Raw genomic sequence first — 60,948 nt, forward strand, 5'->3', positions numbered from 1 at the left:
ATGTCTCCTAAGTCACAATTCAGAAGAAGTTTGAGTTTCTTCATCTCTTATTATAAATCTTTTGCAGTCTGACAATGGCAGCCTATCTTTTCAGCCATGTCACCCACCATTTGGACACTGGATTGCCACCTCCCTTAGCCAAACCTTCTCTAGATCAATAAAGAATATGACCAGCCAGCAAGTTACTCAAGTAAAAAACTTAGGAATTATCTTTGAATCTTCTCTTGCACCACCCACATTCAATCCACCACCAATCCCCTTGACACTACTTCCATAATATATGCCCAATCTGTCCATTTGAATTACTACCTATCTGAACAACTATTATCATTGAGTTGGGTTACTACCGTACTTCCTAGCTGGTCTCATTTTGGTCTCTCTACAATCCAGTTTCCATACAACATCTGAAGACAGCTACATTAAAGCATAAATCAGATCACATCACAACCCTGCTTAAAATCCTCCAATGATATTTCATTCTACCTAGAATAAAATCCATATTTCTGCCCCTATGTCATCTGGCTCATATGGACCTGTTTGACCCCAGCCTTTACCATGTTATCATCTCCCACTATGCAACAGCCACACTGGCCTTCCTTATATTCTTCTTTCATACATTTTCACTGAGAGTCTTCACTAGCTTTTTCCTTCTGCCAATAATGCCCACCCAAACTTTGCATGGCCACTATCTTTGACATTTAGCTCCCAGCTTCCTATACCCAGTATAAAGTAGCCACTAAGACATGGTCACCACACCCTGCATAGCATTTATCTGATATTTTTTTTTGTTTATATGTTTATTTTCTGTCTTGTCCACTACTGAATTCTCCCATATCTACAACAATGCTTGAGTCTCAATAAATGTGCTTAATGGATGGATGAAACTTACTTTCCCATTTCTTTGCCCTGTCTACAACACTGGACAGTATTTCTGAGGAGGAATGTTAGGACCAATGACCAGATGTAGATTGAGTTGGTATGGAGACAAGAAAAGCTAAGGAACAGTAAGAGACAATGACTTGCCTACAGGGGAGAATCTTTGTTGAATGATAGTTAAGAGACAGGGTCAATGAAGATCTTCAACATCAAACTAAGAAAGTTTGGATCAAATCTGATAAGTAATAGAGGCACCTTCTTAAACCTGGGTAAACACAGATCGTGAATTCCATGGAGTCAATGATATTTGCTTTTGTCACTACTATAAACCCAATGTCTAGAAAACATGGGTACTCAATAAATAGTTGAAGGCCTGAATGAATGAATGAATGAATGAACATGATATAATGTTTAGGATTCTTTGTTTGGAGATAGTTTAAAAGACCCAGCAGAGATAAGAAGACTATAGAATTTTTTAAAATCTGGACAAGGGATTATATTTAAGTGAGTTACTAAATTTCAGTTTCCTGTGCTTTTCCTAAGACCACTGAATCACCTGATATTGGAATCAAGAATTGACTGTTAAAAAAAAAAAAAGAATCTGATTGTTGTGAGTTTCCTTTATTCTTATATGCACACTAAAGTTTGAATGACTGCCTCAGAAGGGGTAAGATGAGGAGAGGCCTCAAAGCAGGATCTACATTTGAGGGAAATAGTGAATGAGGACAAGTTGCCTGAATTTTGCAAAGTGTAGGAAAGAATCCATATGACTGATTCCAACCTTGCAGGCAGAGAGAATGACACCATCATGGCAGAATACAGGACTTGTCCATCAGTATGAAAAGGCCTCCTCATTTTAAAAACACGTAAGGTGATAGCTTTTCACCTTTTAGGAAACAATATAAAGTCATGTGTAAGGTAAAATGTGAGACTAAGTTGTGAAATTCTATATTCCCAAAACCATGGAAGGTACTACACTGTAATAAATAGCAAAGGTATTTCCCCTGCATCCCACAGTGTGAGAGTGCTTAAGACAGATAAGTTTTGTTTCTTCTTGTCAAAACCTATATTAAAGGCATGCTACTCCTGTTTATTTCATAGTGAAAGCATTGCATATGTCTCAGTAAATAGCTCTTTGTGCAATAAATCCTTGAAATTGGCTCCCTCCCAGCCATGAACAGATATAACATTGGAGCAATGCTAGAAAGCAAGGAAGGAATGCCAGAGATCTAATTTGAGGGAAGATCTGAATGCAAATGTCTCCAGCAAATAGTAACATTTAGGAAGTTGTTCAGTTTTCCATAGTTCAGATTTTATTCATTATTCTTAGGCTTTAGAATCTAGAATCCATACTTAGAATTAGATTTTTTTTTTTTGATGTACAGATGGATTGAGGCCAGTGGATGCTACTCATGAGAAGAAATCTTAAAACATGGAACTACTTTGGGGACCTGATAGCCTCTATATTTTTGTGTTATGAGAAACCTGACATTTAGAATACTCTGTGAGTTAAATACGCAAAGGTAAATCAGCCTTTCCCAGCATGATGGATAAATGTTTAATATAAACGTGTAGACTAGTCATCATAAAAACCCAAGTTCCTCTTGTCAGTTTCCAGTTAATCATTATCACATGGGAGAAGGGAAGTTAGGAAGATCCGTGATAGAAATGAGTATTGGAACATGCCCACAGCTATACCCATGAGACTGCTTGCTTCAATGCAACATCTTAGGAGCTCTGATTTTTTGAGTTTGTTACAAAAGTAAAGAAATACATTGGGAGATTCCATGTGAATTCTTCTGCAGACAAAACCTTCCTGTTTTTTCTCTAAGCTGAATAAGAAGTAATGTTGACGCCAGTTAAAAAAAAAAAAAAGCAGAAAGAAAACCACTACTGGTTGAAAATTTATGCCGCAAAATTTGGGTCACACATTATTGAGGTGGGGGATACATCACTCCACTGTTCCTGTCAAGGGGAGCATGACTTACAAAAAAGAAAAAAAGCCAAAAGCTAATTAAGGCAGTATACCTGACAGTAACAATTTCCTCACCACCACCCCCCAAAAATGTCTGGTGAAATCAATACTTCAATGAAGAGAACATATTTAAACATGAAAGAGGATCATAATTTGCTTCATAAAGTTCTTTGCTTCATATATGACCGTTCCCGGGGCATCTTCATGTAGGAATCCTAGGTGAAGAAATCAACACCCGATGAGGGAAATACTTTTAACTTTTTAAAACGTACTAATAATTATTACTGAACAATCCCAATTCAAATACTGAAAGGTCTTGAAGTTGTTTATGCATTTTCAGTTAATAAATATTTATGTACAACTTCATATCTGCAAGATATAATGTTTCAATACCAACTGTCAGAACAATGCTCATCTTGATCCAGCAACAAGAAAGAAGCAAAGCAAAGCCTCTCAAAGATCCCCAGTCTCAAGCCTCAGAACACTAATTAGCATACAGCCAGCCTCTTCTTTGGCTTGGTCCTTAGCGCCCAAGCCATCTAGGTAGGGCATGTCCAATGCAGAAGCAGAGGAAGAAGAAAGAAGTGATCTTTATCTGAGGCTCAGAGCTTTGATAAATGTGAAGTCAAATGTTCCAAAAGAGAAAGAGCCCTTCTGTGTCCTTGGCTTGTTGTGAAACAGCTAACTTTAAAAATATGAAGACCCTCTTTCTTCATCTTAATACTGTAATACTTCTATCATTTTTATCACTTTCTCCAATATGGATAAAGATCTAGTCATCACTACAAGGAAAAAGTGTTTTCTTTCTGCAGAGATATGTTTTTGTAGTTTTCTATGTGTCAAGGACAACTGAGCTCAGAAGGCATAAATTAGATTTATTTAGAGTCTGAATTTATACAAGACTAAATTGTGACATTTTATTTCACTCAAGGTTGGCCTTAAAACCATGTCACTTTGTTCTGAAGGTGTATTTTTATTTTTGTATATACTAGATTTATAAACCTTTTGTGAAGGATAGATAATAGTGTTAAGTTTAAGTGTATTTTAATCACTTAGCAAAGTGCTAATAATTTCATTTAGTGAATAAATGTTTTTTAAAAAAAACCTCAAAATTCAACTCTTCAAACACACTGTATTACTATTTACCTTTATTCATCAGGTGATTATGCTGCAATTACCCGGAAACAAACAGCCCCTAACTAACGTTGCCTCATGTCTGGTCCTCCTTTCAACACTAGCTAATTAGATATGTTTAGAAAGCAAAAAGTAAAAGTAAATTTCATCCTCTGTAGTCAACAATGACAAAATGCTTTTTTTTTTTGCAGATTATAATGCTTTTTATCAGGCATTAAAAAGCATAACACCAGAAACATAAACCTAAAGAAATAAGTCGCTTCCAATAATTTGGTTTAAAATTATTAACTCTGGGTCATTTGTCAAAGTCCATCTTCTATGTCAGGAAAACTGAGAGTCATTTAGAGATACATAATACCCTTTCCTAAAATATTGCCAATCCAAGGCCTCCATCTGTAGTAGAAGTAGGTAAAGAAAGAATTACGTAACAACCGTTCAGGTGCTCCCAAGCTGTGAGCACACCCATTTGCAAACATCAAAAACTCATGAGTAAAGAGATGCACATTTTCTTCCCTTCACTGCAACAAAGCTAATCTGTGCCAGTTATGGAAACCCTCTACCTCTTATCTCTTCCCTATGCCTCCCTTTTTAGTCTTCAAGAAGATTATGCACAAATTACACAGAGACAGTTAACAGGCTTCTCTGAGATTGGGGAGGACTCAGATCCCTTCCATTTTTTGAGGCTCTCAGTACACTAAACATTAAAGATGCAATAAAATGAGGTTAAAGAATTTGTAGCATATTTTAAAAGTTCAGTCCTGACAATGAATCTCAGTGACAGTGTGGATAGCCTCATTAGGAGACAACATCAGGAGTCTAAATCTGAGGCCCTTCATGAAGATGAGAACAGACCAAATGGCTCTCCTGGCTGCCTCTATAATTAGCCTGCTATTTACTCCCAGCTTTCATTCTCTTGCAGCTTTCTAACCAGTTTCTCTGCCACCAGTATTTCACACCTCCGATCCATCCTCCATCATGCTGCCAGAGTGATCTTTCGAAAATGCCTGTTTGATCGTGTTATTTCCCTGTTTAAAACCCTCACATTTCCAGTCATCTGCACGGTGAGTCAATCCGCTCCACAAGGGGACCACGGAAGCCCTTCCTCCCTCCAGCCAGGCCCTAGCTTGCCACTCCATTCCCATCTCCCAGTACATTTCTTCTCTCCCAGTCAGCCTCTGTACTCTGCACACGTTGATGTGCTCACACTGTTCCCCAAGCCTGGATGGTTCTCTCTCTCTTTCTCTCTGGCTCTCTCTCCCTCTCTCCCCATCTGCCTGCGAAGCACCTGTTCCTTCTTCAAGATTCACCACGAGCCTTCACCAACCCCCTCAGGAGGCTCTGGCCACCAGCCTCTCTCTGGCCCCATTATGCCCAGTTACCTTTGTCATGCTCCTTATCACTTTACTTGTTTATGAGTTTGACTCACCTGACTACGCTTGCAGTTTCTTGAGGGCAGACATTATGTCCTATCGATTTTTATACTCTTAGAGCCTGGAACAGGGGAGGGCCTAGATTGATATGGATTATAGTATTTTCATCTTGGCTATTGTTTGGTTCACCTGATTTTTCCTCACTTGTTTCTCTCTTTTCCCCCTTTTACCATTCCATTTTTGAATTTTAAAAAACACTTTAATCTTGGCTGATAAGAGTTAAAATAATTATTCAAAGACTGATCATGGATAAGTAGAATTCTGTTTTGAAGGGGGATTCTACATAATTTTTAAAAAGCTATCAGCTTCTAAATTCCTTGAGCTTCTAAGCCTCTCTGTGACAATCTCCATACATCTCTTCATACTTAAATCTGCTTCTCTTCGAGCACTAACAGACAAGAAAATTTTAAGTTTTTATTCAACTTTATTATTTCTCTCTTTGGTTTTATTGCTGCAATATTTTTTTTTCCTGCTCCTAGTTAATCCCAAATGTATAATATCTCTGCTACATTGTAGATTAAGTGACATTCAAGGGCTGCCCCGCCCACTCCCCTACCATCCGTGATAGTTTCTTCTGTGGGGAAATGTATTTTAAGTTGCAAACAATCTGCCTCAAAATTCTTCTGGAACTTAACATATTTGTAGGTTGTGGATTTTCTACTGAGGTTAGGAAACAGATACGTACTAATTTGAGGTATTCATTCAGCAACTTTTTATTGATTAACATTTGTCAGGATGAACATCAGGCTCGAAGGATAGGAGCCTGCCTTCTAGGAGTTTACAGTGTACCCGTAACTTTTGTTAAAAATCGGCATATTTCTGTTTCTGCCTCTCCAGTCTTCATTGCCCCTCATGAAAACAGATAAATTCTATTTATGATCTTAATCACATGGAAAACAGCTCTTATGAGAATAATAAATTAACTTTTATCCTTCTGAGAAACACCTCATAGATATTGGAAATATTTTGTCATGTTTGTTTCCTTAAATACTCATTTGAGATCATAATCATCCAAGAATATTTTCCTTGTTGATGAGCTTCCCACCATCTCAAAGAGATTTGTGGTGTTTTGTTATTTCATAACCGACCCTTGAACATCCTTCTGGAAGGACTCCTCAAACTGTATACTTATTTTTGTAGCCCTCTTTTACTCTAGTCTAGATGAAAGAAGATCCATCCACTATTTGAGGTTCTCATTTATTGTCTCCTACCAAGAGAGAAAGGATAATGGGTCTGGACATGTAAGGTCTTTTTAACAATGTACCACTCTGAGCATTTAATATGTGAATTACTGGCCTTAAATGGTTATCCTTTAATCAGATCAGAATTATTCTTGGCAACTAATGGATGTATCTGTAAAATGGAATTTGTCCATTAATGATAGAAAGGTTTCTAAAGATCTTTTAACATGAGATAAATAAAGCAGTAGATCAACAGAAGATAGGTACATTTCATAATAATCACTCTGAAAGAGCTATTTCAAGTAATAATTACCCACTCAGAAATGATGGGGGAATTTCTAATGGCTATAACTGTAAGAATCACTTACCGTGTGGCAAGACCAACCTGCCATTTCCCCAAGCTTAAAATGGAAACATTCATTAATGGGGAAATAATGTCTTACTTCACTCTCTTAACATTTTTAAATTAAATTAATGAAGTACAATGTTTTCATCTCTACAGTTTAACTCACTTCCCTAAGAATGATTTTTTTTAATCTATCCTTCAGGCATGAAAGGTGGGCAAAACAGTGTATTCCTTTTCCATTCCCATGGAAGCCTTCGTTCTATAAGACATACCTTACCTTTCCTGACAAACTTATTTCTTTAATCATTTCAACGTTTAGTAGTCTTTTCTCCTAAGTCTCCAGTTCAAATCAGTTTACATTTTGTGGCTTGTCTAATTAGAGAAAACTCATTCTATGAAATTGGCCTCATGACCTAGAAGAAACAATACGGTTTCTTGGTGCCGATGGAGAAGAACAAAGAGGTCAGCACCTGCGGCTTAGACCTGAGTAAAGGGAAGGAAGATCAGCCCTGTCTCTCTTGGCAATTTATTCATTTCTAGGCTTATTCATTCAACTGGTACTTACTGAGTGTCTACTCTAGACAGGCACTAACTAAGGGCGCTGAATGAATGCTGAGGAGTATCAACACGCAATGAAATTTCTGTATGCTGCAGGATGACACAAGAACTTTAGGTGCAGTGCTCCAGGAACTTTGGGAAAGAGCCCTAAACCCTCACAACATTGTGAGGTGTTCCCCCTTTCCTGTCCAGCAAAAGACTGAGCATTGGCATTTTCAGCTCTAATTTTTCTGATTTTTATATATCGATTTTGATGTGCCAATGGCCCGTAGTGTGTATTTCTTAATTTAAAAATTACATCATGTTTGCTACATGTCAGAGACTGTTTTTATGACTTTGTAAATATGAACCCATTTAAGTAGTGATTTGTATTTTTTCTTTTTATTTAGTTATTTTTTAATGTTTATTTATTTTTGAGAGAGAGAGAGACAGAGGCAGAGCACAAGTTGGGGGGTGGGGGGGCAGAGAGCAAGGGAGACACAGAATCGGAAGCAGGCGCCAGGCTCCCGGGCTGTCAGCACAGAGCCCGACGCGGGGCTCAAACTCACAAACTGAGATCATGACCTGAGGGAAGTCAGCTGCTTAACTAACTGAGCCACCCAGGCACCCCTGTAGTTTTTCTGAAGCAAGAAGTGGAATCACAGGTACCTATAAGAAGCATCACTAAACCAGTGAATGAACCTACATGACTGCCTAGTATTTATATCTTACCATCTAGCACCCTCGCTACTATTCAGCTTTGCTTTTTTACTTGCTTTCAACAGTAATTGTCATGAAGATTTAGGGGGGGGGAAATGACTCAAAAAAGAAGGCTAACTACTAGGGGCTGTTGACAGAAATAAACAAGAAACAAAATAATTTGGAAAAATAATGTTTCTTAGCCAAAAAAAAAAAAAAATAGAGGTTTTCAATAGCTTCAGTGGCAGAATACTGAATTTGATAGTAGATTAGAGGTATAACATGAAAGAATTCCCAGAACCTTCTAAGCAAAGCAAAAGAAAACCATTTCAGGGAGAAGATTCATGTCTCAGCAATGCAAAATTGCAGACATGGGGAAGAAATGAGTAAAAGTTGAATTTCTTTCCTTGGTGTTAGGAGATGTACCAGAAAGAACTATCAATGGAAAAGTAACTGGGAAGAAAACCAGAACATTCCATACATATAAAATTAGAGATTCACAAAAGTCTCCAAATCTATTGTAAATATCAGGGGTCTACCACACTGTTTAAGATGCTTAAATACGACATAATTTGTGTTACTCCATGTGAATATTTTTTTTTATTTTGGTAAAATATAATTTTACCATTTTGGTAAAATAAAATTTACCATTTTAACAAAAGTGTGTATATACCACTGTCGTCATATGTATTCTGTTTATCCAATAATCTGCTAATGAACATCTGAATTGTTTCCACATTTTGGCTGTTGTGAATAATGCTGCTGCAAACATTGGTGTCCAAATATCTGTTTGAGTCCCCCCTTTCCATTATTTAGGGCACATACCCTGAAGTGGAATTGTTGGATCGATGGCACTTGTATGTTTAACTTTTTGAGGGGCTGTCATACAAATATTTTTAATAGAACTAATATAGTAGAATGGTATCAAAGCTTCATTTCAAGCAATAATTATCCTCACTGCTGGTTTCAGTCAAACAATTAAAACAAAAATCACACTCCCCCTTTAATAGCTCTCATTTGCTGGTGCAAACATCTTGCACACATTCCACTGTTTCTAGTCCAGGATGTCTATAGCTACGTCTGCAGCTTCTGTTTCCCTGGAAGCTGTCTGTTGATGTTTCTTGGTGATTCATGGCCTCTGATTCTTAATTATCGATTGTGTTTTGATGGCAGAAACCCAAAAACAGAAGAATTATCTACTGTGAAATTTGTTCATCAGAACTTAGGTTTACCCTGTGCACTGTGGGTGAGATTGTAAATTGGTGCCGCCACTATGGAAAACAGTAAGAGGGGTCCTCAAAAAATTCAAAGCAGAACTACCATATGATACAGCAATTCCACTTCTGGAAATATGTCTGAAGGAAACAAAAACACTAACTCAGAAATATGTCTGTACCCCTCACAAACATAGCAGCATTATTTATAAGAATCTAGACACGGATACAACCTAAGTGATGATCAATGGATGAATAAAGAAGTTGTGATATATATATACTTATATATAACTGTGATATATGTATATATATACACTTATATATAAACTTCTTTAAGTTGTGATATATATATCACTTCTTTATTCATATATATGTATATATCTCTATATATGTGTGTGTATATATATGTGTGTGTGTGTATATATATATATATATATATATATACACAATGGAATATTAGTTAGCCATAAAAAATAAGGAAATCTACCATTTGTGACAACATGGATGGAACTTGAAGGCATTATACTAAGTGAAATAAGTCAGAGAAAGAAAAACACTGTATGATCTCATTTATATGTGGAAACTAAAAATAAAACAAAACAAAAACAAACAAACTCATAGAAAAAGAAACCAGATCTGTGGTTATCAAAAGCAGGGGACTAGGAGGAGAAGGAATTGGAGGAAGATGGTCAAAAGGTATAAACTTCCAGGTATAAGATAAAGAAGTACTGGGATGTAATGTAAAGCATGAAGACAGTAGTTGATGTTGTTGTAAGATATGGAGGAAAATTGTTATGAGTGTAAATCCTAAGAGTTCTCATCACAAGAACATTTTTTTCTTCTTTCTTTTCTTTATATTGTATGTATATGAGATGATAGATGGTAGCTGAACTCGTGATAATCATTTCACAGCATATGTAACTCAAACCATCATGTTATAGATCTTAAATTTATACAGACATGTATGTCAATTATTTCTCAATAAAACCAGAAAAATAAATAAAAAGTGAAAAATATGGGGCACCTAGGTGACTCAGTAGGTTAAACGTTGGACTCTTGGTTTCAGCTCAGGTCATGATCTCACAACTCGTGAGTTCAAGCGCGGCATTGGGCTTTGTGCTGACTTTCTGTTCCTACCCTGCTCACGTTCTCTCTCTCTCTCTCTCTCTCTCTCTCTCACTGTCTCTAAAATAAATAAATAAACATTAAAAAAAAGTTAAAATAAAGGATTTAGGTTCATATTTTCTTTTGCCCCAAGGTAGTTTTTACTTACTTCCTCATACAACTCAGAAACAAATGACAGGTATGATTTTGTAGTTATTTTGCAATGTTTTTCTGTTCACATCTGTAAGGAAACAACTTATTTAAGATGATTGGGGGTCTTTCTTCCTCCTTTGTTTATAGCAACAGCAGTTGTATCTTCAGTTCGTTTCCTGGGTTTTAATGTAACAATACAAACATTGTCCATTAAAGGGGTCATTCAGAATCCTTTCAGAGCAAAAGCCTAGCTCAAATATTCAATATTAACTGAAGGCACACATTTGTGAGAAATAACTTTTGACCTTAAAATTTGTAGAGGAATCAAATGCCAGACAAGCTGTTTTGTGTGTCTCTCATCAACAGCAAAACTGTGGTTTGCTTTAATACAATAATGCCAGCGATGAAGTATTCAGGGAAAGCAAGGAATTGAAATAAAATTTAGTGAAACTTTTTCCCTACCTTATTTTATTTATGCATTACACTGCAGCCCAGTAATGACCCAGATTTCTGTAATAATATTTACTTAACTCTGAAAATATGTGTAGCATTACATGTTGTGATAGTATAATCAAATTAGATATACTATTCTTATTCTGGGACTATGACAGTATATTGCTCCAAATTTGAAATCTGCTTAAGTTTCTTTGCTTCAGAGCCTTAAATCAACTCAGATCTTGTAAGTGTGTAGCTTCATTTATTCTGAACCAAATATAATTTCCCATTTAGGGAGAGAGTATCTTTAAAAGGCTCATTAATAAAATCCTAATGAGGCATCTTGGACTTTGGAGAATACTCATGTCATTTTTATGAGTTTAGTACAGAAAGGTTATAAAGTGTAAAGATCAGATTTCCTATCAAATACACAATGGCAAAATGTCCCTGACAAAATCGGAACATTCTAAAAAAGTTGAACACTTCTCTAATGCCTTTGGAAAACATCAAAGCAATTATGCTGATATCTTATGAACCAAAGGTCTTATTTTCTCATTGTGACTTGGGTACAGGGGACACACCTATGGAAAGAAAAACTGGCACTCCTTAGATTTGTAGCCCAGATGGCCTTACGGCTTTAACTCTGAGGATATAAATGGTCTATTTCAGGAACCATGTAAATATGCAAAGAGAATGCATGCCAATTTACCAAATGAAAGGGCTAGTTGAAGATATGTAAATATAAGAACATTAACAGGACCCAAGATCTGTAATAAATTAAGGCTGAAACAAACAACAAAAAAAAATTCAGACCGTGGATATATATAATCATTGTAATAAAAGCGGAACTTGAACCCAACGACAATAAAATTTTACCTAAGGCTATTAGTTGGCATCAAATGGAGGACTGGTGATAATGGGAAGCATAAGAATGGCATAAAATTTTGGAAGCTGTTAAAATCGTCAAAGGTCAAAATACTTGTTTTTGTCTAGTGACAAATTCATTTTCCAACTAGGCTCGTTCACATATGGCCTTGTACCCATTGCACAGTTGCAGACTGTCAGTTCACACTTTATTGTTGGCATCTGAAATACGGATAGATATAAATCACAGAATCATTGATCTTCAAAAAGCCTCAAGAAATTATCTGGTCTGCCCTCCCAACACACACATAAACCATTAAAGACAAAATATCAACTTTCTAATTTTAGAAATCCTCAGGAAAATTGCTGCTGCAGCACTTTTTATTCAAAGATGACCCAACACGTTTACCTGTTTTGCTTTGTGGCCCCTAAATTCATAGCGTAAACTACCGTTTTGTTTAAATTACGCCAGCTTAGAATTTGTTTTCGTTCTGCAGATGTCTCTTTTCTTTATTTGATCCTCAAAACTGTTGAGCTGATTTTAATATTAAAAATAAAAACCTTACTCCTAGGCTGTAAACCTGCATGACGAATTCCAGCCCAGAGCAACATTTTATGATCCAGTGTCAAGTTCCTGAAAAATGAAAAATGAGGGGAAAGAGGGTTTAACGGTAACATGGATACATTTTGGACTGGATGTTAACCAATTGAAAAAGGTGTGTGTGTTTAAGCATAAAAGCTGACTGTATTTTCCTTTTCTGATTTGAGCATGCAAAACCTTTTATTTTCATAATCAGGGCCAAATGTATTTTGTACTCTGGACTTGAACCAGAACTCAAAAGGGGTATGAAAGAGCATTACCCATGCAACCAATAGATTTGAGGCAAGTTTTAATTGAAAAAAAAAAATCCCACCATCTATTCATTTTTAAAGCATGAGCTGCATTTAACACACAAATCCTTCATTATTCATACATGGACGTATGTGTTTAATGATTAAGTCTCCAAGGATTTATTTGATAGAATAATCTAAATTTCTTTTTTTAAAAAGGCAAATGAAATGTGGTTTTTAATTCTTTAAAGGACAAGTTACAAAGCATGCAAAAATATAACACAGGCTCTTAGTTTTTTAAACTATATCTACAATTTGCCTATCCATTGGTTTGTTCATCTGGATATCAGTAACATACAGACTTGATCTAATAATGGCTAATTATGCACTTGTTTATCAGCTCATTTGAAACATTTTGAGATTCAGTCTAGCTCAGCAAATTACTGTGCTTAAGGCAGTTCTATATTCTAGAAAATTATAATATCCCCAGAAGGCAAAGAATTAATAATAAAAATCCTCTTTTGTAAAAGATTATCATTGCAGAGCAAATGGAGCAGATCTTCCCTATCCTACTGCATTTAATATTCTCATTTTTTCCCTGAAACTTTGATGGAGAGGCAATGAGAATATCTCTGTTTTATTAACTTATTAAGAGGCACATTTACAGAACCCGTGCACTATATTGATTCCTAAAACTGCAGTGCTAAGAGCCAATAATCACAGAAGAGCAGGATGATTCAATTTGTTATCCCAGAACGTTTCTGAAACTCAGTAGAGCCCAAATTTTCACCGAGTTCAGAAAGCCTGGTTATTTAACTTCCCTAAGCCTCCATTTTCTCATCTGTAAAATAGAGGGGATAACAAAAGGCAGCCTCTGGATGTTGTGGGGAGTAAATGAGACAACGCACGGAATGCATCCAACACAATGCCTGTACATAGTAAATAATATTAGTTTCAGTCACTATTATGGTTATTGTCATCATTACTTCTTGGGGTTCAGGACTCAAATAAGATGCATGCATTTCATTATCCATTTACCTCAGTAGTTATGCAAATTTTCAATGTAAATATTTTCATATCAGCTGAAAGATTAACAGGAACTTAATGCCCTGGCACTTTTTAGCCCAAAACTCACTCACGAAGCTAACATCAAACCATCCAGAATAGATGGGGTACAACTCTTCAAGATCAATCGCCTACACCCAAGTTTGGAATCCTTCCACTTCATGGTGGTTGGACTTGACAACGTCGTATTTTAAAAAGCACTTGGTGTTGCTTCTCTTGAACTATGCCAGCGAGTTTTGAACTTTTTCTTCATGATTCAGATTTTGTCATAGATTTTTGCCACCTTCATTTCCTCCGTGTTGGATCATTGCATCATATTTTAAGAATAAAAAAACACCTTTAAAAACTATCCAGATACCTTAGCTGGAGCATATGAGACTATTTGCTTTACAGCATTATTTGCACAGAATATATGTACCACTTCATTTATTTTGTCAACAAGGACTACTTTTCAACCTCCTGGTAAAATTTAGGGTGCTACCTTTAGTTTATAAATATCCCTGAAGCTTCCCTCTCCCTCTTTCCCTCCCTCCCACCCTCCCACCTTCCCTCTCTTTCTCTCTCCATATGTATATATACACAAGTATATACCTATACATACATACATACACATACCCTATATCTTCATTTGTATTTCTGAGGAGTGCAGTTAATGAGCGTTTCTCAAAAACCAGTATCCCAAAGGTAAACTTGGATGGCTGGTGGTGGCTCAATTTCTCCTGGCACTTCTTGACTTCTAGATATCTCCGCCTCTCGGTTCAGGTGAACAACCCATGTTGCATAGCATTTCAACTTGATGGACAATGGATACACTATTATTAAGCATTTCTTGCCCTAAAATGTGAAAAGCAAACTCTCTAAATGGTAGGGGCTAACTATACAAGTGAGTTATTCTTCCTTTCACGCTATACCCAGCGCCTGACTTTCTCTGATTTTAGTGTTTTTTTTTTTTTTTAAGTTTATTCATGATTAAAGAGAGAGAGCATGAGCAGGGAGGGAAAGAGAAAAAAGGGATAAAGAATCCCAAGCAGGCTCCACGTTGTCAGCAGCACACAGCCCGACACGGGGCTCAATCTCACAAACTATGAGATCATCACCTGAGCCAAAACCAAGTGCTGGACACTGAAGGCGACCCTGTCTTTTTCTGATTTTAAAGCATGAAAGCAACTTTTCTTATATTTAAAAACACTCAGGAATAGGCTCTTCTCCTTCCAAATGTCCCTAAGGGAAAATGAAATCTCTTCCAGGGGTTGCAAATGTAGAAGGGTAAAATGAGACCAAACAAGATTAAAAGTTCATGTAGGGTGCAGCAGCTAACAGCTGTAAGAAGTAGAGACCTGCTGGAAAGCAGTGACCCTGCAATGTGTTTTTACTCTATAGATTCACGAGACCTCGGCATGCTGGAGGAGAAAGTTTTGTGCCCTTTTCATTACTAAAACTGTTAAAATGGCCTCTGTCCCTCCACTTACTACCAAGATGGTTTAGAAAAAGCTAACCTGGAAGGGGCAAGGTGTCCTTCACCGAAGGTTTCCAGAATCCAATCAAACCTATTGCCACAGGGCCATGAAAGCACCACCCTTCATCACAGCCATCACAAGCATGCTTGTGCTGTTTCTGTTGTTTAATCTCTCCACGTTCAGCCTGCTATAATCACCATAACTCACCTGAATGTAATGTGATTAGCAGCCTCTGCTGTGATGAGAATGAAACCCACTCACATGGCGTCTATGACCCTTCACCCCTCATGGGCCTGGCCAGGCCTGCCTTGGCCAAGAGACAAAATGCAGAAACTGTCATGGCACCACCTGCAGTCTCTCAGGCTGGGGGAATAATTGGAAATGTTCACTTTCCAACTGGCTGTGTTGATCCCTCTGTAGCCATACTATGAAAGTTCCATTCCTCCACCTCCCTCAAGAAGCTAGTTTATTCTCATCCCGGGAGGTTTTCAAAAAGATTTTGTAGAGTCTTGCTGCAGTGCCTTCCTGCAGAAGGCAAAGTGACATTTTTAATAGAAAGATAGCAGTTCTTAAATTCCATTCGCAACACTGTCAGTAGATTAACCGCATGTTGGACATATGAAGAAGAGGTTTGGGGAATTTGATGCTTCTTTGTCTTAGACTGAAGTCAACACAGGCGTGACAAGTCCACTGAATGATAATCATTGGCAAGAACGTATAAATAACTAACCATCCTCTTTCTCTAAAAGGAATGTATTTCCTTCCATGCTAGTTATGGGGGACGCTGTTAATCGTAAATACTATAGGGATCTGTTATTTAATTCACACAGCTTTCAGACCACAGGAAGAATCAGTCAGAATTAAGAAATTATTTCCTGACAACTAATATGGCAGGGTGAAAGTAGTAAATTTTAAATATATGAAAAAATAGGCATTTATGGAATGTTGCTGTTTACCACACCTATACTTTTAACCAGAATGACAGCATGCAGCATGACGAGCTTAATTTTCTTTAGCAGTACAAATTCTCTGCGTTTTTTTCTAATTACCACTTTCTACAATGCGGCTCAAATAGGAATAGACTCCCTTGGTTCAGCTCAATTTCCACAGCTTGACAGGCATTGATATCAAAATTAATTCTAAAATGAAACTTCATAAAAGGAAATCCTATTTGACAAAAGAACTATTGGGCTTGAATCACAGTTGCATTTGCATTGTGGAGTCCCATTTTTGTTCTGATTGTATATGAAATAATGCTGGAGGAGAGATTGAATACCCAGAGAGAGTTCATTTGAGGCATCCTGATGGTATCTGCCGTATGCAAGTAAAGAAGGAGACGTTTTTATGACATCTTCAGAACTTGAAGATTGAATTACAGTTTCGGTAATCATCAGCTTCCCTTCTCCAGTGTCACTTTTTGATAATATATTGCATAGAAAAGACTTATGGTTCCAGTTTTATAAGCTTGCAATAAAAATATAACAACTGTTGTATTAAATTATTTAAGTTGTAAACCATTGTGAAAAAGGAGAAAAAGTTGTATCGACACAGAGCCTGAAAAACTGATTATAATGGAGAGCAACATGTATTGTGTGGATTATTCCCAAGTTTTTCCCTAGTTTAGCATATTGTAAATCTCCAGGATATCCTTCAAATCAATGTTTGGGCATGTAGCGTTCTTTTATTTGTTCATTGTTTAGAACTGTTGATGGCGAGAGAAAAACAGAACTTGTACACTTCCAGGTCACCAATTTATTTTAACAGAGTTATAGGGGCAAACAAAGTGAGGAAAAAGGTAATATAGAGAGACTTAAGATTAAAAGATGCTAACTGAAAGAAACCTAAATACTAAATGAATACATTCCTTCAGAGCAATATAGACTCTAGACATTGTCTAGTCTTTCTAGAATTTTCTTACTTTGTACTGGTTTTTATGGGCAATCAGTACATCTACTTTCTAGCATATTACACTATTCTGTTGCTATGTATGAAAGGTAGTAGGCTAAGAGGTTTTCTCTTCTTCAGTATTCCTCCATAGGTCTCTTAGGTCTGCCCTTCCAATGCCAGACTTCCAAAACTTTTTGTCCACCCTGCCTGCTTTCCTTTGCATTTCTAGGCCCCATTTATTTCTAGGCCCCAGAGAATCTAGAAGTATTCTCTGGCTTGGTCAGGATGGTGGCATTCCATGCCTCTGCACTCACACATTCCCTCTCTGCCTAAACAATTGCTGGATATTGAAACATAGCTCAAATCAGTCACACACACGCACACACACACACACACACACACACACACCCCTCTTGGCCTCCTGGAAGCAAAAAGGGATCCCCTTGACTAAATAATCAGATTTTATTTCTCTAAAGGAAATTAAAACAAGGAAGCCACATATTTCCACCTGGTAAATCAAACCACACAGAGGATGCACGATAACTGCAGGTTAACTGATCCATTACTGTTTTTCATAACAGTAATTCTGGCACTCTTGCCTGCTGCTACAGATGTTGTCTCTCTCACCTAAATTCAGCAGCAGCAAACTGGCCATATTCTCACTTTGAGGGTGGTGATGATAATAATGATAATGATGATGATGATAATGATAATGATAATAATAATAATAATAAGATAACCTGTATTTGCCAGGTACTTCATGTTAATTTATTTAATCCTCACATCCCAAATTAAATAAGTATTATTCTGGGGCGCCTGGGTGGGTCAGTAGGTTGAGCATCCAACTTCAGCCCAGGTCATGATCTTGTGGTTCACGAGTTCATGCCCCACGTCAGGCTCTGTGCTGACAGCTCAGAGCCTGGAGCCTGCGGCAGATTCTGTGTCTCCCTCTCTCTTTGCCCCTCCCCAGTTCATGCTATGTCTGTCTATCTATCAAAAATAAATAAAAACATTTTAAATTTTTTTTTAAAAGAAATAAGTATTATTCTAATTCTATAGAGGAAGACACTTAAGTCTTACTCAAAATCACATAGCTAAGGGGCGCCTGGGTGGCGCAGTCGGTTAAGCGTCCGACTTCAGCCAGGTCACGATCTCGCGGTCCGTGAGTTCGAGCCCCGCGTCAGGCTCTGGGCTGATGGCTCGGAGCCTGGAGCCTGTTTCCGATTCTGTGTCTCCCTCTCTCTCTCTGCCCCTCCCCTGTTCATGCTCTGTCTCTCTCTGTCCCAAAAATAAATAAACGTTGGAAAAAAAAAAATTTAAAAAATCACATAGCTAAAAAGTATCAGAATCATGATTCAAATGAAGCACATGGCATTCATGTGCTTACCAACTATACTATACCAACATGGAATGATTCAATCTCTAGGTCACTATCACCAAAGGGAAAGAGTAGGATTACAAGGAAGTGTAGCAGACCTGGTTTTCCTCTGGTTTCTACTGTTCACTCATTTGTCATACATTTGTTTTGTGCAGGTAATGCGCCAGAGTCTATCCGTGGTCTGAGGATATAAAGACAAATAACATGTGGTTACTGCTTTCATTATCCACTGGAAAGGAAAACCAGGTAAACAACTACAGTTCAATATGAAATTTTAACTGAAATGTATATGAAGTACTGTGACAGCACTGGGGAAAAAATAAAGTCCAAGGAATGCTATGTTTTCACTTAACTTGTGGGCAGCCTATCCCCAGGAGAATAGTAGATCCTCTAAGGAAGAATCCAGAATAGCTTCATCTTCAACTAAGAAGTTTTACAAAAGTGACTTCTTCCCCTTCCCTGGACTAAGAAGGAAAGCTAACTTAGCCAGATCATCTCCATCCATTTACTTGAAATCAGAGGCTCTTCTTTCTTCCTTCCACACCTACAGCTTTATGAGCCAGGAGCACTCAGATCAATTTGGAGCCACTCACGTCAGCAATCCGGAAGTGGATGGTAACTCTCTTGGGCTACTTCCCTGACTTCTGGAATCCATGAAGGTACATTGCTTGGTTTAATCAGACCCTCCTACACCTCCACTTCCAACTCCACAGTAATGAGACTTGAAATTAAGTAGCCATAGACATATAGATAACTAGTAACAAAACTACCAGTTCCCTTGGCACTCCCTAACAGATGATTTCCATCAACAGGACATTCCACCAAGCTGGCTTCATTGCATGGACATGGCCCAGTAGTAGAGAACCACACTGTTTCCTCCACAACAGCCAAAGAGTACCATGAGCTCCCTCTGAGAATACCTCGGAAAGCACTAGATACTTCCCATTCTTTATATCATTAAGAACCATGAACTTGAGTTCATAGTATAGCACAGATACTAGTCACTGTGTTTGGGCTTCCTAGATGCATAGTTTTATAGAAAAACCAGAAATTGAAAATGCTCTAGTAAAGAAAAGGCAAAACTTTATAAAAGATCAAGGATAGCTAAAACCCCTTTTTTTAATCCCAAGTAGCCAAAGTTCTTTCTCTTCTAACCAAAAATGCCAAGTATCTTTGTAATTAAAGTCTGTTAATTTTTCTACCCAGACAGAACAGAAACAGGGTGTTTGGCCCCTGGCAACAAAATCTGTGGGACTACAACTAGGAAAATCTTTTTTCAAAAAATGTTTTAACATTTACTTATTTATTATTGAAAAGCAGAGAGAGTCAGAGCGTGAGCAGGAGAGGGGCAGAGGGAGACACAGAATCCGAAGCAGGCTCCAGGCTTTGAGCTGTCAGCACAGAGCCCGACACGGGGCTCGAACTCACAAACTGCGAGATCATGACCTGAGCCGAAGTCAGATGCTTAACTGACTGAGCCACCCAGGCACCCCTATAACTAGGAAAATCTTAATAACAAGGTTGCCTGACTCATCTTGAATAAAGAAAGCTGTCAGGAGTTTCTGATAGACTGAGAGCTGCAACGAAGAGGATCTCCAAAGGGTTTCCTAGACCTAATGATAAGATCAGGTGGCCAAAGATCAGGGCATCTGTACTAGCCAGCATATCACTATGGATGCCCAGGTTGAGATGAAAAGCTTCCTAAAGACTATGAGCAGGTGAAGGATAATCATCTAACACAAGAGCTGTAGGGAACAGTATTTCTTCAGGGAAGCCATCTGTCTGGTAAGGGCCTGGACCTGGAGTTTTTATGCCATAAAAGAATGTTATAACCTGCACTACAGAAAAGACCTGAAAGGCAAACAAAGAAAGGAGATACATATATATATGTATATATATATATATATAATCTCTAGAAAAGAAACATTTCTACAGTTTATTCTACAAAAAAAAAAAAAAAAAAAATATATATATATATATATATATATATATATATATATATATATATAATAGTTTGGGACAACCAATCAGAGATCCACTGGTTAGGTTTGCAGGGAAATGTCATACAGAGATAAATATTCTATAACTGGATACAGCAGGCCTTGAAGACAGCAATTAGTATTGCTTACCACAGGAGATTATAAATATGGACTTATCTATGAATAATAACTAGGACTGCTGATAATGTAGTAACTTTTGCCCTTACTTATACCCTCAGACTGTAAGTGATAACGTCTTTGAACATAAGGGACAATGAATCTATGCAAGAGATTTAGTTGAAAGGACTGGTTTGTTTCACACCAGCTGTCAAATAGGCCTCTCAAAACTCCTGTAAGTATTGGAAATAGTGACCTGAGGGGGAAAGGCTCATAGCCCAGGAACTGATCCCTTGAGCCATCCAGATCTCAATCCCTGACGATTTTGATTAATCCATGCTGACAAACCAGATTTGGATCAATAGAAATTATCTGTAACAAGAAACTAATTGTGTATTTAGTAAGTCTAGTGCCATTTTTGGTGGCTTCAAATTTATATGGAAAAGACCTTATTGACTTTTGAAATCAAAATTCATACCGTTTTAAGGTAATATTGCCTTGGGTTATAATAAATTACAGTGTTCTACTTTCTCTCTTGGGTAATGTATGGTCTGAAGGCATCTAATCTGTTTACTCTTAGCCTATGAATATTCTTTAATTGTTATTTATGGAGACTTCGGATCTATTTACATAATGTAAAAAGCACAGAACATGTACCTCTTATGCTACTTTCATACACCATCCCTGTTTAAATGAAGCAGCAAATCACAGCCAATTTCAAGCCACGTTACAATCTCAGCTCAAATTATGCCATGGCTTAATAGTAAAAAGATGTCCCTAAAGTTGCATCATCTTCGGGATACAGGAGACCTCAGGTGTTAGAGAGCTACTGTGAGGCAAAGTAGATGAACCAATGAACCAGTGTTGAATTTATATTGTACTTTTCACACAGGAAGATTATCTAGGCCTTCAGTACACCTATACGTGAAGCCATGTGTGACGTCTAACTCTTTTCACTTGATTTCCTTATGGACCATTTTCCTGGAGAGGAAGATGGGAAATTTCAGCCAGCCACAAATGGACTGAGACCCGCCAGTCTCATTTCACATGGAGCAGGTGTCCCAGACAGGGTTTGACGCCAAGCCACAAAAGTGAAACAAAGAAAATGCTGTTAGGGCTAAACAGATGTCCCTTCATGGGAGCTGTGTCATCAGCTTAAACTGGGTTTGTCTTAGTATCTAGGGGCAAGCCTTGCCTCATAATTCTTTGCAATTTAATGTTATTTAAATCATCTTTTGGGGCGCCAGGGTGACTCAGTCAGTAGAGCGTCTGACTCTTGACTTCAGCTCAGGTCATGATCTCACAGTTTGTGATTTCGAGCCCCACACAGGGCTCTGCACTGTCAGTGCTGGGGATCCTCTCTCTTGCGCTCTCTGCCCCTCCCCCACACTCACTCGCTCTCTCAAAATAAGTAAAGTTTTAAAAAAATCATCTTTTTAGCAGAAACTGCTAACATATCTAATAAAAGGAACTGACTAATCATTCTACCTTCATGGACAAAAAAGTTAAGAGGCCAGGGCGTGAGGTCACAGGTCTATGAGGGAACACTGCAAGGTCTGTACTTTATCAAATGCAGAAACTCCAAGAAAGCTTCACCTCTTAACCAGGTTGCTCTTTTTGAGGCCAAAAACAGAATTGCTCAAGCCATTCTCTGCCTTAAATGGATAAAAACACTTCTGAATATTCACTAGTATCCTCTAGCGTACCTGCATTTGTTATATTAAGGATTTCCAGCAGACTATTAGTGTTTGTTCTGAATAGCGGTACCACTGTACCAAGCACATGTAGGGCAAGAGGTGAAAGGGTAAAAAGCCCTTGTTTAATAGAATTTACATGCTGTGTGACTCTAAATTGTTTAGCTGCCTGATAGAATTTTTATAAAGCCTAAAATAAATATCCATAAACTTAACAGATATGCAGGAGAACTAAGAAGCTGCTGCTTGTTTTATTTCTTCAAAGGTCACACTTTTTTTCCTATGACATAACAGTAAATAGCATGATAAAATGCCTCCAATATATCATAAATTATGGAAAATAACCATTGACTTTTCAGGATAGTTTGGGGTATAAATACTTTGAGATTAATGTTATAAGTGCTTTTCAAATACAAACAAGAAATATTGCCAAACTCATAATTGTTCAAATAAATCATAAATATGATATAAATTAAAAATTAGATGGATGTTAGTCACACTTAGAAAAATGGCTCTAGAATAGTCCAATTTACTCATAAAATACATTGGGTTGAAATTATATAAATTTGAAAACCATTGACGGTGGACCCAGGACTACTATTCATAATCTGAAAATCTGTTTGATTTTGTCCTCTGTATGTCTCCAGATTATAAATCGTCTGGTTCAAGGGCCCCACCTTATAAATTCAAATAATTCTTTAGCCCACTAATATATTTACCAACTATCCTACTGTCATTTAAAAGAAATGATGAAGTAGAAGCGACTTTAAAAAGATACAATAGCCGTATCCTAGGCCCTCTTCAGAATATTTATTCTCCAATCTAAGTCTCAATTCCTGTGTGTCATCCACATATAGCACATCTCTAGTTAAATTTTCCTTAATATCTGAAGCATTATACACCAGGAGCAAGCAGTCTATGATCCACAACCAATTCTGGGCCAGCTGCTTGTTTTTTTGTGAATAAAGTTTTATTGAAACTCACCTACACGTATTGTCTATGACCTTTTTTGCCCTACAATGATGCCGTTGAATAGTAGCAGCAGAGACCATATAGCCCACAAAGCAAAAGGTATTTACTATCTGGCCCTTTACAGGTTTACAAAAAAATTGTCTACCTGTTATAAACACAAAAGAGAACTTAGGACCATTTCCCCCCAAAAATGGGGCCTCCTCACAGTTGGGGACACAACATGATATGTTTGTCCCTATTTGGGGACACAACATGATATGTTCACATTCTTGGATACCCTCCATTCTAGTTACATATTACTGCATAACACAATACTCCAAAACATAATGACTTAAAACAACCACCATTGTATTATATCTCATGATTCTGCGGATCAAAAACTTGGGCAAGTCTCAACTGAGCAATTGTTCTGCTTCGTGTGGCACTAATTAGAGTCACTCATTGGAATTTAACTGGCAGCTGGCTTGTCTGGAGGGCTCAGTGGTGTCAGGACCTCTCTGCATGACCACTTTGGTAGGGTGGTTGAACTTCTTACATTGCAATTCAGGGTTCCAAGGTACCAGTCTGCCAGTCTTTTCTTAAAGGCTAGTCCCAGAACTGGTACAGCATCAATTCATCTACAGGCCAGCCCAGATCCAAGGGGAAAAGAAATATACCCCACCTCTCAAGGAGAGGAATGTCAAAGAGTTTGTGGCCACCTTTAATCTCCTACCTTCTAACTTGTTTCTTTGCCTCAAATCTTTTTCCAAACTCTGGCCAGATATTCCTAAAATACCAATTTCATTAAGTCTCTTTCCTTCCCCAAAACCTCAAATGACTATCTCTTGCCTATTTGGTTTAAACTCCTCTCCTTAGGTTTTAAAAATCTATTATATAATAAGAATCTAACATTATTTTGTATTAGTCTCTTTGCTGATATTAGCTGGTTTTCTCTTATAAATATTCCTTCCTTCACCTACTCTGTTCTGTATTATACAGATTGACTCCTGCAGAGAATTTTTTTCCTAGGCTTCTTGTCAGCTTCTGTCTGGACTTAGCCCATGGGAGATACTGCCAGGTGATGGGGAGGAGAGGCAGGCAGAAAGAAGCCAGGTTTCAAGAGTTCTCCTCTTCTCTCTGCTTCATTTAGATCTCTAGTACTAACTGCATTTGTATTTCTCCATTGTTCTAGCACCCACTGGCCACGCCTTCTCTAGTTCCATCCTCCACTGGGTGGTCCTGGTCTCTGAGCTCCCAGGACCCTACCTTCTCCCTTGTTCTTTCAACCCAGGTGTTATTGGCAGTTACCTGAAGTTGCCAATCTTTCATTGCCACACTGTCTCCTGTTGGTCATCTCAGGTCATCACCTGTAAAATCAGTTCCTAGTTTTAAATTTTTTCTATGTTAAATACCTAAAGTGGTTTCTAGTCTCCCGATCAGACCCCAAGAGATACACTCTTCAACACAAAGCATCCACTCAAGGCAGGATAATTTCCTACCTCATCTTCCACCCTCCATGTTCCTGTCACGGTGCTTTAGGCTCGGACATCTGGCCTCATTCTTCAAAGCCAGCTCAAGCTCTGTCTTCCTCAGAAAGCCTTCCAATATCACTCTAGTGTTTGGTCCTCCAACTCCATCATTCCTTGGTGACTTCCAATGTGTGCATCTTCCCAGTTTGTAGTTTGTTGAGGATGCTTCTGCTGTTTCCTGGTCCCCAGAGTTCCCAGCACAATGTCAGTGCACAGTAAGCACTCAATACCTGTTGCCCCAATTAATTGGCTTTCACTTATAACTTATTTGTTGAAAATAATATCTTACAGGTCTGACTAATTTCTATCAAAGCTAAGATAGTCTGCACTCTTGAATAGCATCCTAACTAAATTTAGGAGAGCTTTTCTGTTTAGTGCTACTATTGCCTTTCACCAGTCTGGATGAACATGATAGAATGGATAGAGACAAGCATTTGGGGGTGGGGGTAAGACATGGGGTATAACTCAACATCCTATATGAAGTAGATACCAAATAAATATTAAATGAAAAGGATAAGCTCATGACTGATGGATTTGTGTGGTGGAACCAATGAATGAAAATTTTAAACATGGCACAGTCCTTTGGGCCCTTTTATAAAGTACAACTAATTTTGGTATTAAAGGGCATGTATAATTTAATTTATAGCTCTTTAAATAAAATCATATTAAAGAGGAGGAAGTGCCATAAGAAGTAGGTATAATTAGTTAATTTAAGATTCAGCCTCTAAACTACGTCCCACATTTCTTATACCCTGAATCCATATTTTGTTTATTTTGTTTCTCTGGCTCCGTAACAGTGGTGGAAATATAAAGGGTATTCAATAAATACCTTAATTGTTTGAAACTATTTCCTTGCTATGATAGTATTCTATATGCTCTAAAACCAAATTAAATAGATGACGTTCCTACCTTCTAGGTGCACAATCGCCTTATGAAAGGGACTATTTTAGGCAAAACTGTTCCACCGGGGCATTCTATTTTGCCAAATAAATTACAAATGCAAGTGTGCTCTAGAATTTACTGCTTTAGGGCCAAAAACAGTGTATCTGTTTTAGACCAGAACATGGCCCAGTTTGAGTTCTTAAGATTTGGCATGACCTAACTCAGCTTCTGGTACTCCAAGATGACATCAAAAAGAGCCCCACTTTCTCCTGCAAAAAAAGTCTAATGGCTGGCTAATTTTGAAAATGAATTTCTCCCCCACTGCTGTTCGTAACCACAGAGACAGCCATTTGAATGCTTTACAAAAAAAAAAAAAAAAAAAAGGCCTCAAGCCTCCTCATGTTTCACCTTTTCATTGCACTGACGATCATTTAGAGGGCAGACTTGTTCCAGACAGCTTTAATTAAACTGTACCAAGGACGCAGATAGATGTCAATGGAAATGATCCATAACATGAGGCTAAGCATGTATTTAACAGTGTTCCATCCAGTTCAATCACCTTCTAGCATTTCAGTGGCTTTATATTCATGTAGCAAAGACTGAACGTGTGTATGTGTTTTTTTTAATCCATCCCATTAGTGACCATATGCTTGGGCTTCGATGGATACGAGAACTGTCTGCAATCTGCCAGGGATTTAGGGACATCAATAATTTGTGAATAGTCATGTTGGTACTGGTCGAAGGGTTAAGTGCTCTGCACACCAGGGGCACCTCTTTTGGGATTTGAACTCTTAGTTGACTGTTAGGAACCTTATCCCCTGTGAGGTTCCTACTACATGCTGCTTGTCAGATGCATCCAGCTGTATGTAACTGGGAAGCATTATTAGCTCTGGGATTTAAAGATCTGTGTTAATACTGATAGAATGGTGTCTTTGAGTTAAGAAGCATGGAGAGTATATTGTAGCAAACTCAAAGAGGTTTTCATGTTCCATATTAAGCTTATGGTCTTTCTTTTTTCTTATTCTTTCAGACATTCCTTGTGAATAGATAACAAGGCATCCTTTTGAGAAAGAGTCCATAATTGAAATTTGTTCCTACAATTTGCTGGTAAATTAGATTGCATCAGCCTAAGTGGAAAGATAAATGTCTCCTTAAAATAAGAGAAATTTTGTCATGAAAAGCTTTGCTTCCCATTCCCATACCCAGAGGGTGAGAAACAGGTAATGTGAATGATTTTTGAAACTTAACTCATTTTAATGGTCTTGCATGAAGATTTCTCAAATACAGTTGCTTTAATACCAACAGCAACAGAGATCATATCAGATCTTTTGCATTATGTGCTAGCCTGTAACTTCATGTATAACTAAGCCTTGTTGGACTGGCTCACTATTGTAGCCCCTGAACTTGACACAGTGCCTCACAGACAGTATTTAATAAATATTTGTTGTATGAAAGGATGGATGGATGGATGGATGGATGGAAGAGAGCAAGGCAGAAGGGAAGGAAACACTTGGGAAAACAGTTTGTCAGCCTGACCTGCATGTAAGTAGTTGCTCTCTAATATTTTCTAAAAGCTGTCTTGGATCTGGGAGTGATGTTTAACAATAAAACATGTTTCAACAGTTTTAATGGATATGGATTTCAGAGCTAACTTACATTATTATGACCTCTTAATAATAGTAGCACTTAGTTTCCTTGTTGGGTAAACGGTAAGAATAATTATGTTGTGATGACAGATTTCCATGAGATTATGCTTTTTCTACCACATATCTAGACATGGTTTTGTTTTAGTATAACTGAATACTCCCGTAGTGTCTTGTGGTTTCATTAAGGAGGATAATGATTATTAAGCAAAAGTATCTTTAGTTTTTCTCTCCTTAAATATCTCACTGATCTTAAAGGTAAAGTTAGTTTGTCTATTTGTAGTTGATATTCTATGTGTGTTTGTTTCCAGTAATTTCAGCCTTCTTACCCTGGAGTAGTTTTACCCATCCCTTAATTGTCCCTAGCTGATGTCTAGAAGGTCTTTTTAAACTTCTTAACTGCACAATGAGGCCTCAGTGGACACCTAGATTGTGTCTGCTTGGGAAAATGCCAAGCACTAATGAGTATTTTGTTTAATGTAATGGAAACTGAAAGTGCACGGCTTCTTCCTTGACTGATCAATGCCCACTTCTGTTGTTTGAATGTATCTATACATTCTAAATTCTAGAAGAAAGGTCACAGAGGGCAGAGCACTTAGTGTCTGCCCAGGAAGGACTTGAAGATTCAGAATTGTGTTTATATGGGGCTCAAGAGGGAGAAAGTACTTGAGTTAGCACTCAGCTCCTCTTCTCTGTTCAGATAGCCATCCTTTCTCTCAAGCCCATAATCTTAAACTTTTTCATGTTAGTTTTAAAGTTTTACATTAACTTAAGAAAATAACAATAAGGGATTTATTTCTATGTAATTATCTTTTTATTTCATCATTGTTCTGTTATTATTAAAAAATTGGCATATATTTGCTTTATTGTTTGCCTTTTCCCAAGTTCAATCCTAATGTGTCCAACACAAATTTTGAAATAAATACTTAAAAACTATTTCTTAGTTACATTAAAAGTCAGATTTGCTGGAAAACCAAACCTTAACAATTCAGTAGGCCAATATGATCGAGTATGTTTGAGTGAAGAATAATGATTTCCATGTGGTACTAATGTTCTACACACAACTAAGTGGAAAGTGTAGAGGTTGTTTCTGAGATTTCATTGAACCATATCTGGCTGAATAGATACAGAGCTCCCTTTGGTAGTATTTGTAATTCGTAGCCTACTTGAATGTGCTAGATAATTTTCAAAAAAGTAAAGATTCCATTTAAAACTTAAAAGAGATTTACCTCTCGTCTAAAGCTTCTAGGTTTAGAGATTTCATAAAAGTTCTATGGGGATGGTAAGAAAAGATAGGATTTGAATGTGGAGAGTGAAGATAATCTAATTCCTCAACTTTGAGTGTAATGACGCACAAGCCATCGTCTTGCTTCAATCATACTATCTCCCGCCTTTGGAGACTCTGGAACTATGCAAGCGTCCCCAAATTAGAGTTTATAAAAGAAACCTTGCCTGACCCTTAATAATTGTTACTTTACCGAAACACTGTAATACCTAAACTAAGTTGCTTATTACACTAAACATGAAGTCCTTTGACCCTTAAGGTTCAATATTGATCAGCCCTACTTCTGTCAATACTTGCCTCTAGTGTCAACAATTTTCAGTGTGGAAGAAATTCAGGAATGGATAGTCTTCTTAATCCACACACACTCCAAATATTTAATTCCTATGCATTACACTTTCTGTCCAGTTAAATAATTTGCTTATTTCTTCTGTACTCCTAATTAATAATTAGAGACTGGGTATCAATTTCAGTATATCATGAAATGTCATTACAATAAGAAGTTAGCTATAAATGATCCCTATATTAAGTACAGGATTCGTGTAACAATCCTAACTAATAAAATGTTACTCTAAAGGAGACTTAAAGCAAATGCACCACAAATTCAACAAAAGTGGCTGAGCTATTTTTTAATCCTGAGATCTTGGGGGGGAAAGGCTTTTAAAAGGAATATTCAAGTGCTTTGCCCTTGGATAATGTAAGAGCAGGTTCATTTTTTTTCTTGAGCTGTGGTATTTTTCAGATTGTCAAATGTGTATCAAAGAGTTATTCTCTTGGCAAGTTTTATGAATCTTAGTTCCGTTTTCTTGACAATTTAAAATTCAATTATCCAATTATAACTAAAGGTCATTAGTCTAATGTGGTAACTTCAAGTTTCAGTTACAAGAGGATTTCTTAGTTTAGAGAAGAAATTCTCCCATATGAGAAATTTTTTTTGTACTTACAAGTTGAATGATACTTGAAAATATTTTTGTTTTCTTCTTGTGCTTATATTACTTAATCAAAACATATACTTAATATTTTTTCTAATTCCATATTTATAATATACAGTATCCCATGCTTCATTTCTATATTAACATTATCAAATTAACAGCAAATAACAATGCTGATTTTTATTATCATTAGATTTTGTCTTAAATATTTCTTTAGGGTTGCTTTCCTGTTGTATTTTTAAATAACTTTAACCCGAACATCACTTCCAGGTCTGGGGAAAGGCATTTTCATTTCAATCATATTACAAGTAGAATTTCTGCTAAGATTACAAACCAGAAAAGTTAGAGACCTAATATTTTAACATTAGTTCCATTTGGTATGATAATGGAGAACTCCTCAGGCAAAACATACCACAGAACCAGAAACAATGGATGCTTGCTGGCTGTCAGACCTGTACAAGATACGAGAGTCTTTATTCCTATCCTACCCCCAAGAAACTGACTTTGCAGTGGTAGATAAATGTATTCAACAGCTATTGATCGTGCACCTGCTGTGTACAAGGTCAACAGTGAAAATGCATCATTTTTCCGTTTTTGCATTTTAGAGTTCAAGACATTGCTGGAAGCAGAGATGGATAAGATGTTACCCACACTGGTTCTGGCCCCTGTGATCCATTTACCCTGAGGAGAAATTATCCAGGTAGGATGCTGGCTTAGCACCTAGACCGCCAAACAAAGATTCTACCACTCAGCGTGAAGAGTAAGCTTTTACACTAACTGTCCTCTGCACCATTCTGATGAGATCGGGCACATTCAGGGTGGTATGGCCATAGACCTCAGCACTATTCTGAAATGTCTTTATCTTACCCGTGCAAAGCTGGCCTAAGGATTTTAATACCGAAGTTCACAGTTAGGCAATAAGACCCAAAGTAAACTTTTCTATCTAGGTATAAACATGTGTTTTGCTTCAAGGGTTCAAAAATACCTCCTATTAACACAAACTGCCTTGAACTGTTAGCTCCCTGCTACAGCTATGTAAGTCAGATTCTTCTGAGCTACTTGAAATGTAAATGGACTGATTTTTCTGGTTGTGGTTTACCAATTATGTCAGCACCATCATTTCTTGTCCACCAACCAGAGAAATTGTAGCTGTAGATGAGAATGGTATCTGATATTCTATATGGCTTCCCTTATCAACTCACTTTTAGGGCCCCACATTTAGCAGAGAAAGCTCTTTTCTATATAGCAGGTTGTTGTATTTATCCACCATTGTGCTAAACACCCATTTCACCCAGACCATCTCATTCAATCCTCACAGTGATCCTCAAAGTTACAAAGAGGCTCAAATGACTCAGACAGGTCATTACAAACTAAAGAAACAGCATTTAATCCAGGGTCATCTGACACCAGAGCTCTTATTGTTAATCACTTCATTTATCCTCCTTCTCTAAGAATTGTCTTTCCATGATTAAAATTAGATAACAAATGTTTAAAACTCTTTTACAAGAGTGAATTCTGAGAACTTAAAAACTAACTCTTGATCAAAATGGAAGGTTTTTATTAGTGTCCTAAAGATAGAGCTAGAGATCAGAGGCATGTATATTTACTTCTAATTTACAAGTTGGTATGTAGGAACAGAAAACATGGCGATAAAAGACTATTTCTGCCTTTTTACACATTAGGCCATTCTTCCACCATCTAATTGTTCAGATGCATATTCTGCAGGGTCCTTCAGCTTCCCCACCATAGTCAAAAGGTTCTGGACAGCTATTTGAGTATATATGATAAGGTCTACTTGGAATAAAGAGTGAATGTGATTTTTCTTTTTTCCCTGTGATATATAAGCATGAATCAATAAAGGATACTCTTGAAATTTCTCCAAGGAATGGCATACATTTCCAATTAATCTCATAACTTGTCTTTAACTGTTTGGCTATGTTCCATAATTGGTAGGTGTTATTTTAATTCAGATACAAAAAAAGAGAGAGGGAAAGGGAGAATGGCCAGGCCAAAGAATGGGGTATACATGAGCTTTTAGACACATTCTACTCACCCAGTCAATCAATGTTTTTTGAGACCCTAATACATTTGGCTGATCTCTGTGAGTGAACCCTATTGTCACTTCTTAACAAAATTATAAAAACGACTTGCCTTATAAGATTTATCAAATTGGTGGCAAAGCTTGCTCAGGGTCCAGGACATCAGGGTTACTGCTTACCTTTCAAGGGTGAGTGTCAGTGGAAAATCACTTAACCCTCTAGAAAAGATGGCTTTTAAGGAAAAAATATGGCTGACAGAACCCTGGTAGACAGGGAGAGAGGAGGACTTGAAGTTTGGGTGAAGGTTCACAATGAATGCAAGAAAAACGGATCAGAGCGGAAAGTAAAGAAATGTTGAGAGAATAAAACCAATGCATCTTCCTTCACTATTGTCTCCATGAGAGCACCCAAATCCCTTCACACAGCACTCAAGGCCCTCTACAAGCTGATGCCAACCTTCTCCACAAGTCTGAGAGCACTTCACCTGTGTTTTCTGTCCCACCATCTCACCGCGGGCTTTCTCCCAGCGACATGGAGCACTTTCACATGTAGGTGCCCTGGAATGTGCTTCCTACTCAGCCCCCACCTCATCTGCCTGGCAAAGTCTTACTCAGTTTTTGAGTCTGTATATGCCACTCTCTTTTCTTTTTTTTTTTTTCTTAATTTTTTTTCCACGTTTTTATTTATTTTTGGGACAGAGAGAGACAGAGCATGAACGGGGGAGGGGCAGAGAGAGAGGGAGACACAGAATCGGAAACAGGCTCCAGGCTCTGAGCCATCAGCCCAGAGCCCGACGCGGGGCTCTAACTCACGGACCGCGAGATCGTGACCTGGCTGAAGTCGGACGCTTAACCGACTGCGCCACCCAGGCGCCCCTGCCACTCTCTTTTCGTGAATACATTGTAAACTTTCCTCTCCCCCACCTCCACTCCCCACACCCAACAAGCAGAAGTAATTGCCTTCTCCCTAAGTTTCTCTAGCTCTTTCATTATCTGCCATATCATGTTGCCCTCTGCTGGGAATCAAAAAGCCTATCTTATTCACCTTACTATACCAAGTGCATAGTCAGCATTGAATACATTTTTATTGACATGTGTTGCTTTTGGGTGTCCAGGCTGGCTTCCACTTCCCAGCTCCTCCGTGATACCCCCCTTAATAATAATGATGATAACTAACATTTTTAAAGTACTCCATAAATCACCAAGCAAATTCAAACCCGTGTTCTAAATACCGCAGACTTGGTGCCTTAAATAGCAGAAATTTGTTTTCTTACAGTTCTGGAGGCTAGGAATCCAAGATCAAGTTGTCAGCAGGTAGGTTTCTTCTGAGGTCTCTCTCCTTGGCTTGCAGATGGCCACCTTCTCACCTCCTCACATAAAGGCCCCTCAGTCTGGATTGTCTGGGTCCTAATCTCCTTTTTTTATAAATGCACCAGTCATACTGGATTAAGGCCCACCCATATGACTCCATTTTGCCTTAATTACCTCTTTAAAGGCCCTATCTCCAAATCTAGTCAAATTCTAAGGTACTAGAGGTTAAGACTTCAGCATATGAAAGGGGAATTGGGGCAGGCGGTGGGGGACACAATTCGCCCAGACCAATATCCATTATTTCATTTATTCCCTCCAGCACTAGCTATAGCCATGTCTCCCTCTGCACCATTTTCATGGTGAGCTCTTCTGTGCCTCACTTAACTCCTTAGATGCTTCCCCAGTCTAGCCCTAAGTCTCTTTATTATGGAAAGGGCCTTTGTTCCTTAATAAGTGAATAAAAACAGTACTTTGAAATTCTAGGGTTTCTTACAGAGTTTAAATTGTCAAAAACCCAGTGCTAATGTCAGTATAGGAAGAAAATAGAAAAACTGCCTCCTTTCTAGCACTGAGAAGACAGGAAAACAATGTAATACGTTTCTTTGGGTTTTGGAGTTACTAAAAATCTGAGTAAAGGACTTAAAGTTGCATGTATTAGCCACTTCAATGAACAAATGCTGGCCTAGCTAAGAAGGGAGTCAGGTGATTGCTACCTACTATATCAGCCTACCTTCTGACCCAGGGAAACACCCACCACAAGAATGTTCCTTTCATAGGAAGAAAAGTGCTTCTTTTCAAAGGGGTCTTAATCCCAGGCTAAAGTTGGGAGCATTGTGTGTTCTACAGTGTGTTGACTAAGAGCCTCTTGAGAACTCTGCAGATTTCCCTTGTTTCCATGTTAGTCAGGGGTGAACAGGGAATTCTTAGGCGGTACGAAGACATCGTGTTTTGCAGGTCTTGGCCATTTCTGTCTCCTCCCTCCTAAATCACTCTCACACTGTGCCCAGAAAAAAAGCAGTCACGTGCAGCCCAATGCATTTCAGCACTGCATCTGAGCTCCAGGTGGAAGACACAGTGCATGTGACGTTGACCATGACCTGGATGTGGAGCTGGTCCAAACTCAGACCTACCTGTCTCAAAAGGGGAGTCACTATCTCTGTCCTCTTTTCATTCGTGTGCTGAAAATTGGGGAAATAATGCAGAGGTTCATGACATGGTCATAAGATAACTCCTCTCCAGTCAAGAAGTACCTCCCTTCCTTTTACAAGGTAGAAAAATGTGAAGTCATCCCTGTGAGAAAAATGGTTTTTGAAATGTTTTCGGGAGGGTGAGAGGCTGCCGTTTCTCCTCTTCCTAAGTCACTGGTTCTTTTTTTCTCTCCTCTCTTCTCCCTTTCACATCCTCAGGCTTTTAACAGAAACATTTTATATCCATATAGTGATGTGACTTATGTGTGTAAATAGATGCAAATAGCTATTAAATGTTCGGGAAGTAGCATAACCATCTTTTTACACAATTTGTGCTGGTGAGTGTTTCTCATTATAATTTCCCCTATCCCCTGCCGAAAAGCACTTCCCAGAGATCTTTGTGGCAATATATATACCCAGATTATGATTTCAAGAAACCCAGGACACTGTATGGAGGAGAATGTCTTTAAGATTTGAATGTTTTAAAAAATCATTTTAGAGAGAGGGCGAGCAGGGAAGAGGGCAGAAGGAGAGAGAGAGAGAGAGAGAGAGAGAGAGAGAGAGAGAATCTTAAGCAGGCTCCATGCTCAGTGCAAAGCCCAACACAGGGTTTGATCCCATGACCCTGGGATCATGACCTGAGCCCACATAATGAGTCAGACACTCAACCAACTGAGCAACACAGGTGCCCCTAAGATTTGAAATTTAAGAAATTTTTTGTCATTAGGTGATCCATATTTAACTAGCAAGGTTTTGATTTTAGGATACACAAATATATATTTGATTTTTGTTTCTAGAATATTTTTAAGAATATATGTAGGCTAATTTTATTCTGTTTCCTTGACTTTATTAACCATGCCCTCTTGCCAGAAGAATTTAGGATTTAGTGATTGTGTCAAAATTAGTCTATGCTGATGAGTATTCCAGCACCCAAAACACAAAGGTGTGTTAGAAGACCCTGTCAGTGCACAAGGAAAATTGTAAGCAGTTATGGGAAAATGAGCATTTTTCAAATAAGCCTTGATTTCCCTCTTCCTTATGCACATCAGGCTATGAAAATACCTCTTAATATTTTTCCTCCAGATCTGTGTCGTGTATGTGTACGTCTGCCTACTAGGTCTTGTCCTCTCTCCCCTCTCTCTCAAGGGCTCTCCCTGTTCTTCCTCTAATTGTTGGGCAGTGGGACAGAAAGATGGATCTGCTAAGTGAGTAAAGCTTGCAGAGAGCAGAAACAGATTTACTAACTTTGACGATGGCTTCTACTGAGTCCTTACCATACACATGGCTGAGTTGCCATAAAGCTAGCTAAGCCAATCGCCCTTAATAGGTTAAAAGATGACATGGAGAAATTTTAAGCAGGAATGATTTCATTCTTTCCTCACACCAGTTATATGGTTAGCTGGTTCATGCACTGATTTGTTATACCACATAGGGCTGGCTCACAGTCCCTGGCAGATTTCTGAAGTTTTGATGGAGTCAGAAACTGACTGTCTCCTGGGAATGTGTAAAGAAAGGAGGTTGGAGCTCTTCTCCTTCAAGGACACTCTCTTCAATCCATTTTCTCCTACCCGTGCACAATAGTCTAGTCTATCAAAATACAGTGATTGAACAAAATTTGATTTCACATAATGAATGCATTGATTTAATAAAGGGTTTGTAGTACATGGTATTATAGTTCCCTAAATGAACACTGAAATCCTAAAATGAGAAAACTTATCATTGGTCCCAGTTAAATCATAGCCACTTTTTTTAACCTGCATACCCTAATAAGATACTAACCCATTTGATACTTAAAAAAAAAAAAAAATCTGTTATCTTATATAAGTGCTTAGCATTTTCCAGCTATTTTAAAGCCACCTGTTTTTCCTATCATAAGTACATCTGGCATCAGGCAAACAGATTATAGCCATGGACAACTGACTAATTTATGATGTTTTTATATTTTCATATTTTTGGCAGACTAATCCAGTTTGATATATTAACCCAGCTTTCAGAGATGAATCTTGAAATCTTGCACTCTTGCAACCCTTTTACTTTGTTCTCTTCCAAACTCTAGAATATTTTTTCCATGTCCTAAAATTTAATTAGAAAACAGACAGGGAGAGCAAACTGAATCCTTATGTTCTGCCCATCTAGTGCCCTATCTAGCTGGCTTCCTAGAAGAAATTATGTATCTGTCTACCCAGTATTAGTTGTGAAAGATCTTTGTACTTTTGATCATTCTCTCTTCCTAAGTTCATTGGGCACACTGGCACTTGTGTTTGTATCCTAGTTTGACAACTGCATTTTTGCCTACATGTAATGGGAGTTTGGTAGGTCAAACAAAGTAGAAGAATCAGTTGCCTGTCTTTGCAAAAAAAAAAAAAAAAATTGAAGTTTTGAGCAACAGGGAATGGAGGCAAGACTATTTTCTGTAGTTAGAGAAGCCAAGTCCACTCAGCTTCTCAGAGCATCTTTTTGATTCGACATCCCCTGATGGGTCATCCCTTGGCTATTTATGGGTAATTTTAACTGCTGGGTTGAATATGCCATATTCCTCCTTTAAATATCTACCCAAGGCCCCAAAGTAATGGATGTGTTTTTAATAAATCTAACGTATAAAGCATTCATCAGACATACTTCAAAACAGAGAAACTATCAGAACACCCTGAAAGATTCATTAGAACATTTTTATTTTTTGCAGACACTGTCACCAAGTTAAATAAATGTGTGTCAACTCAAAACTGAGATGAGAAACGGCAGAGTGTTTTATGGATTGAGAGTCAAGAAGATAAGAACTCTAGTCTTATCTCTATTGCTGACTTGTTTAATGACTGTAGTATGTTTATCACTTATTCCTAACCACTCTTCCCTCTGGCCAAAAACCAGAACAAATGTCTACAGAGGATTTTGAGCTCCTAATAGAATAGCTCTCAGTAAGTTCAGCTGAAGTAATAAAGCCTTCCATCTATAAGCATAGAGTTAGCTTGCCAGGACTCAAGGCCCAGTTCCACCATTACTTGGCACTTGACTCTGAGTTAACCCCTACTGAAGAGTATTAGGAGGCCTATTGTTATTGTACATAATACTGCAATGAACATCTTTTAACAAATAGATGTGTTTGTGCATTTATATGTTTATGTCTGTAGGGAGAATTCCTAAAAGTGAACTTCTTCACTCTAAGGTTAGGTAAATTTAAAATGTTCATGTGTATTAAAAAATAATAATTAAATAAAATTAAATAAAAATAAATAAATAAATTATTCATGTATATTGCTAACTCGCCCCTCAAAAAAGTCATACCAAATTTGTACTCCCGAATACATGTACGTTCCTATTTCCTCACACCCTTGCTCACACTATTCACTGACAATCTTAACTTTTTAATCATTAGCAGTATCAAAAGTCAAAGAGAAAATTTCACTGTAATTTGCACTTCTTTGAGTAAATATGTGCATCTTTTCATATTTTAGTAGTCTCATTAGTTCATGCATACCCCATTCCCAATTTCCTAGTGTGTATTTGGTGTTTGTCTTTTTGCTTTGTAATGCTCTTGGTAGATTAATGTCTTTGTAAAAACAGAAAAGTTGGGAAGAAATTCTAGTTAATGTCATTCATGAAGGATACTTATAAATTTGAAAACTTTATGGTGATCAGCATTCCTACCTGAAAAAGCGCAAGACCTCCCCAGGTATGAGCAGTGAGATGCCCTAGCTGTGTATCATCTGCATTATTACCATACTCATCTTTGAAATAATCCATATTACATGTAAAGCAAAATGCAGAGAAGTCCAAGATGTGATCTCTACCCTTAAGTAAGACGGGAAAGCTCATCTTCAGTAAGAGTAGTTAAAGGATATAAAGAATATTGCTTCAAAGAAAACACATACTTGAATAGACAGAGAAAGATTCAAAAGTACAAGAGTGAGAATTAAATGTGAGGAAACAATATGTAGACAAGGGTGAATAGAAGAGAGGTTTGGATGAGGGAACAGGGGGAAAGTTCACATATGGAAAGATAGGTTGGAGTCAAATTATTGAAGGCCTTGGCTACCTGGTTTATGCCTGGATTTTACGCCATAGGAGCAAGTGAAATTTTTGACACCAGTATGAGATAATGAAAATAATTTTTAGAAAGATCATTGTGACCTGTGAATAATGAATGAACGAATGAATAATTAATTAATTAATAGAAAATGTCACATTGGAAGAGAGGATGACAACCATATTAATACTTTCTGTGGAAGAGAATCAACTAGTTTAAAGGAAAAGTGGTTAGCATTTTCGTCAATTTATAATGCATAAAACAGCTATAGAACTAATGCTACCTAATGTTACCTAAGAAAAGAAAACTGATCCAAACCCAGAATTCTCTGTGTGTAGATTGAACATTCCAATGCAGTGCCTTTTTCTAAATCTGTGATTCAGCTTTCGTACCCCTCCACTCGCTCATTCTGATGATGGTAAGCCTTTCCCTGTTGGGTCTGGAATTCATACCAGCTTTCTCACAGACCAAGAAATTCCAAACATGCTATTGTCATTACACCTCATCAGTCATCCTAAGGAATGGCTTTATTTATTCTTGTGATTTGGAGAAATGAGGTGATGGTAGAAAGGGCTCAGAATAATGGGAGGAAGGTGTTGGCTTCACAGAAGCAGCAATTCCTTTCTTACTTCGTTTCCTTTACATGCTCCTAAAGGTTAGGTAATTGAGCTGAGCCCCCTGCACTATTACTGCACTGCAGTATCCGTTCAATAAACATTTATTGAGCACCTACAATAAATGTCAGGTACTGTGTAAAGTACTGGGAACAGCATTTAAAATATAGACCCAGTCCTTCCTCCAAGAGGCTTACAGACTGGCGGGAAGCATATAAACAAGTTCACATTCTACTGTGCTCTTCACACAGGACAAGGGGTTGGACTCTTCCCTTGAAATGTTCTACATGTAACGACCCTACAGTACCCCGTCTCCAGTTCACTTCGTGTTGTCCTCCACTTACATTCCTTTGTGTACTAGGTATAGAATCCATTTCTGAGGGCTATAAGAGGATAAAAGGAATTCAAACAACATATATCTGGTAAACTTGCTGCAAAATGCCAGATGCGATAGTGGTTATGGAGATCACCAAACAGTCCAACGTGAAACCAATCCATGGAATTGGAGAGATGCAGTAAATGCATTTGCAAAGGTAAACTTCCTAATGCGGGTAATAAGTATTAAATAGATGGCACAGATAGTAAGTGCTGTGGGAACTTAGAAAACGAGGCATAACTTCCAGAAGAGGTGAGCTTTGCACTCTGTCCTGAGGGATGGATCTAACTGGAATAGGTAGAGGAGACCAGAGGTGTCTTGTGGAAGCCTGATTAGTGGTGTGGCTCTTTCAGTTCCCAAGGACAGAAGGCCAGTACAACTGACTCATGCAGAAGGAGTGGTCATGGGGCTTCCACATGGCTGGAGTCATGGGGTTCTATGATTTGAATTAGTTTGTCTCCCCCTCTTGGCTCTGCTTTCCTCCGCACTGGCTTTTGTCTCAGACTGATTGACTCCACCTAGTTGCTGACAGGTTTATAGTTTAGTCCATTAACCACTCAACACAAAAGTCAATGGTTGGGTCTCATCGCAGTGGCTTCCTCCATGAGCTCATTTTTTTGTCGTACACGTACAGAGCGGTAATGGTCTTACCCACTTCTCTTCTCTAATAGTTCCAAACAAACTCCTACGATTTACTCTGATTGGACCCACTTATATCAGTTTCCCATCCTTGAGTCAATCATGGTAGCAAGGAGACTGGGCTTAACTGATTGGCCAGGTCTGGATTATGTCTCCAGCTTTGGAACAGAAGCAAGTGGGGATAGCACCATCTGAGCCATATCAAAACAAGATTAGGGAAGAGAGGTGGCTCCCCAGAGAAAAAAAAACTGTAATGCTGTCACCAGAAAAATAATAATAATCACCATCACTTATGATAAAGAATTTACAGCAAGTACTAAAAACTTACTCCCTGGGTACTAGTCTAAACAACTTTCATATATTACTTATTTATTCCTCCTAACATCCTGTGAAGAAAGTAATCTTACCCCCATTTTTAGGTGAGGAAACTAAGGCATGGAGATGTACAGAAATTTATCTCATGGCTAGTAAATGTCACACGAGGGAGTTGAACCCAGGCTATCAGATTGCAGAGTTCATGGTCTTACCCACTATATTTTACTAAAATTGACTTCCTTACACACAGAAATCTAGCTAAGGCTCAGACTCAGAAATGAGCAAGTGCATCTGAAGAAAGGTGAGAAGACCAGCAATCCAGAAAGATGGTAATTTTGGTCTTTTCTCACAGCTATGGTAATCATATCCAGAAAGCTTGTAGGCAGTGCTATCCTCACCAAGAGGTCAAGTTCTGACCAGACCCAAGCAACCATCAACTGAACGTCCAAGGGGAATGAAATGATCACTACAGAAAACTGAATTATGCCCCCGAAGCTACCCCAGCCCAATCCACTCGGCAACTTGTAGTTCACACTTTTACACAGTTTACCAACCACTGATTTCATACCTATATGTGATTCAAATTCCCTCTCTCTCTCTCTCTCTCTCTCCTGCTTTGAAACAGTATTCACAGGGCATATACAGATCTTAGTTAAAACTAACAATGCATTTAAAAACACACACAAAATCAAACAGTTGCCATTTTGGCATTGAGAAATAGCAGAGCCGGGCTTGAGTCTGTTTACCATGCATTTCCTGATGCAAAGCAAAAGCAAGCACAGTTGAGAAAACACCACAAAGCATTATATGGCGACAGCTTGTGTACTTCAGAAGAGAAATGGATACATTAGGAAAAGTTTTTCTCCCTTTGATGTAGAATATGTGCTCTTTTTTTGTATTAAAATGGGAGTTAACTTTAAATAAATAAAATTCAGCCTGTAGGCTTCAGAAAACTAATGTTGTATTTTGACAATGTCATTTCTCTGATCCTTGGAAGCATTATGGGAGTTAACTTGGGCCTTCGTCATGATTTTCCTTTATGGCATGGAGAGCACATTATTTTTTCATCTCTGTGTTATTGATTTCCCCTCACTTCCTCCCACATTTTCTCTTTGCCAGCTGTTACCTCTGCCCCTTCTGCTGCCCCACTCACTGACTCATGCGAAGGAGTGGTCATGGGGCAGGTGAAGAGCCTTTCTGCTGTGTCTTTGGCTGCATGCCATCCAGGCACAGCTGCCTCAGTGCTCCCTCCTCAGGTGCAAACCTGTCCTCTGCATGGTTTCAAAACCTGGACAGACCTGCCTTTAAGAGATCAGAGTGAGCCTTGTGTTCACCTGATAATGCAGCGGAAGACACACAATTTGTACTTAGCATGGCTTTCATTGGATTTGAAGATGTTCCCCTCCGTTTAGGACAGAGAATGCAGGAGCCTAATACGTTGATGAGACTTGTTTTCTTTTGTGTTTCTATTTCTCCGAAAGGGTAATGAATAGTCAAATATCACTCGATCTGAGCTCCCGTAGAATTTGGTAATAAAGCCTTTTTTCTTCTAAACAAAATTACTTTCAGGTAAACGAATATGTAGACACCTCAAATAAGGTGTGCTTTGCTACATGAGGAAAAAGAAGTGTTTTTATCCTATTAATTGTCCATTTTGATCACTCTTTCTATTCAAGGAACTGCTTCTAAAACAATGCATTTGAAACATACAGACCTACAATTAGAAAAAGAAAATTCTTTAATATGAAAAAAGTTGCCACGATTGAAGAATTTTTAAAATTTCTTGGTTATTATTTGGAAATTTATAGCTTCTAGAGTTGAAGTTTTTCAAACAAAAGGTGTATTTGTGTGTAAGGAAGAGTCTGAAATTATATGCAAAACTGTGTGCATATGCATGTTTGTGTTCTGAAGAAAGGCTTCATGGCTTTAATCAATTCTCAGGAGGGCTGATGACAGGAAGAATTCCCAGTTCACCTGTCTCACTCTCCTCCCTTCCCTTGCTTCTCTGAAGTCAACAGCTCTCTGTCTCTGCCTCTCTCTCTCTCTCTCTCTGTCTCTCTCTCTCTCTCCCTCTCTCACCAGCTTCCTGTTAATCCCTTCTCAGATGAACTGTTCTTTTGTTTTCTGACCCAGTGAGGCTGAGCCAGGGTGGTGATGGTGGTAAATGGCAAGACTGCAGTGAGCACCCTGGGGGTGGGCTGTTAGGAAGATGGACGGTGCCTCCTAGACCTGCCTGAGGAGCATCTCCTGGGAGGGAAATGGTGCATCCAAGATGCCACCGTGTCAAACCTCAATTACACTGAAGATACACTGACAGAGACCATCCAGGGGAGAGACTGAAGCGGGTAGTAGCTTTCCCTGAATACTTCCCTGTCATCCATTTTTTTCCCATTTGGTTTTATTTCTTATTTGATGTTTCAGGGCATCTTTTCCCCCACTTTCCTTGGCTTCGGTATCCATTACAACATCCTAACACTCTAATTGGCTTTCTGTGGGGGCAGACAGGAGGCATTGCTTCTGGCAGGATAGGATTTTCTGTCCTGTTGATTGATGGGTTAATTTTTATTGGACACCGTGTACTACCAGCAGAACCAAAAATCCAAAACACGCTTCTAGCTTTAGGAGTTTATGTTCTGATGAAAGTAAGACAACACATTCCAACCTCCCAGTTTCTTTCTCTTACCAGTAGTATTCCCTTCTATTTCTTTCCTTTAAGATAAGTCTCCATAAGCAATAAGTGGATCCTGAGGTACCCAAACACATAATTTAGGGCCCAGAAACATGCTATTAGAAAAAAAAAGCTGAGGTGCCTGGGAGGCTCAGTCAGTTAAGCATCCCACTCCAGCTCAGGTCATGATCTCACGGATTGTGAGTTTGAGCCCCACGTCGGGCTCTGTGCTGACAGCTTAGAGCCTGGAGCCTGCTTCAGATTCTGTGTCTCCCTCTCTCTCTCTCTGCTCCTCCCCTGTTCACGTGCTCGCTCGCTGTCTTTCTCTCTCAAAAATAAATAAACGTTAAAAAAGTAGAAATTAAATAAATAAATACATACATACATAAGCCAATTGGGTCAGACAGCCTGATGGGGGGAGTGGGTTCATTGGAAGAGTTTGAGTAATCATATTCATTGAGTGGTTGTTCAATGCTGGACTTTAAAACAGTCAAACATTTCTCCAGATTCTTTTGGTTCTATCCTACGTCGTTAGATTACATTATGTCAAATTTTAAGTAGTCATTTGAAGAATGTTTCATTGTGCCTCCATGTCCATGCTATAAGAATCCATATGATTATTCCTCCGTAAATTAACGGCGCCCCTTTCCAGACATTTCACTTTCCTTTCACCAAGTGCTCACAGCTGAGTAACCCAGAGTGTTTCCCAGTTTGCTCAGAGGAAATTTAGTGCTCAAATAAGCTAATTGTTTCATCTCTGAATCAGTCACAATATTTCTGAACCACCATTTCCTCCTCTGTAAAATGATGGTATATTGGAGATGGTGATCTTTAAGATTCTTCCAGCTCTGCATCACCTCCCAACACACACACACACACACACACACACACACTTTCTTGTATGATTTCTGATCTCATCCATACCTTATTTAATTACAAAAGAAGCTGCATACCAGTATGACCCATGTCTGCCTTGTTCACCTATATACCCCTGGTTTCCATATAAATGGAGTGCACTCAATATGTACTGAAGGAATAAATTACTCTGCATGCATCGTGATGTGCACCTCAAAGCCTTCTTTAGAAGGAAACGGTCCATAATATAAATTCTCACATTTCATTTGCATACAATTCTTACATCATGTGTAAAAATCTTATGTTCACTCTGCCTGTGCTGCTACAGGTAAAATGTTATCAGTTCTTTCTCTTCTTTTTTTCCCTTGTTGATCTAATTCTCCTGCATAGTTTTCATAAAAGTCCCCAATTTGAAAAGAAAGCTAAAATGTAGAACAAGAAACCTGCCAGCTGGTGGCCAGAGCTGGGGCTGCTCAGAAAGAAAGGAGCAAGGTCCCTAAGCCCAAGGAGGCCACTAAACCTACCAGCTGACCACCAATCTAACAATACACAGAAGGAACAAAGCTCCTTGTTCCCTAGGCTAAAAATGCTAAACTGTCCCAGCAAACAATGGGTATGATGCTTCAGAACTGGGCAGAATGAGCCAACCACTGCCCAGAGGCCCTGGAGACTCCCATTGTTGCCCAGAAAGAGTCTACCCTGAAACTAGGATCAAAACAACTTCAACCATGTTAAATGTGCTGCTTTTATCTTTCCCTGTGAGTCAGAGGTTTTTCTCTCAACATAAAGCTTAGCCAAAACAATGAGATGGTGTTCTTGGAGAGGGGGATGGCAGGAAGTTAAAGGGTGGATTATGGGGAAGATTGAGTTAAAAACGGGAAACCGAGATGGGAGAAGAGACGTACTTGTGGGATTGATTTTCTCCCTCTAAACGGCAGTCTGAAGCGACTTCCTTCCCATACATTTGATGGGCAATGCTGCTCTCTAGTGGCCAAGTGAGATGAGCACAGGTTCCAATTAAATTCCCATAATATTTAGGGGCATTTTTTGTTGTTGGGGGATTTCATTGTTTTTGTTTTTGTTTTTGTTTTTGTTTTTGTTTTTGTTTTTGTTTTTGTTTTAAGTTTCTTTATTTACTTTGAGTGAGAGAGAGGACACGTGCAGGAGGGGCACAGAGAGAGAGAGAGAGAGAGAGAGAGAGAGAGAGACAGAATCCCAAGCAGGCTCCCGTCTGTCAGCACAGAGCCTGATGTGGGGACTCACCAGCCAGGGAGATCTCGACCTGGGCCGAAACCAAGAGTTGGTGGGTCCGGTTGCTTCACCGACTGAGCCACCCAGGCGCCCCTCATTTTTAAGATTATTTTGGTTTTATGTCTTAAAATGAAAAGATAGACATTTTACCAAAACACATAATTCCTTCTAAAAGAACTCAGGTAACTCTCCTCCTCTTTGTTTCTTCACTCATTTTTCCATGATGTTCCTACATATGTGGGCAATTGTGGGCCTTCCCAGCAAACCATGTGTCCCGGGTGTTTGAAGAGGCCTAGGGAGGCCTGGCACCTCTCTTCCACCTCAGGCTCTGGCCACTAGAGGACCTCTGGGAGACGCACCGGGTGGACATTTTCTGTCACTGCTCCCTTCAGTTGGAAGGCTCTGTCCTTATTTCCTCACATGGATGGTTCCTTCCCATCACTCAGCTCAGCTCAGAGGCCACTTGGCTCCGGCAGTCCCACTGCACCCCCACCCTCCCAGAATGCCAATCCCCAGCACATTATCATTTTTCTGGCTTCATACAGCTCATTGCTTTTCAAAATTATGTTGTTTATTTGTTTCCTTATTTACTGTCTCTCTCTCCTCCATCACAATATAAGCTTTATAACAGCAGGAGCCTTATTTTTTTGTTCCATTCATATATCTCCAAACACTAGAAAATGTTGCAGGTGCTTGGCACATAGCAGACTCAAAAAATATTTTTGAATGAATGATAGAAAAATATTTGTCTCCTAAAACTTCTCTCACAGCAGTAATAGTTTTGTCTAACATGTTGCCATCTCCAATGTTAGGAAAGTGGGACATGAAGATATAGGCAGAATTTCACTAGGGAAATATAATGTACAAAACCCCTGTCCAAGCATCAGCAGAAGTAGCAGATTAGTATTGCAAATTACTAGTACTAGGTTTAATTTAATTTTTAAAAGTCTGATTGTCTAGGTTTCTCCTTGTCTGCTCAGCAAAAAGTCCTACTGTATGCAGGTACAGTTTTCTAAAACAATAGAAATACCCAGAAAGGAACGTAATGGTAAAGAAAATTCTCAGTCTTGTTAATAATCAGATGTCAGTTGGTAGTATGATTTAATTTAATTGATTTAAGAGACATAAAGCCATGGATATACAACCCGATCATATCAGGAGAGTTTTTAAGAGGACAATATACCCTTTCTTGGTAATACCAGTATATCCTTTGCTGTAGTGACCACAATATCTGCCTTCATTATACCTTTTATTTTTTTAATGTTTATTTATTTTTGAGACAGAAAGAGAGTGTGAGCAGGGGAGAGGCAGGGAGAGACTGGGATAAACGATCCAAAGTGGGCGCTGTGCTGACAGCAGTGAGCCCAATGTGGGACTCGAATTCATGAACCATAAGATCATGACCCAAGCCGAAGTTGGATGTTCAACTGACTGAGCCACCCACGCGCTCCTGCCTTTATTATATCTTTTAAAGCAAATGTTTAATGGTTTCCTTATGTAACTATAGAACCATCTTTAAAATAAGACATGTTTTGATAGTCTACTTATAGCAAGGTTTTTGTTTCATTTTTTCCTTCCTTCCCCCCCATATAAAATATAATATGCCACCCCAGTGCATAAAACAAAAAAAATTCTGAGCTTCCCTGGTTAAATCCATGCAGGGACCCAGAGTTCTGCCCATTGAGTCTCTCTCACCATTCTGTCCTCCCTCCCTCCCCTCCTTCCATTTTGAAAGTCACTAAGTTCCCCCAGTGGGGCTACAGGGCTCCTAAATACTGACAGAAAACAATGGTGTAGATCACACCCATGGTAATCCCAACACTTTAAAAATTCTAATGTTCTATTATTAATTCTGGCTAAAGAGAAGCACTTATTAAACAAGCTAATGTGTGATTTCCATACATTTGCTTATTCGATAAATAATGTGGATTGCGTTCTTACTATGTGCCGGGCTCTGCTAAGAACAGGGAATACCTGTGAAACAAACAAGGCCCCTGCTTTCACAGAGTTTATTGTAGTGGGAGATACTGATAAATGGACAGTTATAGTGCAGCAAATGTAGCAAATGTGATGATCGGGTAAATACAGAGCAGAGCATACAGGGAGTACACTTAGCAGGAGCTTTATAGATCAGATATAGATGTAAACGAGTGAAAAGTGTGGGAAGCGCTTTTCCAGCTAAGAGGATCACAAGTACACACGGGCCCAGGGTGAGAAAGGGCATGGCCCACCTGAGGAACCGGAAGAAGCTCTGTTTCAATGGAGCATAAAGTGTATGGGAGACACAACAGGGAGAGGGAAGGGTGAGGCTGGAGAGGTGAGCAGACTCCACATCACAAAGGCTCATTGTAAATAGCTTGAACTTGAGCTGGAGGACAGTGTAAACCTATTGAAAGATTATAATCAAGCAAATGATGTGATCAGTTCAGTTGTAGTTGAAGAATGCCAGCAAGCCTAATCAATGAGGTTGATGAGGAGAATGTTGTAGTAATTGAGATGAGAGATGATGGTGGTCTAATTTAGAAAATGGCCATTGACATGGAGAAGAAAGGTATTTAAGAAATACTCAACAAGACGTGGTTGGTTGACTATGAGAGATGAGGGTAAAGGAAAGGGAAAGGATTATGTCCAGGCTTGAGCTACTGAGTGGCTTGAGCTACTGAGTGGATGGAGATTCCATCATTAATACAGAAGAACTAATATGGGCAGAAGGATAATGAGTTTTATTGGACATGTTGTGGGATATGCTTGTCAGATAAGCAAGTGGAAATAATTGGGATACAGTTGCGTATGTGGATTTGAATCTCAGAAAAAGTACGGCCTAAAGATAAACATAGAGGATTCACCAGCATATGTGGTTGGTGGTACTTGAAAACATGAAAATACATAAGATATAGAAAAGATTTGTAGACAAAGAAAGAGAGGCTCTAGAATAGAACCTTGTGGGACAACACATGCAAAGGGCAAGGAGAAGAAGGGCTCCACAGGAAACAGAGAATGAAGCAACAAGAAGGTAGAAGGCAAATTTTTGGAAACTAAAGGAAAAAAGTGTTTGGGGCACCTGAGTGGCTCAGTCGGTTAAGCATCCAACTTCATCTCAGGTCATGATCTGACAATTTGTGGGTTTGAGCCCTGTGCCAAAGCACAGAGCCTGGAGCCTGCTTCAGATTCTGTGTCTCCCTCTCTCTCTGCCCCTCCCCCCTCACACTCCATCTCTCTCTCAAAAATGAATAAATGTTAAAGGAAAAGAGTGTTTCAAGGAGAAAGTGATTGACAATGTTGGATTTTGCTGAGAGATAACTGAGAAATGTTCTTTGGTTTTATCCAGAAGGCACTCATTGGTAACCTTAGTGAAAATAATATGCATGGAAGTCATAAGAATAGAAGTCACACTGTTATAGGGTCAAGGGAAGATGGAAAAGTAGAGACAACAGTGAGACAATTCTTAGGAAGTTTTGCTATGAAAGAAAAGTAGGACATAGGGTGATAACAGAATAGAAATGTAAGGTCAAAGGAGGTTTTTGTTTGATTTTATGTAGAAATACTGATGGAAAGGAAAGAATTGTCATTTCTATTTTATAGAGAATCAAAGAAGTTAAGCAATTTACCCAAACTCAACCAAGGTAGAGGTGGTCAACCTTTTTTGTAACACAAAACTCCTATCTGTGTACACATCAGATTTAATTCAGTGGCATGATGGTTTAAAACGTGAAAATTAATAAGCGGGTAAGAGGTGCCATCCAGACAAGTGTAGCTTTTGGTGTGTACCCAAATACCTCCTAGGCACACCCACAAATTCAGCTTCCAGGAGACGTAAACTAAAACACTACTCATGCAGAGCATGTGTTCTGGAATCAGACTGCTTAGTTCAAATGCTAGTCACATGTGTACTAATTTAATGACCTTAAGCAAGTCACTTACCCTCCCTAAGTCTCAGACTCATTAGTGTAATATGAGGATGCTCACAGTGTCTATTTTTGGTACATAAGTTCTCCATAAGTCTCTCGTATTGCTACATATCTTATGGAGACACTGACTGCCCTCTGTTCTAGGCTACCTTCTTGAGGATTTTGTATAGCAAACAGCCTTGGGACACAGAAATAGTGTCTCCCTCAAAGCAAAGGGCAGGCATACTTACTGTCTATGATAAAAGATTTAAGTTTACTAAGCTTAGGGCTCCTCTTAGGGCTCCTACAACACAGACCACTGTGTATGCTGGCATCTCCATGGAACTGCGGGGCCAGAAGAACTATACAAATATGCTGAAACTCATGCTTTAGCCTGAGTCATGAGTGATAAAGCCCTTTGTCTCGTTCTCAGGAGGCTTATGTCTTCTGCCAGGCCTCAGAAGTTTGCCAATAAAGCAAAATCTCAGATCCCTTGCAGTTCTTCACATCTTATAGAATTTAAAGATGAAATGATTTTGTTCATTGAAAATGTTTAACACACTCCTTGGTACTTAGTATGCACTCCATAAATGCTAACTCTATGTTATACGCATCACAATAAGGGTACGCCCATGGGAGTACCACATAAATGAAAGCATGTATGCCTGAAGCCCCACTTGAAGAAATCGGTCCTGTGTGTTAAAGCTTTGTGTAATTCTAGGAGTATACTTTTATATATTCCGAATACAAATGCCAACGGGAAGGTAACTTACATAACTGTCCTTTCCCATCAATATCTCAGTGACTACCAACACTCAATTCTCATAGCAGAATTTGGCAGAGGAAGACTTAAGAAGTGTATGTTTTATGTGTTTGGGAGAGAGCTTTGAACATAAGGTATTGCCCAGATAAACAGACTTGAGTAGGAGCTAAAGGTATCATTATGAGGATGAGGTTGGTATCTATCTTGTTCAGTACTGTATTTCCAACACAAGACCTAGGATACAGAGGCCCAAAGAAATCTTTCTTAAATAGATGACATCTCAGAGAGAAGTTCAGGGAGCCTTTCGTTGTCATCCAGAAGTAGATATCTAAGTCATTGAAGTGTCCCTGTCCTCAAATTATCTCCACCAAACTTGACAACCATTTTACCTACTAAAAGGAAACTCCATCAAAAGTCTAAGATAAAAAGAAACAATAAAATAACAAAACAAACTTTTGACCTACTTTGTTATGCACTGAAAGGCACACTTTGGCAGACAAAAAGGCTTGTGCTATGTAATTGTCATCAATGTTTCACTTAATATTTTAATGAGCTGAGCAACTGACATCCTGGCTGAACACATGCCTTTTGTGGGTCTTGTTGCTAAGCAAAAGAAGTGTATAAAAAAACGTGTTGTCCTTTTTTTTTTTCAAAAACGCAAAAGTCACTAATTCCTGAAAACATAAATACATCTCAACTGCCACTTGGATTTATACAAAGATGATTCCTGTCATCCTCCTTCCATCTCAAGCCAGCTCTTCTCATATTTTCCTTTTCCCTCGGAGCTGCTGTGTTGGGTTCCAGACCCCTATGCTGGTTCCTGGATGCAGAGCAGATGCTTCTGAGCCAGGACATGTCTGCCAGGACAGGCGGTGTCATTTTTAGCTATTTTTCTCTTCTACTTTCCCCAATCCTTCCCAGAACTACACTGATACATTTATTTTAATATTCTTTCTTTCCCTTCAGCTGGCAAAGTTTTCTCCATATCTGATGTTTTTCTCTATTTACTCTATACTCTTCTCTCTTCCCTGCCCCCCTGCCCTCAGTTCTCTCCATTTCCCTCTCTCCGTGGATGGGTGATATTTTGGAAACTCCAGGATGATCAAGAAGCAGTTTTAGAGAGGGGTGCCTGGGTGGCTCAGTGGGTTAAGCATCAGACTTCAGCTCAGGTAATGATCTCACACTCTGTGAGTTCGAGCCCCATGTCAGGCTCTGTGCTGACAGCCCAGAACCCGCACCTGCTTCAGATTCTGTGTCTCCCCCTCTCTCTGCCCCTCCCCTGCTCATGCTCTGTCTCTCTCAGTCTCAAAAATAAATAAAAACATTAAGAAAAAAAATGTTTTTTAAAAAGAAGCAATTTTAGAGAAGCAGGGGAGATTGGTAATATGATTCTAAATTTGAGGCACCTCTCAGTGCCTCAGTTGATTAAGCGTCCGACTCTTGATCTCGGCTGAGGTCATGATCTCATGGTTCATGAGTTCGAGCACTGAGTCAGGCTCTGTGCTGACAGCATGGTGCCTGCTTGGGATTCTGTCTGTCTGTCTCTCTCTCTCTCTCTCTCTACCCCTCCCCAGCCTTTATGCTCAAAATAAATAAATAAACTTTAATAAATAAATGAATGAATGAATAAATAAATAAATAAATAAATAAAATTGGAGGGTGAGGGAGCAGCAGCAAACTGAATACTCTCTAAGCAGTGTGGTATTTACATTCCTTATTTGCCAGCCCTTGAAGATAAACATTAAAAATTTCCCCATCATATAGATGGAAAAACTAAGGACTGAGAGGTTAAGCTACCACACCAGGTTTAACAGCGAGTAAATGGCACCACCAAAATTTGCACCCAGACAGTGTGATTCCACGGCTGACTCAGCCTTGTGCTCTCATGTCTTGAGCTCAGATTTGGCGGGGGCGATAAACAGGAGTTATCTAAACAATTTAATAAAGGAGAGGTCAAGTTCTTCTAGGCAGAGGGCATGGCAATGTATAGAGGCCTAAAGATGTGAACCAGCTTAACAAATTTGGGGAACCACAATATCCACAGGGGAGTAACCAGGAAACAAACAAAAAACCTAGGAAACTTTGGAGACTCATTTATGACATACTTAGGAGTAGAAAGACATGGAGGGTCATATTTAAGAGACTTGGGCTCAAATAACATCTAACATAATGGTCAATGCCTTATTTAACCTCGGTCAGCCCCTATTTCCTCATCTCTAAAATTGGGATGACACATATTTCACGGTTTAATGGCAAAGATTTTTAAAAGATAACATATGAAATAGTTTTGTAAACCATGGCATTTTATGCAAATATCTTTCACCCTCTTAGCTTCTCCCTCTCTGTCACGGAAAGTAGGTTCATAATTGAGACTGAGGAAGCAACTATAAAATAAAGGACATTCCAGAGGCCTGGGGAAATCTTGCAGGCAGCCTGCAGTCTGGAAGTTATTCTTTTTGAGCCTGAAGTCTGGGAGGTTTATGAGACCCATCCTAACCCAGCGGCACAGAGAAAACGGTTTTGTCAAAGACATTAGTCAAGCATTTTTCTACTTGAGAGAAGTTGCACCTTTGAACTCTGGCATTTTATGGATTTTTTGAAATATGATAAGAACAGAAGTGACTAAAACAAAGGAATGCTAGACTCTATATCTTAAAAACTGAACTTTGAGAAAATATGGAGAACCCGCAGAATTTGTATACCTGCTCCAATCCAGTGAGCTGGTATGGGATGCAGGTCAGCTCAGAACCTGGACAGGGGTGGAAGCCAGGCTCATCAGCAGATGAAAATGTGGCCTGTGACAGAAGATCCCAAGCCCAACACAAGAGTCACCTCCCCAAGCCACCACTTGGTTTCAGTACATGGAATGATTTGGAGCCATTTGCAACTTGGGCAATACTAGTCAGCAGAAAATTCTGTCACATTTTGAGGGCTCCTCTCTGTCCGTAAGCACCATTCTAAGAGCTAAAGGTAGAGCCATGGACAGGACAAACAATGTCCCTTCTCTCTTGAAACTTACATTCTAGGCCCAGTTGGGTAGGTGGAGAGTACAAATGAACCAGGTGATTTCAAAAAAGTGCTCAGTGACATATAAGAAGTACTCACCTGTATTTGTTAACTGTATAGATAGATTAATGAGGCCTAGGATTCTCTCAAAAGGCCCTCTTTTTGCCACAAGGCAGTCAAGCCAACTGTCTTCATTGGCAATGCCATTGAAAGCAGTCATTCAAATTCATTCAGCCATTTGGCAAACTGTTCTTAAGTATCTATCCCATGCCAGGCACTATGCTAGGCGCTAGGGATATAAAGACAAAACATATCCCACTCAGTAACCCTTTTCTTGAGGAATCAGCTTCTGTGGACTTTGCTCTTCTACTGATTTGGCCCACTTGCAGATTCAGCTTGAATGTACCTGCTACCAGGAGGACACAGAAGGCTTGGTGTCAAAAGGCTTGCAAGAGCCTGGATGGCCCAGGCTTCCCATGTAGAAGTAAGGAGTGACATTTTCACAAGGCAAGTGGCTCCCTCCTGGAGGTTCCCATTGTTCTCAGAAACTCATGTAAATCTAGTAAAGAAAATGAAAGTTAAGCATTTGGCAGGGTGGCGACCAATTCTCTCCCAAGCATGAGCACACATGGTATTTAACTTATAGAATGGTAACCCAACCACAGAATGTTCTAGAAGTCTCCAATATTCTAGAAGTCTAAAAGCCTAGAAGTTTACCTTCTGTAAAGAGGAGTGGGAAATCATTACAGAGGAAGAGTCTTACTGGCAGCTGCATCCACACAGCAGAGCAGAGTCCTGTGAACTATAGTTCAAGGTCCCCTAACTACTAGCTCTCTCTGGGCCCACAAACATGCATGGACACATACAAATAATTAGGATGGCTTTGGCCATCTTATTATTAATATTTGGCCAGTTCTATAGCATCTTTTCTTCACTAAATCCCATGATGCCTTTGAGAAAAGCCTAATCTTTTCTTGCCAAGATACAAAGCTCTCTTCCAGGTGCCTGTTAATCCTTTTTTATTTTTACTTTTTTTTTTTAAAGTGAAGAGAGTTTATTGAGCTAACAGACCCATTTAATTTGTGATTTCAAAATTGTGACCAGAGAAGTTTGAATTTGTGAGTTGTTTAAACGTTTGCAAGGTAGAAAACAGCCCAGATGAGCAGCCAGAAAGGCCGAGAAGGAAACACAGGTGATGAGAAAGGAAAATAATCTTCCCCAAGAGGCGGAGCAGGGAGCAAATGGAAAAACACATTACAGAGCAAGAAAGAACACATTGTGTCCACCAGAAAATTGTTGTCAATCTCTTCTCAATTTTCGTCCAAAAAACATGCATGAATATGCAACAATAAATGTACGTGTCAAATGGGGTTACAAATGCCATCATTACACACAGCAGGACAACAAGGCTCTCTTTTGAGGTAGGAGACTTGACAGGAAGAAGAAATCTAAACTATGTTCAAATTTAGCAGAGAGCCCTTCTGGAGGAAAGCTGATCCATAAATCCAAGATATAAATAAACAAGCCACAACTTAGACAATGTTCTTGAAAAACTGACGAGGCAAATCTCTTAAGTTGGAAACATGGCCCCGAATTCTATTGGGTTTCCCCTGACTTGATGAAGGACTATAATTGCTGCTCTCCCTAACCCTCAGTCGCACCCTGCTTCCACCCATACACAGGCACCCCTCCCAGATATTAATGTGACTTTTTTTTTAGCAGGCTGAGATATCACACTGACCTCTTTGACTCCATGTCAGTTGTGGATCCTAAGAGTCACCAGGTAGGCTTTTCCAGATATGCTTTGGTTTGATTTCTTACTATGCCTTTACTTTAAGTGGCAGGAAACTTTTTTTTTTAATTTATATATAAACTTCATAGGCCATGAGTGAGAACGGTAATTTGACTAATATAGATTTTATATTGTATAGTACTATTATCAAAGTACTTTGATAACTTTATAGGTTGATTTTAATTTTGTTTTGTTTTAACCACAAAGGAGACCTAATTAAGATTTAAGCTCTTCTTCAGCATTGAAAATTCCATCATGAACCCTAGACTTAGTACTCTGAACAGGAGCCTCAGTCATATTTTTGGATACTTGGTGAAGCAGATGTATTCCTGGATAGATGGTTGAGGCAGGGTACCCTCAGAGCTATTCGTAGCTCTGTATCAGGCCATAAGTGACAGCACATAACTCAAGGGTAAAAGGCTTGTTCTGAAAAATACAACTGACTATTGTCCTAAAGAATGAATCCTGGAGAGAATAAAACAGACCACGAAGGCGAGGGCTCTCTCCTTTTCAGTGCTGAGCACAGTGCCTGGCATGGACGAGTTGTTCTATGAATAATATTTTGAATAAGTGGATGTTCCCTTATCCTCATTGGTATATTCACTAAGTACCTGACAAAACACCAAAACCTGAAATCATACTTCAAATTTGAAAATTCAAATTTTTCAACTTCTCTTACTAATGAGTATTTTGCCACTGTTCCCAATGGATGGCAGAATGAACTGACTAGACTCTTCTATACTCAACTTCTCATCTTTTAAAGCTCAAGGATCCTTCACCTATAAGACCTGTAAGACCTGTACTGACCTTAACTTAGATAGATCATTTTCTGTTCCACAGCCCATCACAACAAAGATCTGGGAAATTCATAAACCACCTAATTGTCCCCTAAATCACAAAATATCCAATTTAAAGCAAAGTATGGGTCAAGGGACAAAGACGGTTTTCTAATGGTTTGTGCTTCACTATGTTTATTATTATTTTTTAATTTATTTAGAGCGCCTTGTTTGGAATGTGAGTACTGTATTTTTATCCTACCAAGAAAAGAAGGTTTTGTGCCTGAAAAGATTTTTTAAATTGATAGAAGCCATGAAAAGGACAAAACCACTGATAGCTTATGTTCACTTATGGTCTTCCTAGCCCTCTCTTCTTGGTTTCTTTACAGCTGTTAAGTATGTTTTGCCTGAATGCCACCAAGACACTGAGTACACCTCTGCCCCTCTGCACCCACCTTGAGGTCAGACTTGATACTTGACTGCATTTTAAAAAAATTTTTTTAAAGACAAATTCACATTTCCCAAGCATTAAGGATTAGTTTAGATTTTCTGAAGAATGTTCCAAAAAGACAGAGTCCTGCTGGCAGGTGGCAATATATCCTATTTGCAACCATCCAGGAGAAGAGATTTTACATTCCTTCAGCAAACTCTGATAGTGTTGAACAAAAATATCTGCAAAAATGTCAGTTTACTTGGTCTGGGAGGAGATAAGCCATTGCCTCAGATTCCTTCTTTGCATTCCCTTTCTCTTTGTTATCTTGCTCCTGAATTAACTGCTATATTTCTATGCTTAGGAAATATAATAAACTGTAGTAGAAAGCACAAAGCGCCAGCATGGGATTGTAAAATGGCAAGGAACAGAATCCTACTTTATGCTACTTCAGGACGCTCAACTGTCACACAACAGAATCACAAGGGGAGCTCTACAAAAATTGCTGGCAATTTTCATTAGTGGGTCTGGGCAGGAGATTCGTGCATCTGGAGTTGTAAATCCTGCACGTAAACCTTTCCCTCAGCAGCCTCTGGTCTCTCCTCCTCTCTGCGTATGATTTGTTCCTGCCTAACAAAGCTAATTCTTTTGCTAATTCCTACACCATGATGCCAGAGGTCCTGTGGCTTTGGTTTGCCCGAGCACCAGTTCTGGCTCCCACCCTGCAGAACCTTTCAGAACCATCTGTCAGTTCAAATTACAGAGCAAATAGAAGAAGCTCAGTTCTTCTTTGTTCAAATATTGGTCCCACCACTTCTAGATGTGTGGCTTTGACCGTGATACTTAGAACTCTAATTTCTTCTGTAAGACAGAGATACGAATTTCTACTTCACTGGGCTGTTGTGAGGATTAAGTACAAATGTATATATTGCAACTGTCCCAGTGCCTGGCCCCTACCAAGTCGGTCCCCATCCCCCTTCAGGCAAAGGTAAGGCTAAGAGCCCAATTTGCAATTTTTCTCTCACCCTGAGCTGGTGTCACCCCCGCTTTCCACAGGTATCTACAGTGTGGTCAGATGAGTCTTGTTGCCTCTCCCTTTGCTCACATTTTTCAATAGCCATTTGCATAACTCCCTATGACAGAGATAGAAAAGAAAGTTTCTGAAATTCAGAGTGGTTTGGCTTACTTGTGTTAGAGTCTCTGGCTGAGAAGAAAATTAAAACTAAAAGCCAAAATTCAATGTTTGTTGTGGGTGTCGGTGGATTTAATTCATCTGTGCCGTCTTAGTTTGGGCTACTCTAACAAATTACTACAGACTGGTAGCTGGAACAGCAAACACTTCTCAGTTCTGGAGGCTAGAAGTCAAAGATCAGGTGCCAGCAAATCCAGTATCTGGTGAGAACCTTCGTCCTGGGTTGCAGGTGACTTGTCTTCTTGCTGTTGTGCCCCCATATGGTGGGGAGGAGAGGGAGCAAGCTCTCATGTCTCATCTTAATAAGGTCACTAATGAGGGACGCCTGGGTGGCTCAGTTGGTTAAGTGTCCAACTTCAGCTTAGGTCATGGTCTCACAGTTTGTAGGTTCCAGCCCCGCGTCGGTGTCTGTGCTGACAGCTCAGAGCCCAGAGCCTGCTTCGGATTCTGTGTCTCCCTCTTTCTCTGCCCCTCCCCTGCTCACAGTCTGTCTCTCTCTCTCAAAAATAAATAAACATTTAGGGGCGCCTGGGTGGCGCAGTCGGTTAAGCGTCCGACTTCAGCCAGGTCACGATCTCGCGGTCCGTGAGGTCGAGCCCCGCGTCAGGCTCTGGGCTGATGGCTCAGAGCCTGGAGCCTGTTTCTGATTCTGTGTCTCCCTCTCTCTCTGCCCCTCCCCCGTTCGTGCTCTGTCTCTCTCTGTCCCAAAAATAAATAAACGTTGAAAAAAAATTTTTTTAAATAAATAAATAAATAAATAAATAAACATTTAAAAAAATTATTTTAAATAAGGGCACTAATGCCATCCATGATGGTTCCACCTTCAGGACTTAATTACCTCCCTGAAGCCCCACCTCCTAATACAATCACATAGGGGATTAGAATGTTAGCATATGATCTTTGCGGGGGGGTGGGGGGTGGGGGGGGTGGGGGGGTGGGGGGGTGGGGGGGATATAACATTCAGTCTGTAATAGTACCATCTGTCACTCCTGTGGCCCTGAAAAATAGAGGCTTTGCACTAAGTCGGCACACAGTAACCACATACTAATTTGTTTTCATTAAAATGCGTTCTATATTTTCATTTTTTTAATTTCATAAGTCTTCCGAACATAGGCAGAATTGAACATGGGTAATAAGTCTTAAATCATTGTTCCTCTTCCCCCGCCGCCCCGACTCCTGAAATGTTTCCAGTTTCTTTGTTGGGTAGAATCAGCATCTTCTCTTAGTTTTTAATAGCTCCGTAAACTCTCAGGCCTACCCACCCTGTTTGGAGTTAGTTGGCCTTGTTGCATTTTGGTTTCGGTCAGTGGAGAGACCCTACAGAATGTGCCTCTGTGGGATGGGAACTAGGGAGAAAATTCTGACAAACCGAGTTTTTATCTGATAAGCTTTCTCATATGATGTTAAGCCCTCTCTGCACCTTACCAGGACAGGTGGCGGAGAAGCTTTTTAGATCTTTTTTTCTTCTAGTAAACCTTGTCCATTTGGAGCAAAAGCTTCCTTTTCTATCTTTTGCCACATTGTTCAAAGCTTAAAGGAAAAAAAAAAAGGCATCACAGAGAAAATCTGTTTGCATCCAGAGATGGCTCTTTTGGAAGCCCTGGACTGTAAGAGAGATATCAAGGGGACAGGAGGTCATCTTCCTTTGAGGTCAGACAGGTGTCCCTTTGTCATATTGATAACTTCTGGCTGGGAAGGACATCTGAAAAACATGTTCCAAACATGAAAGTTGAGGCAGCTCTTTACCCTGCCACTTGCCACCCGCGTCTCCACAGGAGTCCCTCCAAACAAACCTCCCGTCACAGGAGAGGCAGGCCCACTCCTTCAGCCTCACCCTGCTCAGGAGCCTTTGCCAGGAGCACATCCATCCTCCCATGTCTCCCAGCCACTTCTGTGGATGTTTTGAAGTTTATACTTTCGAGATGAGAGAGAAGTCTAACATCTCAGTGACAACATTCAAATGTATTTTGTCCCCTGCAGAAATGAATAAATCATCAGAGCCACTTTGAAATTGGGAACTGAGGCGGAGCTAGACCACATGAACTTTGGAGGCCTCACCAGGAACCCTCAGTGAGGTTCTGAGTGAAGCTTTTGGAGGGCAATTTATGTAGACATGCCATGGTCCTGCCTGTGACCTTGAAAGGGCATAGGTTCACCATTTCCACTAGTCAGAAGGCCCAGGGATGAACCTCTCTGAGAGAAGGAAAAATAATTTATGAAATCCATATTTAAATAATTATGACAGACAATTTTACTGAACATTTGCTCTGTACCAGGTACTATATTAAGTGCTCTTATAAGCATTATCTCATTGAATCCCCACCCCCCCCCCCCCCCACCAATCCTACGATTTCTTCATTTACAGATGGGGCAACAAATACGGTAAACTAGAATGTGTATGCATATGCGTTGTTTGTAGTGGTCATAGACTAGAAACATCATGACTCTCCATTAATAGAGAAATAATTAAATATGCTGTCTAGTAAGAAAGCAGTTTACGGTATAATACTGATTTCCAAAACTACCTTTTTTAGCCAGAAGGAAAGAAAAAAGGATCAAAAGAAATTTGGATACAATTAAAACTGAACGCATAGTAGGACCTAGGAAGCCCGCTTCCTCTCACGGAAAGCTCTTGACCTGTCTAGACCAGCTTCTTGGTCCTTTCGAAGCTCTATGTTTATGTTTTACTGCACGGACAAGCATAGTACCCTCTTAGAAATGCTGACACAATATCTAGGGAGGTGAACAGGCAGGCTGACAATGTAATTTAGCATCCAAATAGGGACTCTTTTGAGAGTAAAAGGGGGTGCTATGGATAACTGCCCCCGAGCAACAGGCATAACCCAGGAGCATTCTGAGCAGACAGTAGCCTACACACAGGACACCTATGGAGAGCAAGCCCCAGCCAAGCCCACCAAAGGCTGTGACCTTGAGTCCAGGTTCTGCCCCTCCCTTGGCTCCAGAGCTACAACCGGACCTAACATCCTCTTACTCATCACATTTGCAAGCATTACGTCTCTTTCCCTCTCATCCCCTGACTGACTTCAGGTACCTTAGCCCCAACATACCCTGTGGGGTTAACAGCTTCCACTCATGTCTCCAAGCAGATGAGATCATCCTCCACCGAAGGCAAGTGGACTCACAGATTCTGTCTCACTCTCCTCTGTGAATCCCTCCGTACTCACCACTGTGCACAGAGACCGACAGCAGGGAGGACAGAGCAGACGCCTGGGACTCCATGAGGAAAGGAGCCCAGCTCACAATCCCCTCAGGGTTGCTTGAGAAGACCAGGCAGTCCAACGCTCCAGGGGACTGAAGAGAAGACAGAAAGAGGCCGAGGAAATCCAGAAAGTAAAATGCCAAACTCAGTTCCACTCAAATTGTCTCAATCATTTGTCAAGAAGAAAGCACAGGGCCCTGACCCTAGAATAAAGCAAATCTTCATTTCGTCTTCTTCAAAATGAAATAAAATGCAGATGGGAGATCCATCCCTTCCTCTCTTTGCTCACCCACCACTGCCCCATATTGCGTTAGTCACTAGAAGCCTCTTGTGCCACATAAAACACAGCCCAGGAAAGGCCAGGCCCATTAAACCAGGAACATGTATTTATGTCCATTTCATGGGGTCCTAAGGAATCCTATTTTCATGGAGTACAAAATGTCATTTAAAAATAATCGTGCAAATGATTTCCTAAATCCTCTCTCCCTCACCTTTCAATGGTTATTTCTTGTGCTGTGAGTTGCGTGGCTGAGTTGAAACAAATGCTAAATGTTTTGTCCCAAATAGGGAGACGTGGCAGAAGCCCTTCCTTACTCAGCTGGTGTTACCTGAATCAACACGCAAGTCAAATCCTGTCCGTTGCAAGAGAACAGCTTCCCACATGTGGTCAATGCCACACATGACAGCTTTAAACAGGAGCTGGAGGAACATCAGAAAGGCACCAAGAACTTGGCTGCTCCACCCCAAGTCCTGTGCTCTGAGTTACACTCCCACTCTAAGGCTGAGAGTGGATGCAGGACAAAGGGATTTGAGGAAAGTCTCATTGCACCCTGGAGCGGGGGACAGAGGAAGTTAAGTGGACAGACAGAGTGACCAGTGCTCTCCTTCCTCAGGCACCAACCTCTGTGCTTTATGAATAATCATTAACACAAATGGCTGAGCTGTCTTCTGTACCTTTAGTCATAGCTGGGTACAGAGGAAGATTCACAGAGACATCTACAGGTCATAGTTGGAACTGGATTAAAATAA

The 60,948-nt window shown here is 39.3% G+C and overlaps 1 long non-coding RNA gene across 2 annotated transcripts; it reads left to right on the top strand.

Moving 5' to 3' along the window:
• The first annotated feature begins 12,509 nt into the window (after positions 1 to 12,509).
• Positions 12,510 to 57,092, top strand: LOC123583214. Of its 2 annotated transcripts, none has more exons than XR_006704785.1 (6): positions 12,510 to 12,664; positions 18,722 to 18,812; positions 19,117 to 19,225; positions 30,181 to 30,275; positions 54,229 to 54,292; positions 55,467 to 57,092. It is a non-coding gene; the product is annotated as an uncharacterized LOC123583214 (long non-coding RNA). The 2 variants fall into 2 exon arrangements; XR_006704786.1 differs by having other exon boundaries at positions 54,232 to 54,292.
• Positions 57,093 to 60,948: the final 3,856 nt, after the last annotated feature.

Source organism: Leopardus geoffroyi, chromosome B3 (genome assembly GCF_018350155.1).
Source record: "Leopardus geoffroyi isolate Oge1 chromosome B3, O.geoffroyi_Oge1_pat1.0, whole genome shotgun sequence".
NCBI lineage: Eukaryota > Metazoa > Chordata > Mammalia > Carnivora > Felidae > Leopardus > Leopardus geoffroyi.